Consider the following 72,089-nt stretch of genomic DNA (forward strand, 5'->3'; position numbering starts at 1 on the left):
GTCGCGGGTGCGCGCATATGGCGGGCATTTATCATTGCTAGCAAACAATATGACACATTTGCAGTTTTGATTGTATAGATATAGATTAATATATCCACTTCATCCAACGCTCTTTGTGTTCTGCGTGTTCTTACGTTTCGCGCTACGAGGAGTGAGTAATCCTGCTTCAGATGATTCAGATCGTGCTGCGAACTGAACAAATCATTTGAACTGATTCATTAGCCTATTCAAATGGTTTTGCCCATTGTTCAATTAATGCTTTCAAAGGAATCGACTCAAAAGAATTGATCACTCGGGAATGCCCATAAAAAGAGACGACAACCTTGAAATAAACAACGCGTTTTAAAAAGCATATTTTAAAATGAAGGAACGAAGGAACGTCACGCAATGTAAGTTATGTAACGTAGTAAAAGTACAGATTTTCTATTAGAAATTTACTCAAGTAAGAGTAAAAGTACACACTTTTAATTTTACTTAAAAAGTACATATTTTCCAAAATGTTACTCAAGTAAATGTAACGAAGTAAATGTAGCGCGTTACTACCCACCTCTGCATACACTCAGTGAATGACTTAGATTTCTTTCTTTTCTTGTCTGGTTTTGGATGATTTGAATAAACCACACAAGTCATGGGGAGTACCTGGTGCTTGTTGTCAGTTTTTGAGCTTGACAGTCCCTGGTATTTACATTTGAGAAATGGAACTATGCAACATTAACATAAACTTCTTTAATTCCCGAACAGTACAATCTACTCATTAAAAATGAACTCAAAACTGTGAAGTTCATTTATCTTAAAACTTTTAAATGTGTTTAACGATTTTGATATTTTGAGTTCCAGGGACACAAAAATAAGATGTCACTTACTCAAAAAATTTAATTATCTTCCAATGACGTCAGAGATTGCGATTCCTTTGTGTGGACTGGATAATGGAGTAAATCTCTAAATAAAGTGTTAGTTAATGTATTTATCTCAAGATTACAGCGGAAGGAGGCTTATACATGTTTAGTATAGTGTTCTATTCTGCTATTTAAAGAGTTAAAAGAGTTAAAGAGCAGTTGCTCAGGAGGAAAACAGACTGTTTCGAATCTTAATTGCTTGATCTGAGGCATTACATTGGTTATGCTACAGCTGTAATTGGCTGTGGTTCCTTCTTGACAACATTGATAATTGTTCAAAGTGAAGCTCGAGTAAATATAAAAATGGAATAACTAAAAACTACGTTTATTTTGAGTTTACTGTTCTTGTGCGTTTAGTGTTCTTTACTTAAAATAATTGAGTTCATCAACTTAAATTGTTGTTGATGTTAAATGTTAGTTTATTGTGCAAGTTAAAACATTTGATTAAAAAAAATTGTAAATCTGAAATGAACATGAACTAAGATTAATAAATGCTGTAGAAGTATTGCTCATTGTTAGTTCATGTTATGCATTAACTAATAGTTAACAAATAAAACCTTATTGTAGAGTGACAAAAATCATATTGGTTAATAATGGGTTATGAAAGAATGATTTTTTAGAAGAAGAAAAAATGTAAATGGCCTATATTTAAATGATTTGTTCCTTTAAAGTTATTTTCCACGAAATCCCTAAACTCAACAAGTAATTTTTCCTATGATTTTTTCCGAACTTACCCTACGCAAACGGTCCTCGTAAATGTTCATTTGTTTACTCTCATTCTCTCGCCCTTATTTTCCCATTTCTGTAATTCTTTTATTTTTCTATTTTCTTTATTTCTTGTCTGGGTAAATCACATCAACCCCCTGCCCCCCACCTCCCCCAACCCCCCCATCCCCCGCCATCCTCCGCCCCTCCATTTTGATAAATAATTCGCGCTGATGCGTGGAGCCGTCAGTCATGCGAGCGAGCGTGGCGTGGGCTCTGCCGTGATGCGATAACCGCTCGCATCTCTTGGCTGCCGCACGGAGATTTATTGAGCGGCGATAAGTGAAGAGCTAGCCATCACGCCCAGCCAAATAGACTCCCCTATGCGTTTATTCTTATTGCGGAGAGAGATGCAAAATGTCTCCCCAGAGGGCCCCGCTGCTGCCAAAGAGGCCTGGCAGGCTCTACGTGTCATTACTTTCTATTAGATAAAGAAGGAAATGCGGCTCGCTGGGACTGCGGCGATGATGGCAGTCGTTTGAGTGAGTGACAGAACATCACTCACCGGCACCCCTGGAAACGACTGCCAGCCGCAGCGGCCTGTCTCGCGCTGCTGTCATATTTTTCTCCCCTACTTAAGATGTTTTTTTGTCTTTGCTGTTTTGAAGTCATTAAGGAGCGTGGATCTCTCGAGCTGTTGTCGCGAGCGCGAGAAACGCTCCTATCCTAGGATGACAGAGGAACTGGCTTGGAGACGGTTTATTAAGGCCTCCAGTGAATGAAATATTACACACTGCGTTCTAATAAGCACGTTATAAATGTGCACAGTAAGATGATGGAGGATTATACCTGTGTTATGAGAATTAATGTGCCACAGTGATATAAAATATGAATTATAAAATAGTGTAGTTTTATTTCTGAATGCTTATTATCTGAAGTCATTCACCAAATGTTTATAGCGCTGCTCCGCACCTTGGATCTTCCAGTAGAACAAAGTTAAATGGTAAAGTATGTTAGGCTATATCTGTGGCAATAGCAGCATCAAAGAGAATTAAAAAACAGTAAACTCCCATTGGCTAACAAACAAATAGTCCTGCTCCAGTGTTGCAGTGTTGGGGTGCTCAAACAAACCAAGCTACTATTTTGGGTTTCTCAGATGCCGCACCACTGGATTCCTCTGGAGAACCATAAAACTGATTTTATTTTGGAACTATCAATTTATTTATAATTCGTTATTGTCGTTTGAATGATGTCTCTTGTGATTGTGCTGTTGCTTTCGCCTGTCCACCCTGAGCATCTTCTTTTATTAAATATTCATACCGCCAAAATCAGTAATGATTTTCTGTGACTTTGCATCCTGGGATTTACCTCCTTTCTTTATGTCACATTCTCATGAGGTTAAGTGCTTTAATACAAAGATGCTTTTTACATCTGTGCTACCAGGTGTCTTAAATGGTTTACAGATGCAGTGAGGTTTTTGTACTTTGGATGGATGTGATCACCTTCTAAACTTCAGAAACCTAAAAGCATCTGAAATTATTTCTTAACATATATTTTCCCAACCCATTTTGATAATAGTAGCTGAAAGGTTTCCTCGAAGGAGAAGAAAGTTCTTACATTTTCAAACAATATAACAGACAATTTTTGCATGCTATTATTTTAACTCAACTCAACTCAACTCAACTTTATTTATATAGCGCTTTTACAATTTTCATTGTTACAAAGCAGCTGTACATGAGACATATTGACTATAAGCAAAACAATCAAAGTTGTACCTGCAAAAACAAGAAAAGGTTGAAAACACAGAAGACAGACACACCCACACACAAAACACTCCACACACACAACACGCACACGCACCAACACACACAGACACAGAGACACACACACACACACACACACACACACACACACACACACACACACACACACGTACGTACACAGACAAGTACGCACACACACACACGCTCAGTGAGAGCACACATTTAGGATAAAGGAGAGAGAAGCACAGGTCAAATATAACAGATAATAAATTCCTATATGCAATATTAATTAAGTAAAACTTTAAGATTCTAAAGCAGCCCCCCCGGTCAGGCAGATAGTGCAAAAACAGTATGCAAACGGTGGCGAGGAACCCAAAACTCTAATCGAGAAAAAAAACCTCAGGAGAACCCAGGCCCAACCAGGGGATTCCAGTTCCCCTCTGGCAAAAGCTGCTGCCTCTGCACAAGCTCCAGAGAACTTGCACAACAAGGCTAAATAAAATAAATAAACTTAATAATAAAATAAATTATAGTTTAAGATTATCATTAATAATCTAATAGCATTTGAAGTTTTGTGGTGAAGACATGTCAAGAGACCGCGTCCTTCTTTATCCAGCTCTATCATCTCAGCTCTTGTCAGGTCCCCACTTCCCATTCTCCACTCTACCATCAGGTCAGGCCATGAACTGCATCCTGCTCGCTGTGGTAACCTTGGAACAATGAGACAAGACTGGCTGAGAGTAGAGTACTGTTCTGTACTCTTTGATGCAACAAGTACATCAGTTGTGTACTTGTTTAACAGTTGTGTACTTGTTTAACAGCTAATGCAATTTTGATTTTATGTTTTCTTTAAAGCTAGGCTATGTTAGCATATTGTTCTCTAAACACATTGTTTGATATCTGCAGATGGTTCATGCTGTTCAAGCCGTCAATACTTTGTCATGTTCATGTATTTTTTGAATCTTTTGCTGCTTTTTCATGTTGCCAGTCTTGAAAGATAGACCATCATTTACAAATGACATTCTCAAAGTCTTTGTTGAAATTCCAGGTGACTAAAACACACACGGTTTGTGTCCGTTTGACTGAGACGTTGTTGACCCCTCATGATTTGGTTCATTGCCCTGTCTTTCTCAGGCAGTCCGCCTCAGTGTATGTTCATTCATGTGTTTGTTAAAAACAGATAAATGTTTCCACCCATCAGCACCTGTAACTCAACTCCACATCTCTGTCTGTTGTATTGGCAGGTGATTGAAGCTGTGTTAGGTCATAATTCAACCAGGCAAAGATCCAGAGACGTTCCCACTGTTTTCGTCTGACAAAGCCGTGGTTTGGTGTGATTTGTACTGTTGTAAAAGTCCATAGTCCACTACCTGGTTTTAAAGGTTCATTGAGCTCTCAGTTATTTCAGCTGTCAATATTTTGAAACAACAGCAGTCAACAGCATTTGGCATTGTGTTTCTGCTTGCCTCCTAGACTGTGCATAAATTTACTTGTTCAGTCTTTCAATTTAGTTTGACTAAATTGCTTATTTGAAAGTGACTTTGCATATCATCAGATGTGGTAATAACTAACCTGACATGGTATTGAGCTGTTGGCAACTGTCAGAAAAAAATGTCCCCTCATAAAAATAATTATCTTATTTCATATTGATATATAACACAATTTTGCATTGTTACAAAGCAGCTTTTCACTCACCCACTCACCCACTCGCTCGCACGCACGCACGCACGCACACACACACGCACGCACGCACGCACGCACGCACGCACGCACACACACACACACACACACACCACGCACATCATACACACGCATACACATACAACCAGTGGCAACGCACGGCATACGCACACACACACACGACACGCACACACACACACACACACACACACACTAGGGTGGAGGCCAACCCGAATACGGTATTCGGAAAGGCACAAATAGCGTGTTTTTTACAATACTTATTTCGAACAAATACTTAAAAAAATATTTGTATTCGGGAACAAGAAAAACTTTATATCAAAAAGCTGCGTTTTCTCATGAGACGCAGTGCATGCCCGCATGAGTGAGTGAGTGAGTGAGCATTCAGGAGTCGGGAGGAGGGGGTGGGGGTAAAAGAGGTGACTGACACAGGCTGCTCCACACAGCAACAGAGAAGGCTCGGCTGAGCGAAAAAGACTTCACTGCGTGCATCACTATTTTTGTTGAATAGATTTTTGTACCTTAACTGGGTTCCGGAGGCAGTTTATAACTTTCGGGAAGCGGAGTTTGATCGGGAATTATTCCATTACGCTGCATTATTGACGTCTGCAGTCGGGTGCTCTCATGTTCGCTCTGTTTACGTAGCTCTGTTAGCTCGGTAATTTAGACAATAGGCTGTTGACAGAGTAACGTTAACGTTCGGTAAAAAAGGTTAAAACAATGCTTGTGTAGTTGTGTGAATTGTATGCACTTGTGGGAGTTATATGGTACGTTTAAGTTACTAGCAAGATGTAGGCTATAGGCTAGTTAACCTTAGATAGCTTCCCGTCTCGTAACAGTTTACGCATTTTGGCAGACCTTTTATCCAAAGCGACTTACATGCTTATCCTATACATTATACATAGGCATGTGCAATCCCTGATCAAACCCAAACCTTGTGTTGTCAACGCAATGCGCTTACCACTGAGCTACGGAAAGTTTTTAAATATTTATTTATCTGTGGAAAAAAGATCCTGTAATCAAACTTGTAAATGTTCAAAAACACAACCATATGATTGCATTAAATTATTAATATAATATAATTAAAGAATATACACTATAACGTAAAGTGTAAGCAAAAAACTGGATTTTTAGCCTATTTTGAATTTTACTCAAATACAAATACAAATACTTCCCCCCCTCAACAAATACAAATACAGATCAAGATACGAGCTGCATTTGACACCCTTAACCACCGACACCTACACCAACACACACCACACACACCAACAACACCTACACACACACACACACACACACACACACACAAACAGAAAACACAACCTAACGCAGGGCAAAATTTAAAACATAGGTGTAAAAGATTATGCTGAAAATTCCTTCCAGAATTAGTTTACAGTTGCAAAGCGAGATCTCAGACATTGCTTTTATCAGCCCGATTTGTCGGGTCCCGGGTCTAGCACTTCTGTTTTATGTTCGTCCTCTGTGTGTGTTGTTTACACTAGACCTCGCCTGACAGTTCACCATGTGCTCAGCTCCGCGTTCTTGACCCCGCCCCTCTTGTCTACTAATCATTAACCACTATTGCTCTCTTCACATCACCTGGTGTCACTCTCTCTCTCCAGCTGCTCCTCATTCCACACTGATTTCCTCCCCTTCTTATTTCTCGTGCTTCCCCCAGTTTGTGTCGGATCGTTAGTGTTTGCTGCACAAGCATAGCCAGTCTTAGACTATCTTAAGTATCTTGTCCGGAAATATTGTTTCCAGTCTAGTCGTGATATCTTGCCTTGTAATCTTGTTATCTTGTCTTGCTACTCAGTACTCACCATTTGTCCTGTCTGGCTCCAGTGCTGTTACCACTACCGGGTGTCTGCATTTTTCTGCCTTGTTTACCCCAGCGACCACGGCTACCGGACCTCACCTCACGTCTATCTGGGGAAGCGGGAACAAGCTCTCTCACGGAGAGAGAACTATCTCTGCCGGTCTTCTCCTCACCAAGGGTTCTAGGCGCCAGTGCTGCTGTATTGGCTTCTACCGCCGTGGGTCCGGATTTGGGCAAACAACTTTGGCTGGACTGTCTTCCCCTCTGTTGAGGACTCCCTGCCTCACTACCGTCAAACGGGACACTCGGATTTATGCTTCTCTTGGAGACTCTACCTCGCAACTCCCTCACGGTACTGTTGACTCACGCTTCTCCCTATTGGAGACTCCTCACTAGCACCGCCATTGTGACGTACGGTCTACTCTCCTCCCGAGGCAAGTCCCGGCCTTGTCACCTCTCCCCTACGGTCTTTACGGCCGAGCGCTCGAGCCATTTCCCCAAGCCCTGGTTGTCCCACATTGTCTGTCCTGTTATGGAAGTCATTTCATGCCAATTGCTGTCTGTGATTGTCTTTTTGAAATAAATCTGTTAAACGGCCCAGCTGGCTCGACTATCCCAAAGGGGAGATTCCGTGACCGAGTACGCCATCCACCTCAGAACTCTTGCTGCAGCCTGTGATTGGAATGAGAGCGCCTTACGCGCCCGTTTTCTCGATGGTCTAAACGCCTATATCGTGGATGAGTTGGCTCCCTTAGATTTACCCAGTGACCTCAATTCCCTTATCAGCTTCTCAGTACGAGTGGAGAGACGCTTGACTTGCCGTCGGCAACGACGCCTTACCAACCCCTTTCGGCACCCCCACACCCAGCCAGTCGTGTCTACCCCTGTGAATTCCACCTCGGAACCTGAACCTATGCAACTGGGGCGATTACGTCTGACCCCTCAACAGAAGCAACAACGTTTTACTCAGGGACTGTGTCTGTACTGTGGCAGAGCCGGCCATTTCGCCCAGGGTTGCCCGCTAAAAGCCAAAGCCCACTAGTAATCCGGAGAATCCTAGTGGGCGCTATTACATCTACTTCTCCAAGCAATCGTTCCTGCCTATCCTTTCGTCTGCTGTTCCAGGGGGCCAACCACACGGGGGAGCCGAGGGCAACTTCATCAATGAAGCCACGGCTCAGCAATGGGGAATTCCGGCTATTCCCCTCTCCCAACCCGTGGAAGCCTGGTCGATCGCGGGTAGACTCCTCTCTACTATCACGCACGCCACACCTCATGTAAGTCTTTTTCTTTCGGGGAATCACCACGAGAGTATTGTGCTGTACATCATTGATTCCCCAAGCAATCATATTATCTTGGGCCATCCATGGCTGGTACAGCACAATCCTCACGTGGATTGGGGTAATTGTTCTGTTTTAGCCTGGAGCCAATCGTGTCATGTGTCTTGTCTTGGTCCTGCTGTCTCTCCTCTCTCTGTTTCTTGTGTTCCGCAGGTGCGACTTGCAGATCTGACCAATGTCCCGGAGGAGTACCATGATCTCTGCATGGTCTTTTGCAAGTCCCGGGCTACCTCTCTTCCTCCACATCGCTCCTACGACTGCACCATTGATCTCCTCCCGGGCACTTCTCCGCCCAAGGGCCGGCTATATTCCCTTTCTGGTCCTGAGAGAGGGGCCATGGACAAATACATCCAAGAATCACTCCAGTCTGGTCTCATCCGGCACTCGTCATCCCCTGCGGGCGCGGGATTCTTCTTCGTTCAGAAGAAGGATGGTTCCCTGCGTCCGTGTATTGACTATCGAGGTTTGAATGACATCACTGTTAAGAATAGGTACCCCCTACCTCTTATGTCATCCGCCTTCGAACTCTTGCAGGGAGCACAGGTCTTCACCAAGTTAGACCTCTGTAATGCTTATCATCTAGTCCGCATCCGTGATGGTGACGAGTGGAAGACGGCGTTCAACACCCCAACAGGACACTTTGAGTATTTGGTTCTTCCTTTTGGTCTGACCAATGCGCCGGCCGTCTTCCAGGAGCTCGTTAATAGCGTTCTGGGTGACATGATAAATGAGTTTGTCTTCGTGTACTTGGATGACATTCTAATTTTTTCCCCTTCTCTCCAGGTACACACCCAGCACATTATTACACGGGTCCTCCAGCACTTGCTTGAGAACCAGCTATTCGTCAAGGCGGAGAAGTGCGAATTCCACGCTGAGTCTGTTACGTTCCTTGGCCACATCGTTTCCTCGAGCGGAGTCAGAGCTGATCCTGTTAAGATAAAGGCTGTCGCCGAATGGCCCATCCCCGACTCTCGCAAGACACTGCAGCGCTTCCTTGGTTTCGCCAACTTCTATCGGCGATTCATTAGGAATTTCGGCGTAACCGCCTTTCCACTCACGACATTGACCTCCACCTAGATGCCGTTCAGATGGAACCATGATGCTCAGGTTGCCTTTGACATTTTAAAGTCTCGTTTTGTCTCTGCTCCTGTTTTGTCTGTTCCAGATCCTACACGCCAATTCATTGTTGAGGTCGATGCATCGGATGTCGGGGTCGGTGCAGTACTGTCTCAGCGATCCGCCTCTGATGAGAGGGTGCACCCTTGCGCCTTCTTCTTTCACCGCCTTAGCCCTGCTGAACGTAATTATGACATTGGTAATCGGGAGCTGTTAGCGGTACGAATGGCCTTGGGAGTGTGGCGCCACTGGCTGGAGGGGGCAGCGCAGCCCTTCTTGGTCTGGACGGACCATAAGAACTTGGAATACATCCGTTCAGCCAAGAGGGTGAGCTCGCGCCAAGCCTGATGGGCACTCTTCTTCGGTCGATTCAACTTCACCCTCTCGTTCCGGCCTGGGTCCAAGAACGTGAAACCCGATGCTCTCTCGTGTCAGTTCGAGGCTCCAGAGAGGGAGTTCCCGATCGAGACCGTCCTTCCTAAGGGATTGGTAATCGGGGCTCTCTCTTGGGGTATCGAACGGCGAGTGGCAGAGGCTGGACGGGGGGGTTCAAGTACCAGTCAAGTGCCCAGAGGGCAGGTTGTCGGTGCCGGCTGCGCTGCGCTCGGATGTCCTCCGGTGGGGTCATTCTTCTAGGTTAGTCTGCCATCCAGGAATTCGGGGAACTTCGGCAGCCATCCGCCAGCGTTTCTGGTGGCCTTCTATGGCCGCTGATGTCAAACAGTTTGTGTTGGCCTGCACCATATGCGCTCAAAACAAGTCGCTCAATCACCCTCCTGCTGGTCTGCTTCGTCCCTTGCCCATCCCCTCCCGCCCATGGTCTCATATAGCCCTTGATTTTGTAACAGGACTTCCTGTATCCATGGGGAACACCGTGATCCTCTCGGTGGTGGATCGCTTCTCCAAGGCGGTCCATTTTATTCCACTCCCCAAACTCCCCTCAGCCCGGGAGACTGCTCAACTGATGGTAGACCACGTCTTCCGCCTCCATGTCCTGCCAGTCGACGTCGTGTCTGATAGGGGCCCTCAGTTCTCATCCTGGTTCTGGAAGGAATTCTGTAGACAGATCGGGGCCTCTGCGAGTCTGTCTTCAGGGTTTCATCCTCAGACCAATGGGCAATGCGAGTGGGCCAACCAGGATCTAGGAAGAATGCTCCGCCCATACCGCATCACTAAAGTGGTTAATCCGGTGGCCGTCAGGCTCAGACTTCCTCCCTCCCTTGGTCGGGTTCACCCTGTTTTCCATGTGTCCAGGGTTAAGCCTGTGCTTCGATCACCTCTCCATCCTGCCGGCAATCGCCCTTCCAGCCCGCCCCCTCGTCTAGTGGATGGCTCCCCGGCCTACTCGGTCAGGAGACTACTGGACGTCCATCGCCGGGGGAGGGGCGTTCAGTACTTAGTGGACTGGGAGGGATATGGTGCAGAGGAGAGGAGTTGGGTCCCATCCCGGGACATTCTGGACCAGGCCTTGATCAGGAACTTCTACCGGAGACAAGGTGAGCCCCCTCCTAGGACGCCCAGAGGCGCCGCTTGGGCGGGGGGAGTACTGTCGGGTCCCGGGTCTAGCACTTCTGTTTTATGTTCTTCCTCTGTGTGTGTTTACACTAGACCTCGCCTGACAGTTCACCATGTGCTCAGCTCCGCGTTCTTGACCCCGCTCCTCTTGTCTACTAATCATTAACCACTATTGCTCTCTTCACATCACCTGGTGTCACTCTCTCTCTCCAGCTGCTCCTCATTCCACACTGATTTCCTCCCCTTCTTATTTCTCGTGCTTCCCCCAGTTTGTGTCGGATCGTTAGTGTTTGCTGCACAAGCATAGCCAGTCTTAGACTATCTTAAGTATCTTGTCCGGAAGTATCTTGTGCCAGTCTAGTCGTGATATCTTGGTTGTAATCTTGTTATCTTTTCTTGCTACTCAGTACTCACCATTTGTCCTGTCTGGCTCCAGTGCTGTTACCACTACCGGGTGTCTGCATTTTTCTGCCTTGTTTACCCCAGCGACCACGGCTACCGGACCTCACCTCACGTCTATCTGGGGAAGCGGGAACAAGCTCTCTCACGGAGAGAGAACTATCTCTGCCGGTCTTCTCCTCACCAAGGGTTCTAGGCGCCAGTGCTGCTGTATTGGCTTCTACCGCCGTGGGTCCGGGTTCGGGCATACAATTTCGGCTGGACTGTCTTCCCCTCTGTTGAGGACTCCCTGCCTCACTACCGTCAAACGGGACACTCGGATTTATGCTTCTCTTGGAGGACACTTTAACTCACAACCACCAAACGAGACACTCGGATTAACGCTTCTTTGGAGACTCTACCTCGCAACTCCCTCACGGTACTGTTGACTCACGCTTCTCCCTATTGGAGACTCCTCACTAGCACCATATTGTGACGTACGGTCTACTCTCCTCCCGAGGCAAGTCCCGGCCCTGTCACCTCTCCCCTATGGTCTTTACGGCCGAGCGCTCGAGCCATTTCCCCAAGCCCTGGTTGTCCCACATTGTCTGTCCTGTTATGGAAGTCATTTCGTGCCAATTGCTGTCTGTGATTATCTTTGTGAAATAAATCTGTTAAACTGCTTTTGACTCCGGTTCCATCCCTGACACGATTATGATTACTATAATACACTCAAGTAAACATATGAATATAATAACATCTGAAGTATGAGAGACCGTTTTTTACATGTCAGCTTTATTTGCTTAAAGTATTTCCTAGATATATAAAATTTAAGGGTAAGGGTGTTTAAATTAAAAAAGGTCTCTAAAGACTGTTTGCTTTTAAAAGTGCACTATATTTAAAGAAGGTCTAACTCTCGTCTGAATGTCTGCATTTGTATGGTTATAAATGTTATCAAATAGTCGACCAAACTTTATAATAATAATAATAATAACAAAATGAAATATGAATGTGGCTGGAGATGGAAATGCTTTTTGATACGCTTCTTTCCATCCCTCAGAGATGATTTTTACAAGACCATCTTCACACATTTATTACCGCTCTGTTGAGCGCTTTCAAACAGTCCTGATTCATAAGCACCGCTGTACTTTGATGCCACTGGAGAAAGTGATAGACGCATTTGAAAGGAATCTATTTGGCACTTCAGCTCTTTTGTCAGTCTTTTCCCACAGAGAAAAAACAACAACAGAGGACAGGTTTTCTTTGTATTTCCTTTCTCATGTTCTCCACCCTTAGTTCTTTCTCTTTCGACCTTTTTTGCTGTGTCCAGGGGAATCATTACGGTTTTGCTGAATATTTTATACACCTCAATCCTGTCTTTTTATTCACCTGACAAATGCCATCCCTTACCTGCCAAAGGCTTCCGGAAATAAAATACATGCTGCTGTGGATACACCTGGAAGTCGGCCCATCAGTCTGTTTAAACAAGTATTGCTGTCATCTCTTGAGTGCATGAAACACGTATTTTATTGCTTTACCCCATGAAATTAATTAGTGTTCTTATTATTACCTTCCATTTCGTCTTCTTTCCTCTGCTGTCCTATCTTTCCCTCACATCCCCTTCTCTTTTCTCCACCCATACACTGTAAAAAAATAATTGTCGGTTTTAGTTGTTTCAACTTATTTTTATTTGTAGACACAACATTTTTTTTATAAATTGTTGAGACAACAAGAAAATGTAAGTTTCTTGGTTCTTAACTAGGGTGAAAGTTGAATTAACGAGCACAATTGTTGTTTAAACTAAAAAAAAAATGCTTCTTGAAACAATCGCATCATATAAGTATCGCGAGATTGAAGCAGATCAAGGATCTCCTGCACGTCTCTCAGTTTCCCGCCTTGGTGACCCTGACAGACATTCTTCTCTCTGCATTAACGATGAGTTTTTAATTAGTATTATTTCACAATGGTTTTAACTATATTGTAAACTAATCTTACCACCCCGCGCGTTTACTAGGCTAGTAGCTTGCCGTGTTTGCTCAGCTCAGTCAGCCAAAATGTTTATGATATCCAATCAAATCAAAGAAGGTGGGAGTTGCTGTTTACAGAAGTTTGAGGAAATTCTGTTAATGGTAAACAAGTGCAACCTACGATGTAATTAGCAACGCATTTAACTTGTTTTACAATAGAAATGTTCAGCAACTTCCATAAATACAGTTAATTATTGTTCCCTTTCTGTCGGTCTCTCGACGTTGTGTCGAGCCTACAGATGGGGTTCGCTCTTGAGAATCTATCAACTTCTGACTAGTTTAGAAAAGGCCAATGAAATTGGTGAATGAAATTTGCATGCCGGACTCCGCCCCCGGATATCCGGGTATAAAAGGGAGACGGCGTGCTGCATTCATTCACCTTTTGTTCTTCGGAGCCTTCACAGTGATTGACTTCGAGACTTCAATCTCTATGCCGAATTACTGCTGGAATCTTATGACGTGGTGCAGCGGATGGTCCCTTCCTGCAGCGACTTCCCCTGGGCGTCTCGGCAGTTTCAGAAGTATTCAAGTTTTTTTCTCTAAAAGAGCAAATCTCTCCAGCGTGGCATGTCCCGCTGTTCTCATGGGTGCAACACACTCATTGAGGAGGGGGACGGACATGATGTCTGCTTCCAGTACGCTGGGGCAGACGTTGTGGATACGTCCTGCCTGCACTGCGGGCGGTTGACGATTCAGATGTTGCATCACAGGTGGCTGTGTTCCCACGGGACTCAGCCACCACCTCGTCTGCTCCCCGTTCCATGACGGCAGGACTACGCCCTCCGGCTCTGGCGCCCCCCACTCAGGCAGCCCCCCCGGAAGAGACACCGAAGAGGAGACCATCGCCCCATCAGCAGCCGCGGCGAAAGCGGCCCTCATGGGAAGACCCCAGGGAGATCGAGAATAACATCAGGCCCGACCCCAGCCACTCCATCGCTGGGGGATCGGAGAGGGACGGTTCCTACCCCGTCTCACCACCTGCTGGCCCCCTCCGGGGGGCTAGCGCCCACTTACTCACAAAGAGAGCTTCCTCTCTCTCTGGGTCATTACAGCCGCTCCCACTCTCGGCACGACGATGGCGAAGCACAACGTTGAGTATAAACACCAGCCCTCAGCATTCTCAATCAGACAGTGCGTTGAGCTGCGCAATCGCCAGGCAGGAAAAACAGCAGAGCCAATCTCCTCCCCGGGGGCCCTCCCCCGGCAAGGGATCCGTATTGCTGGCCATCGAACCACCCCCCACGGGCGATGAAGCAGATCAACCCCCTAGTCCCCCTGTCTCGGTTCCTGGGAGCTTGGCTCAGCTTCCCAGGCCGTCAGGCTGGCTAGGGAGGACGATCCGTCTCGGCTACGCGATCCAGTTCGCCAGACGCCCTCCCAAGTTCGGGGCATCCTCTCTACCTCAGTCAGAGGTGGGGATGCGCCCGTGCTTTGGGCCGAGGTTGCCACCCTTCTGGCGAAGGGAGCGATCGAGCCCGTCCTACCAGTCGAGATGTTCAACGGGTTTTACAGCCCGTACTTCATTGTCCCAAGAAAGGCGGGGGGCTGCCCCCCATCCTAGATCTGCGTGCCCTGAACAAGCACCTACACAAGCTGCCGTTCAGGAGGATCACGCAGAAGCGCATCCTGACGTCTGTCAGATGTCAGGACTGGTTCGTGGCAATCGACCTGAAGGACGCGTACTTTCATGTCTCGATCCTCCCTCGACATCGGCTGTTCCTACAGTTCGCTTTCGAGGGGCGGGCATGTCAGTACAGGGTCCTCCCCTTCGGTCTGTCCCTGTCTCCACGTGTCTTCACGAAGATCGTGGAAGCCGCCCTCCTTCCCCTCAGGGAAAGAGGTGTGCAGATACTGAACTATCTCAACGACTGGCTCATCTTGGCACACTCGCGAGATCTGTTGTGTACACACAGGGACCTGGTGCTCGGTTGGGGCTACAGGTCAACTGGGAAAAGAGCAAGCTCTCCCCCGTGCAGAGCATCCTCTTTCTCGGTATGGAACTCGACTCGGTCTCCATGACAGCGCGACTGACTACAGAGCGCGCCCAGTCAGTGTTGAACTGCCTGAAGGTTCTCAGGCAGTCAGCGGTGCCCCTGAAACAATTTCAGAGGCTCCTCGTATACATGGCATCCTCGGTGGGGGTGGTCCCCCTCGGGTTGATGCACATGCGACCGCTCCAACACTGGCTGCAGAGTCGGGTTCCTTGGAGAGCGTGGCACACCGGCAGCAGGCGTATGGTCATCACGCCTGTCTGCCGATGCACCCTGACCCCCTGGTCTTCCATGACCTTTTTGCGGACAGGAGTCCCCCTAGGGCAGGTGTCAAGGCACGTCGTGGTGACGACGGATGCCTCCCTGCAGGGTTGGGGTGCAACGGGCATGCAGTGTCGGGGCGGTGGACGGGCCCCCGCCTGCGTTGGGGGGACATCCGGGGAGGAGCCCGGCATGCAAATTTCATTCGCCAATTTTCATTGGCCTTTTCTAAATACTCAGAAGATGATAGGTTCTCAAGACAAAGCCCATTCTGTCGGTTCGACACAACGTCTCGTTCCCTCCATCAGGGAACCGAGGTTACATCCGTAACCAAGACGTTTTCTTTTATTGCACTTATGCTTTTTGTTGTCCTTATGTTGTTCCAATTGCTTCCATTGTTTCCCTCATCTGTAAGTCGCTTTGGATAAAAGCTTCTGCTAAATGATTAAATGTAATGTAAATGTATTATTTTGAAGAAAATAGACCCTCTGTTCTATGGATTCTGGATGACAGTTGAATGAAGAGGACATGCAATCTCTGCTCTCGTAGTTCATCAAATCAGTGTATAATAACAAGGCATTATACATCAAAGTCACTACAACAAGTTGTGTCCCTTACCTTGTTTTTATGCCGACTGAAGGCAAATTGACTTGAAAAATCATTTATTTAGGCAGCATGGGACATCACAAGATTCATTATCGCTATTAGTCCGTGTCTACACCGGATGCGGTGCGATGCGACAAGAGACAATAGAACGTATTAGAACCCATTATACTTTTAAATTTTGTCCACACCGGACGTGGCGCGGTGCAACGCAACAATCCCATTAGAACAAGTCGTGTGTCACGTCGCGTCATGTCCGGTGTAGACATGGTGTTACTCTGTCTTTCTCATTTTAATTTTGTAATGGTTTTTGAGTTTGTCATTTTTGTTTTTTAGATTGTTGCTGAATTCAGCCAGCTGATGTCCGCTGACCTCATGAGGTCCTTTTATAGTGGCCTAGATGTACATTTGCCAAACAAAATCCTACTGTGGCTTGATGCTAATGTAAGTATTTTTTGTTATCCAATAAGATTTCTTTATTTGGCATTCACACAATACTCTGTTTAAAATATTTAGTTTTTTGCAATGTTCTTGTGTATTGTGTGTGTGTGTGTGTGTGTGTGTGCGTGTGCGTGCGTGTGTGTGTGCGTGTGCGTGTGCGTGTGTGTGTGTGTGTGCGTGTGTGTGTGCGTGTGTGTGTGTGTTTGTGTTCATTCATTGACATTTCAGGACTCATTTCAGGACTCACACTAGAACTGCTTTTTTTTGGCATGTCTAAGGATTCCTCCAGTATTTTAAAGCTTTGTGGGGTATGTTTAAAAATACATCACAGAGGTCACTCTTTGAAGTAAAGAAGTTGTAGAAATTACATCATAATAGGCACACCTGAAAACTAGTCGCGTTGAATCAAAAATAGGACACTGTCGAGTGTCTGAAAGCGCTTGCCAGCCTGTCTTACATCAATATCTGAGTGCTTACTAAATTTACTCATTTCAATATTTTTCCTTTTGTATTTTCAGCCAACTGATAAAATGATTTTCTTAGAGGCATTCACATGGATATTTTGATTGTAAGTGAGGAGCTACGCGAAGACGTCTTTCCAAAGGAAATAAATGAAATCTCGCCAATTCTTGAAGAATGTCAGGTTCTTACTGATATCTCGGATGTCCCCAAGGCTTTTGGACTCCTGATGGGTTTACTTTATGCTGTGAACATTGACTACCCCAAACACCCCAAAAGTAAGCCTTTGAGGCTATGCAAAAACACATAATGAACATTGGAGGAAGCAGCTGGTCTTCATGTGTGCATGGTCTCTGCAACAAGTTGCTACCTAAAAGTAACTTTTTTAAGAGAAGTTTCTGGGTTTTGTATACCTTTTGCAAATGTTGTAATGTTGGGTCATGTTTGTTTACACATCTCATGTGAACGAGTTTATTTAAATAGACACAATCTCCTAAGAATATTATACAGTAATTACATGTTGTAATTCATATTTTAATACAGTTTGATGTGCTAGTTTTTCTTCACTGTAAAAAAAAACAAATTTTGAAGTGCAACCAAATTGATTTTACAAGGCAGTTGAAATGGAAAGTAAACAGTAAAATAAGTTTGTTATGTAATATAATAGTAAAATATCAGATTGAAATGACTTGTAAAGTCAGTTTGATTGCAAAAATGTTGTGCCGATGAAGTTAACACAATGCAAAAATGTTTGTCATCTTAACAAAAAAATGTAAGGCAGTGGGGTACAAATGTGCTTAAGTTGACTCATTGATAAGTTAAAATAACAAATACATTTGTTGTCTGAACTAGAAAATAATACTTAAGTCAACTAGGAAAAATAATTAAAAGGACTAATTTTAAAAGGTTGACTCTACTTTGAAGGTAAGTTAATACAACAAGAAATTTATAGTCAACTTAACAAAACATTTTAAGGCAGCGGGGTAACAATGTTTTTTGTGTTGACTCAACAAATTGTTTTTTACAGTGTATTAATCCAACCGAAAGCAGTTCTGACAATAGTAGTACTGAAAACACAGAGTTATTGAATACCTAAATCTAGTCAGTCAGACGAAATTCTGTGTTTTTCAGCTGAATGTCTTCATATTTAATTTAAGTGTGTGGTAATGTTTTTCTCTACAGGTGTGAGCTTTTCTAAAGCATTGCCTACGGGTAGTGTGCTCTCAAAATAAAATTTTCAGCTGATCTCCTGACTGATGCTTTTGTTTAGCTGGCCTTGGTTTTACATGTGGACTCCTGTGATTGAGCGAATGTCAATACACATTTCACTCAAGCTGACACAAGAAAATGCTTAAACCTTTTTGCTCAACAATGACTTTTGCTCAGTCATTCAGCAGACGCTTTTATCCAAAGCGACTTACAGATGAGGTAAACAATGGAAGCAATAGGAACAACATAAGGACAACAAAAAGCATAAGTGCAATAAAAAAATGGTCTCATATAGCCTACCACAGTATACAGAGTGTTTTTTATTTTTAGAAAGAGTAGAAAAGAGATAGAAGTCAGAACTGATCGGTTAGGTGTTGACGGAAGAGATGTGTCTAAGGTTTCATGTTTAAGGTTCATCATTTTTTAATATGTCCATATGTTTGTGAGTAAAATTCCTCAAGACAGCGCGATCGGGTGTGTTGGGAGTGGAAACTTGGCTCTAAGAGGGCACATCATGTCAGATAGTTTTCTAACCCAAAGTACCAAAGTACCTTTACAAAATAGACTTATGGAGTGCCACAAGGCCCTGTCTTCAGCCCTGACCTGCCTCTCAAACTCTGAACTTAGCTGATATCTTGAGTCAGTGAGGTCTAACAGATTTCTTTAGATTCAATGTCTAAACCAAAGAATATCAACTTTGTGGAGAGATGTATTACTGTACATTGTATTCTGTTTATCTAATAAAGAGGAAATGTGTTTCTCAAAGCTCTAATCTACCCTATCATGAAAACTACCCTAAGAAATATCTAGGTATTTTTTCATCTCATCTAATAATGGCACCTCACCCCATAATTTAAAATGAATTGCCCAAAACTATTTACACAGTTAGTAAGATTTAATGTCCTGACTTTAGGTTAATGAAATAAATAATTTTGTGTGTACAGAATGATTTCATTAGTGTATTACATTAATATAAAAACAGAGTTTTTTTGTTTGGTTTTGGCATTATGTTAATGACAATCATTTTGCAATGATTATATTAGACACAGGTGTGTGCTTGTGTACATATACAGTTACATCAGAGCTGAGCTCACCAGCACTCTTCGCTGCTGGTGTGGTGTTTCATTAGAGAGTTTGTGCGAGCTGGCAAATGTGACCACTAGAAGCCAACTACACTTCACCGTCAGGCCAGTGAAGGACATGGGTGCTGGGTCATCGGGAAAGATATGGCTCTCTCATCTTGGTGCTATTTAAACAGGCATGTGAGAGGAGCGACCGTCAGGTTTTGTAAGATTTAATTCACTTTGCAGATATCTGTAATGATCATACTCCTCATATAGGTCAATGAACTTTATATTTACCTCTGCTCACACAAAGACACAACATCTCATCTCTGTGGGTAACTGCAAAGGGTTGCCCAAGCTGCATAACACTTTGTTTATCACTGTAGTTTTATTCAAGGTGACTTACAGATACTTTTTTATTAATAGGTGTGTTCCCTGTGAATCAGCTTTAGATTTGTCAGCTAAAGGTGTTCAATGGTGACATGCATTAAGGGTATTCTGTCACTTTTATAAAACATTATAAAGATTTTTACAATGATTTTCATGTCATTCCCACCACATCTTAAAGGGATACTCTAAAAAAGAAAATTTGGTCATGAATTACTCCCCCTCCCCCCAATATGTTCCAAGCCTGTATGAATGTATATTATTCTGTTAAAAACAAAGAAAGATATTTGGAAAAATGTTAGCAACTGACATTTCTGGAACATCTTTTCTTTCTTTGTGTTCAACAGAACAATGGAATGTATATAGATTTGGAACAACTTAAGGGTGAGTAAATGATGAGAATTTTCATTTGTTCATTGTGTTTTAGAACAATAGAAATAAAAAAATGATGGTCCAAAGGCAAAGACTAAGTTCATAGCTAGCATATATCTATGGTAGCAAAGTACGTCAACTTTTATAGTAGTTCAATTTTGTTGTAGTGGACATAATATAAAATTATTGGATTCTGTGTGTGTGCGTGCATGCATGCATGTGTGTAAATACTGTATATAACTATTTTTCAAAAAAATTGTATTGAAATGTTTTATGTTTATTCCGCTAATTGTTTATTATTATAGCTTTTGAAATGCAATACATATTACTTCTGTATCCAGGAATAAAAAGAAAAAAGGCATACAAGTTTCCAAAACAGAAAAAAATACATTTTTTATTAAAGTTTGAATAAAAAGCAACCCATGGGACTAGTTAATATTCTTGTCTGATAAAGATTTGCTATAAAACGCTTGGAAACAGCAATGTCACCGCGGATAAGTGTCAGAAAACACGATTTCAAGCCACTTAATTATTCTGGATGTGGATTTAACCATTTGACCCAATATCCCATTTAATGTTTGCTTTCCTCAATTAAAAAAAAAAACGATCATCTGCTCATCTGTTTAAGATATGTTTATTCCAAACTCACAGTTTTCAACAACTGTATATTTCTTTCAATATAACTCATACAGAGTCCATCCTGAAAACAGGGTGAGCGAGACTCCAGGGAATTCATAGAGGTTGAGGTTTTAATACTGGTAATTACATTCCAATCTTCTTGTGAATCCACCTGTAAAATTGTATTAGCCATGCGATTTCCCATGGTCCTGTGGGGTGACAGCCCAGTAAGGAAGTCCTATTTTGGATGTTTGATTATTTAGTTAGAGAGTGATCTTAGGTCTCACATTTCTCAAGGTCATGGGAGTTTCCAGGGAGAGTTTTGTGTGAGTATTACAGCAGGCTGAGGATGACAGAAGTTGGACGGATGTTTAGGTGGGTTCTGGTTATTTGAAAATGTCGGGTTGTTTTAGACAAACTCAGATATAGACAAACACAAAAGCTGTTTTCAATTAACATAAAATGACCGTAATTAGAACCTTAAAAACCCAGAAACCCAGCCACTGGTTTGAACAACTATTATTTATTAGAGAATATAACTAAATTATATCTTGTTAAATCTACACTGTAAAAACTCATAATTTTACAGAATATTTCTGTTTTTTTACAGATTTTCCACGTTAAATGTAAAAAACTGAATTGACTGTACGGATTTTTTAATGTATTTTGAAATACGGTCAAACAAGCGTAAAATTACAGAAAAACACCGGTAATTTACATATAAATAAACATGGGGAAAATTACAGGGAAAAACTGTAATTTTACAGTTTTTTTCTGGCGAAGACAATTTCCGGTTTTATTTGACAAGGTTTTAATTTTTACAGTTTTTTTTAAATACGGTCAAAACTGTAAAATTACAGAAAAAGCCGGCATATTTACAAGAAAGACTGGGAAAACTATTTATTATATATCCTGTAATTTTACAGAAAATTTTATGTGGCATATTTCTGTCACTCCATCTTACAGAAAATGTCCATTTTTTTACGGAATTGTTTTTACAGTGTGATATTTTTTTGATTAGACAGGTGAAATGTTAAACTTTAAAAAACAAAATTTTTACACTATGTTTGTAAAGAAACAAATAGAACAAATAAATTTGAATAAACATGAAGATCACGATCTAATCTTACACAAAACAAGAATGATAAAACAAACATGTTTGAAGATTGACCTTAAGGATTACAGTATTACTCATTCACTCACATGTCCCACAGCTGTGGCCGACAGACATCATGTTGAAACTCACGCAGTCATGTTAGTTGACTGCCAGCACATTTTCTCAAATAAAAGTGAAGTTGTGTCTTATTAGTTCGCACACTGCCTCTACATTTTGGTGCAGCATGATGATATGGTGGAGCAGTGAGAACATTTAGGGAAGTTGTTTTCAGGGTTATGCTACTGTACTGCTGTACTGTCCTGCGTTCATGTCCCATCAGCTGATCAAAGGTTAAAAACTTGATTTGTCTACAGGTGGAATCACAATCACATTCATTTCAAGGGTATTCTTTGAACGCTTTTACATTTTACAGGATTCAAAACTTCTCACCATATTGTAGGTGTTTGTTTTGGCGTTGCTATGCAGTTGCTAAGGTGGTCTGAATGGATTTAAGTGTTTCTCTGTGGCGGCTATGGTGGTTTGGCCTGACTGTTAGTGGCCTAAGTCCAAAAAGCACACACCCATGTCCCTATTACAGTATACAGTCCTGATTCCCTCATTCAGTAAACTATGGAATTTCCTCACCTGCTTAATTGTCCTTCAGAAAAAATATAATCTAAAATAGTCTTTCAGTAAAAATATCTAAACATCCTTTAGGGTGAGAAGCAAAATCCACTCACGTGGTCTTTATGTTGGGAAAGAGGGATATAAGCAAAACAATGGGAAGTGTGGAAACATGTGTTAGAACAAGGTATTGGACAAAAACAGCAGAACCACCAAACCATCAGTATTAGCAGACATAAATCATAAAATGTAAAAAAGCAAGTTTTCTTTATTAATTTATTTTATATTTACCTTTGATATCTGCAGTTTCATTTTTGTATAAGTTAAAGCAACTTACAACTAGCCAATATTAAAATAGTTGAAATGACTTCAGTACAGAGACTTCGTCCATAAATGTGTCTTTAAGGTACACTTTTCGAAATTGAGATTTATACATCATCTGAAAGCAAAATAAATACTTTGTTAAGATAGGACAATATTTGGTCGAGATACAACTATTTGAAAATCTGGAACCTGAGGGTGCAAAAAAATCTAAATATTGAGAAAATCCCCTTAAAAGTTATCCATCAGAGGCGCTGTAGCAGGCCGTTGCTAAGAAGAAACAGCTTTAACGCTCTCTATTGGCTTACCGCTATAATGACGTTGTGGAGAGTAGATGAACTCGAAAGCAGAAATTCTAAGCTTTACATAGATACGAAATTTGAGTGGGTAATTCCCAAAGAGCGGGCTGCAGTGAGCGATGTTTGTAGGCATATTTCCAGACATTTTTGTTTGCGATTTTGCTGCATCCACTTTACTTAATATCCTAATGTTTTTTGGCATAAAAGAAAAATCGATCATTTTGACCCATACAGTGTTTTGTTGGCCATTGCTACAAATAAACCTGTGCTACTTGTGACTGGTTTTGTGGTCCATGCAGGGTCACAAATACAAGCAATTGCCCGAGCAAACAGTGCTTGAGCTGTCTCTTTATTTCTGTCTCTTTAAACCATGTTTCAATGCTAAAAAAGGCAGAAGGTATACTAAAATGCAGCATCTGTAAAAAATAATCTTCTGTCAGTCCAGTTGCAGATTCAGTCTTGATGATCACTGAAGAATAGACCCTTAGAGACGTGTGATAATTGTGTCTCTTCATTCGCTTTAATGCTTACTCAAGAAACAATCTATTAACATAATTGTTCTGTAACTCCTTTAAAGGGCCTTGTGGGAATAGGGTGAGGAATTTTTAACTCAGTGACGGGTGAATGGAGGGACTCCAGTCTGTCTTCTTTCCCCCCAATCCAGACGAAGGTCCATTGTATCCTGCTGAAAGAGTTTCCCTCTGAAAGCCGGTCAGACGCAAGCATGAAATCACCTCCCTAGTTTGTCCTCTAAACTGCAAGCAAATACAACAGCTTCAATATTCACGCTCATGTTATTCCAAACTCAAACCCGACTTTCTTTTTTGTGTGATGATTCATAAAAATAATGTTTTACCAATCTTTAAGTATTGCTCTTTCCTATGACAGGTCTATAGCCAAAGAACACCGTTAACCTACATCTTATAAAAGTAGTTCAAAAAAGAGTTTTTGTTAAAAGAGTTTTTGTGCAGACAAAAATGTAAGTCAGGTGTCACCGAAACTGTTTGTCAAATCTAGGTTTAATACAGAGTGACGTCTTAGAGGTTATTAGGAAAATATCATCTGTTCAATAACTTCAGGAGAATATAGTGCAAGTTGCACTGTAAGATGTTTGTAACGTATGTTTTCAAGCATAATCAGCTGTACACGTCATTAAATATATGATTTAAAACCTTGACTAGTCATGAATTGATATAAAATAAAAAGTAGTCCTAAATAGTAGGCTACTAAGTGCATTTCTGCCACCTTGCATTTCTTAAGTTCCATTAGAGATTTACAAAACAAACGAGTTAAATACAAATAACAACAAGATAATTTTGCGAATTGAGCTAAGCAAATTACGCTTGGAAAATTGTGATCTCAAAATGTGTCTCTGATATGTCACTTCAGTGCCTGCAGAGGGCGCTGTAACGCTAAGAAGTTCATTTGAATGACAGCGTGTCAAATATGAGCCATCTGCTTTTTTAAAGAAAATCCCTCATTCATTAATATTTTAGCCTTGGATAAGCAATACTATACAACTGCACGACTCTAAACATTATCCATAGCCTACTGTAGTTGTTAATTGACGTCGGCATTTTCAGTTCTTAATATTGACAGCTTTAATGGAGCAGGTTAAAATTAGACGTGAATATTTTAAGGAAAAATAAAATAAAGCTGTTTTGGATTTTAAAGATTAAATGCAAATCTTTCAAATAAAAGAAAGAAAGAAGACATTATGTGATTTTGGTTTAATAATCAAAATATATATGTCTTTGTACAATATTATTCCAGGTACATTTTTCATTTAATTTACAAAATCATTTGAAATATTCATTTTCCCTCATATATAAATGAAGCTAATGCAAAATTTTTGAAAGCAACAAAACATCCAGTCATCTGAAATTACATTAACAGAGAATTCATCAAAACACTTTCCTAAAGATAAACATAAATTCTGGTGTGACTTTATTGCGAATCCTTAAAACGGATATGCTACAATAACACAAATCACAATTCATCTGAACAAAGCTGTGTGTGTGTGTTTTAAGAAGGCTATGAGACCATTAGAGGACGAGACCCTTTTAAAAATTCCATACAGGCATTATAGCCTATCTGTGAAGTATCTCATACTGATATTGTATAAACTATTTATTTAGATTCATGTTTTTATATATATGAATAGAGTCTGAATCAAACCACCGTATAGGCTAATTTTGATTATTTGTTACTTGAAGACAAAATGTAGCCTATGTGAACAAGTCGGCAATATAAAACACATCATATAATCTCATATTAATTGAAGAGCTAATAGACAGCTTTAATAATCTATTATAAATTCAGGGCATCATGTAAAAATGTAATGTTTCTCTGATAGTTCAAAAATTTCCTGTGAGGAAGAAAAATATTAAAAACAAAAGTCCGGTTTATTCATAAGGTGTGAGTCCTCTGCTCTCCATGCTTCATGTGTATGTGGTTTTGTAAGTTGGTTTGGTGTTTAAGTCCGAGGTAATGGCTGGTTAATGCCATCTGATGGGCAGAAAAAGCCATTTTGGTCCAGTTTTGAACATGGAGAGGATTTCTGACTGCTTGAGCATCAGAGTTCCTCTGAATCCAAGAAGACTTTGTGGGACTGTCTGGCGTTGTTGCAGTTTCAGCCAAAGACCAGATTTTTGGCTTTTGAGTTGGACTTACATTGTCTAAGGGCTGCTGTGCTGCCGGGCTCTTTTTTATTTGGTCTCGATCAGCCTCGTGTGAGTCTGTATCAATTTGTTCTTTAATAATGTTGTTCACAAAACTCTTCTCAGCTTCTCTGTCATCATATTCCTCAGATGTATCAAAATCAGTCCGGTCGGACACTTTAGACACTGATTTCACATCATCCCCATATTCACAATCCTGCTTGTCTTCAAAATGTTCTGTGTCGATGTTCTCCAAGTCTATTTCCTCATCCTCATCTTTCCTGTCCCCATCCTCGATGTCGCTCGTGTACACGTTACCTTCCTCATCCGTTTGTGTTTTGGGAACCCAGGTCATTTTGTTCTCTTTTTTCAGTCTTCGCCGGGCGTTGGCGAACCAGGTGGACACCTGAGTCAGAGTCATTTTAGTAATAATGGCCAACATGATCTTCTCGCCTTTCGTAGGATAGGGATTCTTTCTGTGCTCACTGAGCCAGGCCTTCAGGGTGCTGGTGCTCTCACGGGTGGCATTCTTGGGTCGGGACGGATCTCCAAACTGATACTGATGTCCATATGGATAGAAGGCTGCGTGAGGGAACCCTGCATGATGAACACCGGGACTGTCTTTGAACTCGTATTGTGAGCCCTTCAAATAAAAACAAATATACATGAGCATATGTGTTTTTTGAGAAATCTGCATTTAATTTTTCAATTATAGATGAGCACAGTCCAAAGCAATGAATGAGCAAATATTATTAGGATTAGTTTTTATGGCTTTTTCCTGTATTTCACATTTGATCAAGTGAAAATGTGCTTATAGATGTCATATTAAATATAAATATATTTGTATAAAACCAGATCATTTAGTATTCAACACTGAAACACATGTGTCCAACAAAACATTTTTAACAGGTCCAGCAAAGAACCTCTCCTCATGGAAAAAAAATCAACTTGAGGATTTCATGAGTTGACCTTTGTGTTTCTAAATAAACATAGAAATAAATTATTGATAAGTTAGTTACATTGTAAGTTTGGATCAGCCAATAAAAACGAATTAAATGTATTTAAGTCTTTTTTTATTTAAACACTTTTAAAATGACAGGAATAGGTTAAAAACATACATTTTATCATCAGATCTGTGTGTTCCTGTTTTTAAAAGCAATAGAACAAACAAGGTTCTGTAAAATAACGAAATATTTGAACTTCTCATTGCTACAAATCCTTTTTTTTCTCTGCTTCTAGAAGTTCATTTTTATTTTAAATAAAATTAACATCCTTTAATTATACCGTTTCAGTCCTATGATCAGCTTTATAAAATGTGAGTAATAATTTACTTGAGTACACTCATAATTATAAACATCGGTATTGTGATTATTGTAAATGTTTGACTCACCAGTTGGTTCAGTATGGAGAGGTCGCTGGAGTAGGGAAGGAAAGCGCTGTATCCGTGCGCATTGGCGAAGGGTGTTCCATACATACTGGTGAGGACACTGGAGAGAGAGCCCGACGCGTTCAGATCCGCACCGGCTCGCCCAACGGCCGGCCCGTGCACCGGTCTGATGTACTTATACATGACTCTACCGATGAATAACAACCACCGATCGAGCCTCTGACACACGGGATTGAGTGGGGAAACTCACGGAGAGTCACAGTCTGTCTGAGGTGCACTGAGGTCAGACTCACATTGAGTGGGATTGTTCAAAACACGAATGTGATTGACATTTCTAGTGTCTCACAGGCCCCTCCTCCCACCCCAAAACTCTCTCTCTCTCTCTCTCTCTCTCTCTCTCTCTCTCTCTCTCTCTCTCTCTCTCTTTTACACACACAATGTCTCTTTTTGATAATCTGGTATATATAATATATATATATATATATATATATAATTTATATATATATATATTCATAAAATTGCGTTTATATAAACATAATTTAAACAAACGAGACAAACAACACTCAACAAATAAATTGATACTTGCTATAGCCAATTTAAACGTTTTAAACTATCATTTTATGAATTCTATATATTTAAGAAAAGTAGTAATATTGATTTACAATCAGAAAAATATAAACAATACTATTTAATATGAAAACAGTTTTCTGGCAAATAGCTATGTATAAAAGATATGTGTTAAAGGGCTCTGACACACCTTTGAAATTAATCCCTGAGAGAAATGATTTATTATCATCTAAACATCGCAATCGCCGTATTATTAACATTTCACAAATCTTATTTCACCGTGAAGATGATGCGATTTTTGTTTTACAGAGTTTTACACAAACAAATACCCTTTAAAAAGATTTTATATATATATAGCCTAATATTACTACTGCCATTATGCTTAAAATAACACAAAATAAATAACGAGCAAGACGTGGATGCTTAGTTGTTGATCTCAGACTAAGAATAAATATAACAAAATAAGGAACGAATCAATTATAATTGCTTATTTTTGACCAGAGTTCTACAGTCTTTAAAATGATTAGTCATGACGTCAGAGTCTGTAGCTATAGTGTTCATCTAATGTCAACCTTTCAGTGTGAAAGCTCAGTACAAATAATCGTCTTGTCTTAGTCTTAGCCTATGCCTTATATAACCTTAAAATAAAATTTAAATGAATACAATTTAAAAAAATGTCCAATGAAGTTGTGATTTTGAATTAATTTCACAAGAATATATTGTAGACCCATACTGATTTTGCACAGTAAATATATTAATAATACGATTAGGTAGAATGCTATTAAAAATTAAAATTGTGCTGCTAACCTATTGAGGATTCTACTAAAGCTCTCTTAAAGCAAATATGTGTGATGATGACAAAATATGTTTGAAGCTTTATTTTTTTTTTATTTGGTGATTATGTAATATCGGTCTTCCTGAGATAGAAGATGTGCATAAAAATATATTCCCTTCTAAATAAGAAGCCTGGAAAGAAAAACAGAAGATGTGCAAAGTTTAGAGTTTGATATCGGAAGATAAAACTCTGTTTAACTCTAGAATCTCACATTTTTCAATTTTTTAAATAAAAGATATTACAATAAATAATTTGATAAATTAATAAACGTCTGTCATTGCTTACTCACTATCAGGTTATTTCAAACCCACATTCTATTTTTTATGAAACACAAAAGTATATTTTATTAGAAGAATATTTGGACACCTGCCTATGCAATGACATGTCCCACGAGCTCTGAAAAGGGAGGATGGCCAAAACAGAGGTTGTACCTCAAATATCTGAAATCACTGACTTTAGACTTTACACGTTTATCATACATTTAGTGTTTTGTTTTCCTTTTTGGAGATGTTCACTATGAACTGTCATTTGGAAAGAGGTATTCCTTTGTTTGATTCAATGAAAAATATATAAAAGCATAAGCAAAAGGTCTGGAACAACATGAGGATACGTAAATGAAAGCAGAATTAACTTTTTTGTTATATAACCCATAACTCAATGAACAAATACTGTACATGTTCAGATGAAGCAAAACGTCTTCTGTGGCTTTAGTGACTCATGAAGACCTCATCATTGATCACTGTGACCTGAAATATAAACAATATGACGGTAGGACTTCTGAAGACTGAATAGTGTTTATAGATCGAGATCAGATGCAGTACTCTAACCCATTAGCATTGATTTGCACGCTGGACTCAGTAGGTGAAGTGCTAAAGAAAACCAAACAGAAATAGTGTCTGCAAATTACGTGAACATCATCCCATTGCTCCTTTTTACACCTGCTCTTAGCCACAAAGGGCTGGAATCTTTTGGAATCAATATTCTTCTTTCCCATTTAGTCAGGAGAACAATTTCCTTATGGCGGTCAAACGGATGAGCTCACAGCCAGTTATTCTTAAGTAATAGATACGGAGAAAACCCATCTCCTCTTCAACCTAAAAGAAGCATTTGGCGTCTGCGTAAGGGTCACGGGTTAATATGATGCACTCTTGCACGGTTTGTTTTCCTGCGAAGTTTAGATAAGTAGCTGACCAATGAAGCTTGTAATTACAATCTTCCGAAAACTGGCCCCAGATCAGTGTATAAATCTCTCCATCCAATTACAAGATGTAATATTTCTGCACTCAGGCTGGTAATGAGCTCTAATGCCTGTGCTGGAGTTAATCCCCATCGGATGGCGCACAGATCAGATGTTGCCTCTGTAATTAGACTGGCAGAAAATCATTATTTCATGTTCAAATAGAAAATGAGGTTGGTGGGGAAGTTAATTTCTCTCTGCTCTGCCAAGCATGGACAAGAATTTAATGATTTAATTACAGTTGTAAGCTCTCTGGATCACACTTAAATGGAGGCAAGGTTTTTTTACCCTTTCTTCTTTGGCAGAGTGGTATAAAAGGCTGCTGTGGCTCAGAGCCTTTGACACAAGCTTAAACAATATCTACGTAAGGGATTTTCATTATGATATCAACTGCCTCGTTTTTGTCATACAACTTTACCTTCCTGACATCGATGGCTTTTCAAAGAAAATGACTATTGCTTGAAAACAAGCAGGGGAAAGTGGGGTAAGCTGTGTCACTCTTGGACTACAAATGGACAAATGAGAGATAAGACAAATATGCCGTACATTTCAAAATATATATTTCAAAATATCTTCAAAATTATGAAAATAGATAAAAGCGTTTTCATCATGCGGCTATAAAAAATCACTTTCTGAAAGTGGACCAGTGCCATAACCCCCATGGACAGTTTTGCCAGGGGATAGAATCTTTAATATATTAAACAATTTACCAGAGGTGGGTAGAGTAGCCAAAATCTTTACTCAAGTAAAAGTACAAGTAACTAGAGAAATTGTTACTCAAGTAAAAGTAAAAGTCACTAGTTTAAAAATTACTTGAGTAAAAGTAAAAAAGTATGCAATGAAAAAACTACTCAAGTAGCTAGTTACTTAGTTACTTTGTATCTGATTATATAGGCCTACTACATAAAATTAATATTAACGCCAATATTTTAATATTACATTTTAATCAATATTTTTAATTATCATAAGCAGATATCTTTGCAATATACTAGAGAGACTAAAGAATACACAAACACAGAAGAGACAAGCATTTCTGTAAATTTCATCTAGTCCTGATGTCAATGTAGTTTACACAACTTATTTAGAATAATAGACCATGTCAAACTAAAGCATTAACTAAACTCAGAGCATTTCTTAAGATGATCTAGAACATCTGCAGTGCTCTCTTAAATGAAATACTCATTTTTGAACAAAGCTCATGTTTTCTCGTGTTGTGTCACGTGTGTGTTGTGAAACGCTCTTACTTGTAAACAAACAGTAAACAGTGAACCACACGCCCATCAACAAGTTTTCTTCCTTCTGTTCTTCAAATGTATATTTCTGCAAGCCCACGTCTCTGTGTCTGACAGGTAACGCGCATGTTGCGGTGTCTGACGAACAGGTCGCGCGGGTGCGCGCATATGGCGGGCATTTATCATTGCTGGCAAACAATATGACACATTTGCAGTTTTGATTGTATAGATATAGATTAATATCCACTTCATCCAACGCTCTTTGTGTTCTGCGTGTTCTTAAGTTTCGCGCTACGAGGAGTGAGTAATCCTGCTTCAGATGATTCGGATCGTGCTGCGAACTGATCAAATCATTTGAACTGATTCATTAGCCCATTCAAATGGTTTTGCCCATTGTTCAATTAATGCTTTCAAAAGAATCGACTCAAAAGAATAGATCACTCGGGAATGCCCGTAAGAAGAGACGACGACCTTGAAATAAACAACGCGTTTTAAAAAGCATATTTTAAAATGAAGGAACGTCACGCAATGTAAGTTATGTAACGAAGTAAAAGTACAGATTTTCTATTAGAAATTTACTCAAGTAAGAGTAAAAGTACACACTTTTAATTTTACTTAAAAAGTACATATTTCCCAAAATGTTACTCAAGTAAATGTAACGAAGTAAATGTAGCGCGTTACTACCCACCTCTGCAATTTACACAAATAGCCCTTCCTCTAATCTTACACTGTGTCAACAATTTACTCAAAATAATTGACAGAAGCCACATTAATACTTTGGTTAAATACTGTACCTAATATGCATAACTTGGACCTCAATAAAGGGAATTAAAGCTGTGCACATGAAAAGAACACAAGATAGAAGTGTTTGACATTGAGTGAATCATGGAATGTTTTTGCGTTTCCATGCAAAAACATCATTTTGGGAGTTGAATTGATTTTAACTTTTGCAAGAGAAACGTGAAGTTATGTGTTTAGGGAAAAGGCTCCAGTTTCAGAAATTGTGTCTAAGCAACTGTCAAAATCTGTGAATGAGGACATCTGTGTGGTCTACAATTCACTGACAGTGTATAAAACTGACATCCAGTCCAGTGCCAATATGAAAGATTAGAGTTTAGCATTCAAAGGTTTTATGTGTCACTCAATGACAGCCCCCCTCCCCGTTTCTGTTTCATATTCAAAAATGACCCCTTGTTGGTTCTCCCTTAGGAACAGTTTGCATAGCAAAATAAATGTCCAAAGGGGAATAATTCCTTCCTGAGTAATAGATGTGTTTCTCAAATCAGTTTACAAAGTAGCATTAACTTTCATAGTATTTAAACATACTGTTTTTTATGCTTGCAGTAGTATAATGCTACAGTGTCTTGTTTATTGACAGTTTGAGTGACTGCGTGCGCGCGCACATGTGTGTGTGTGTAGGTGTGCGTGTGTGTGTGTGTGTGTGTGTGTGTGTGTGTGTGTCTGAGTAAATTAGTTTGGGAGCATGTGTCATTTTAAGACACTAGTGAGATGTGCTCTGGCAAACAGACAAATCTTACAGAATGCTGTTAAAGTCATGTGTGTGAAAATGTGTAAACACATTTTCAGTATTTACCTAAAAAGGAAATTTTAAAACAAAGGCATGGAAAATTATCTTTGATTTTTCTATTTTCGTGAATTTTAGTGGTGCTGGCCTGTGCAATAGCCATGTCCATGATGCTAGGGTATTGTTGTTGTGTTGCCAGGGTGTTGCCGTTCGGTTGCTAAAGCGTTGTTAGCATGTTCCTACAGTACAGCATGTGGTTACTAGTACTGATTACTGACCGGGTGGTTGACTTTTCTGGTCACTAGATTTCTGTGCCTTCATCAAGGTGAATAAATCCATTTTTGTTCTCCAGTTTAGATATAACATCAATACCACTTCTCTCTTTAAAATGCAGCATGATTTAGGCATAGTTTTTGTTTATAGCAGAGAAGGTTTTTTTGGTTGCACAGTTGAAAATGTATCATTGTATTACTACAGTTAAACCCCCAAAAACACGATTACTGTTGTAAAAGCATGGTTTTCCCAATAGTAATCAATGGACAGAAAAAACACTTTTACCACAAAAAGAACCGTACTAGCAAGAAATTAGAAGCATTTTTCGTAGTTTGTGTTTTGTAGTTTTTGTAATGCATCTTTTACCAATATTGAGAACGTAACCTGTACAATTCACAGTGAATTGCACAACACATGAAATCAAGCTTGAAATATCTGCTTTCACACCTTTCACTAAAGTATGTGTCGTGCCTATATTTAGCAATGGAGCTTATACAAATTCATAGTGCATACTCCAATAGTACCCACTAACTATAATGTCATCTGAATATTAAAACATTACAATCACTAATCGCCGCAGACTGCCACACAAGTTCAGCCTTTTCAAAGAACCAGGCACAATACGACAACCCCATCAATAGACACCAAACACGCATTGTAATGTAAAACATGCCGGGCAGGAAAAGGCAATTATTATTTTAAGAGAATGATTACAATCTGAAATGAAAGGACCTCTGTGGTCCGCTATTTTTACGAGGGGAAGATTAATCTCTTGCAATCTGTAGAATCATAATCAGCACTGTCCCTCACACCTGGGCTTCCAGTGTGTGTGGCGATGATCGAGAGAGGGTAAAGTAATTAATGACTCTCGCCCCACGGCTGACAGTAATGGATTGGCTGCTATCAGCGTTGGCCATCCGTTAGTTCGTGGGAAAATATCAAAGCTACCCACTTTGATGGGATTGAGCAAGACTTCATCAAATAAGGTTTTCCAGTTAAGTCATCTTGACTTCTCGACTGATTGTAAGGGCTCCTCTGGGCAGGTTACATTGGCCAGAAAGGTCTTAACAGATAATTTAACCTATAAACGCTGTTGGTTTTGTGTTTTACAATTTCCTTTTATTTAGGTTTAAAACAAGTTAAGCTCTGGAGGAAGCATGGCATTGCAAGCATAGTTTTAACTCAGCGGAAGGCTGTGGAACAAAACATTTTACCAGAATAAACTAAATCATAGCCACAATGTACATCCTACCTTACAAACCTCATCTTCGCAAAGTCTATGGCTAATATTTTCATTTTTATAAACCACCTTTACGCAATTTACGCAAAAACCACCAGTAGGAAAATGTTTTCATGAAGAAATTAATTCCTTTAACACAGAAGTTCATATAAGTTTATTGTGCTAGAAAATGATTTTCTGTATCTTAACAATTAGTACTGGCTCATGGGTTTGATACCCAGGTTGTGCACATACTAATATTTTACTAATATAGCACAAATGCATTGTAAGATACTAAAAGGATGGATAACATACTGTATGTGCACTGACAACATATGTGAATGTAGTCCTATACTTGAAAAAGTATGATTAGGACAACAGTCTTTTAACTGAATAATTTACAGAATATTCATTTGGTTTGATGTTATGTACATTACTGTAAGCATGATTTTTATTTTTACAAACCTGGGAATGAGTTGAATTTTTATTTCGGCCGTATTCAACATTATGTGCCACATACTGTTGACAGAGCTTAAGTTCTATTGAACTCATCATTGAGGCATATTTTGTTCCCCAAATGGCACATCTATTATTAGAAATGTAATATATAATAACATCAAACAAGCATACATCACGAACCATGGTTTGCTAAATCTCGATTAAATGTTAAATTATGTTTCAAAACTCAAGAATTTTCCATTTTACTCCAATATAGACTATACATCTTCCCTCAAAGTCTCATAAACGCACACACATCGAGGAGAAATGATTAGCATAAATACATTAGAATATGAATAAGTGTGAGCGCACAATTCCGCCTCAATAATGATTAATATTCATTTGCGTAGCACTCTTAAGATCAGCCTCACTACCCAACAATCAACCACTATTAATATTTAAATGCAGGTTTTATTTAACGCTGATACTCTGCATGAGGGTGTTTATGGGTGTGATGCGGGCGATCTTGATAAGTTTCTCATGAGAGCTGCACTTGAGCGGATGCATTCTGCCTGGCGGTGTCATCTGCGAAATCCAATTTAACACAAAGCGCTCTTATTTACAGAGAAGCCACAGATAAACATACCTGAATGACTTTTGTCCAAAACCATTATGCTCACAAATTCAAAAGCCAAGCCTTTTTTTCTCGCTTTCTACTATAAAAGTGGTCTTTGTGAGGGAACTCGTATGTGTTTAAAGCTCTGCCCTCCATTCAAATGTGTTAAAAGGGCATCAACTGACACCTCAGTTGTGGCCTTCTGAACCTTTCTACCTAACAAGCGAGTTTAACATGCTAACCAGCCCTCTGTTCACCATAGAAAAGAACTAAAACGCTGTTATGTTCTAAAAAGTGCTTTCAAAACCTTAAACTAGACAGCTTTCTAATCTAAAAACAGCATTAAGTGCATCAAAGACAGGCTGACAAATAGTGGGGAGCCACCAATATTTGTTTGTTTTCAGGTTTTTTATCTCGCATTGTTAGCTTAGCAATATATGCTAACATCAAACTCTATTAAATCACTTGCTTTCACAACATAGCTAGAACATTATAAATCAGTTATGTCCATTCTTTTGCTCTTGATGTTTTAATTCCTGTATAAATGGTCCCTTAGAAGGCAGCTAACTATGTGGTAGACAGCAAGACAGTTCACTAGGTTTTGGAACAGAGCTATCTGACTGTCTCCCTACTGCTATGAGCCGATTAGCCGATTTCTGTTTGTATGCTAACAAGGCCCCAGTCATGCAGCCCCTATCACGCAAGTCTAGCTACCCATCTCTATAAGACACGCGGGATGGACGCATCCCTGTAAATGTCCATAATTACCAATTTACACTTCACTTCATGACGATTGGTCTTTAGATGCGGCTATCGCAAGCAACTGATATGGATTCGCCTGCCCCTTCCTCAGCGCATTTACATACAAATTGAGGATTTTATATTTATTTATTCTTATTAATCAGCTCCATGGCGTGAATCAAACAGAGGCGTTCCATCAGTGTTTAAATACATCTCGGTGACATTTGTCCCCTGCGTTAGCATGATAGGGCCGAGCTGAGGGATAATGTAGCTGTGATTACTTTTCCATTGAGAGGACAAACGCTTTCATTTTTCCTGTCAGCTTGAATAAGTGTTAAAGAGGGTTTAGGGCCTTCGCCGTGTGCTCAGTATGCAGAAGGAGTGAACGTGGAGATGGCCATATTAAATAACCATTAGCAGCCAGGCTCAGATCCATTATGACAACCTGGCTCTTGAATGCATGGTGGTTATTTAGGTCGTGAGGGATCTGTGCTCGGGGGTTGCAGTCCGCACTCTCTTTTCTGGTGCAGCGTTAATGTATCATTGCTTAAACAGCCGGCAGTGGGATGGTAATTTGGTGCGCTGCAGATAAGGGTGAGCCGGTGCCAACTGGGGTCTCATTTTTATGGAGACGGTCAGCCGGAGGGGATTCTGAATCTGCGGTCGATCTTTGTAATTTGATGTGTGTCTTTTGTAAACTGGATTGTTTAATCAGTAGTCCGTAAAATGAGGTCATCGTCTTACGTAAAGGTGGTTGGATATGAATAGAGGATTTGTACGCATCTATTATATGATTCTGCAGTTGTAGTTTATAAGCTGAGAATGTATCTGCTCTGTTTTCATGTTACCTGCAATTCTTCTTTATGACATTCTGACATCAATTTTAAAGCACATCTTTTGGTTTGTGATATGTGATATGATTATGTGCACCGGTTTAGAACATTTGTTGTGAATATATATTACGCATATAAAAATGGGTTTTGTTATTTGCTTTGAAGTGTTTTGTGCAGAGCAAATCAGTGCAAAACCTCTTCATTTTATGCTGAGTGAAAAATCACGATGGAGGTTAAAACATTCACCAAACGTCCACCATTAATCGAAGCATTTAATTATGGATGTATTTTAAGGCACTCATTTTATTCCAATTGAAATCTCTTTAACCATTCCTTACATATGGACTTAAACTATAAGTAGTTTATAGCTGAATAAAGATAAGTTTGTAGAATGAAGAAGAACTAGGGCATGAGGAGTAACGGCATGATGATAAGCAGTCGGTCACAGAAATGTGAGCCGGTTATTGACGTGTTATAGTGGTCAACAGTGGTTTTTAACACATGACAGAGAGACTTCCCTTACCTAATTGACTGATGTGTCTACTTATTGCGTTGAAGGAAAATAAATCAAGAAACAGCTCTCAGATACACTGTTAATTTAAACAATTTTGAAAAAAAATAGCTAATTCTCGTTGAATGTGTACTATGAACAGAGGTGGGTAGAGTAGCCAAAATCTTTACTCAAGTAAAAGTACAAGTAACTAGAGAAATTGTTACTCAAGTAAAAGTAAAAGTCACTATTTTAAAAATTACTTGAGTAAAAGTAAAAAAGTATGCAATGAAAAAACTACTCAAGTAGCTAGTTACTTAGTTACTTTGTATCTGATTATATAGGCCTACTACATAAAATTAATATTAACGCCAATATTTTAATATTACATTTTAATCAATATTTTTAATTATCATAAGCAGATATCTTTGCAATATACTAGAGAGACTAAAGAATAGACAAACACAGAAGAGACAAGCATTTCTGTAAATTTCATCTAGTCCTGATGTCAATGTAGTTTACACAACTTATTTAGAATAATAGACCATGTCAAACTAAAGCATGAACTAAACTCAGAGCATTTCCTAAGATGATCTAGAACATCTGCAGTGCTCTCTTAAATGAAATACACATTTTTGAACAAAGCTCATGTTTTCTCGTGTTGTGTCACGTGTGTGTTGTGAAACGCTCTTACTTGTAAACAAACAGTAAACAGTGAACCACACGCCCATCAACAAGTTTTCTTCCTTCTGTTCTTCAAATGTATATTTCTGCAAGCCCACGTCTCTGTGTCTGACAGGTAACGCGCATGTTGCGGTGTCTGACGAACAGGTCGCGCGGGTGCGCGCATATGGCGGGCATTTATCATTGCTGGCAAACAATATGACACATTTGCAGTTTTGATTGTATAGATATAGATTAATATCCACTTCATCCAACGCTCTTTGTGTTCTGCGTGTTCTTAAGTTTCGCGCTACGAGGAGTGAGTAATCCTGCTTCAGATGATTCGGATCGTGCTGCGAACTGAACAAATCATTTGAACTGATTCATTAGCCCATTCATATGGTTTTGCCCATTGTTCAATTAATGCTTTCAAAAGAATCGACTCAAAAGAATAGATCACTCGGGAATGCCCGTAAGAAGAGACGACGACCTTGAAATAAACAACACGTTTTAAAAAGCATATTTTAAAATGAAGGAACGAAGGAACGTGTCACGCAATGTAAGTTATGTAACGAAGTAAAAGTACAAATTTTCTATTAGAAATTTACTCAAGTAAGAGTAAAAGTACACACTTTTAATTTTACTTAAAAAGTACATATTTCCCAAAATGTTACTCAAGTAAATGTAACGAAGTAAATGTAGCGCGTTACTACCCACCTCTGACTATGAACATTCTAGGATTACTGTACTGTACATTTTGGGACTTTTTTAGACAACAAAACAGTTCTGTCTACAAAGTCAAATGGAATGCAAAAACTTTGAAGCTCAAAACTGCTGAGAATGCAGATCTTACAATTTCAAGGCGACGACTTGCATTACAAAGGACTTTTGCAGTCATAGATATGTACAGACACTCCACATACTGTAGTACTCCCTGTTACGGTTTCCAGGCTTTTGTTTCTTTTCTGTTATAAACATGAAAATTTATATATGTTACACTTCTGTGGAATTGGACTACTTCGGAACTGTGACTGCTGGATGGATCTCCAGTCAGTGTGAAAGGTCTATTTCTAGCAGCACCTTCAATTGTGGGGCCAAATGTGAGGATCAGTGCCCGTTGGGTGTCAAGGCGGTCTAATCCCATTAACAGAGGGAGAGGGTGGAGGGAGAATCTTTTTGGTGGTGGCAGTCTAAAGAGCAGTCAAGCAGCGAGGGGTGTACCACCATCACACTTCTGCCAAGTTTAGATCCAACAGCAAAATCTCAATATATAACAGGAATCACTTTGCTTAACCAGCTCTGAAATTTGGTTACAAATTTTGCATCATGAAACCACAGTCATAAATTAGTCCACCCTCCCACAGAATTTGGGTGAATATATTGACTGTGCTTAGCTACCATTTCAAAAACACAAAGACATAATTGAATTCAAAGGAGATTTAGTTTTTGCCTCCTGCAGTTCAGATGAACCTCAACAGTGGTGCGGTAACCCAAACCTGAGCAGTACCCCACACCTGAGGCCCATGTGACTGGATCTTATCCTCCCCTCTTGGTCTAGAAGACGTAAAATCGTCAAAGGCGTTGGTTCAACTCCTTCATTATGGCTCCAGAAGGAGTCTCAGATAAAGCTAATCATTAAATGAACGTCTATTGTGTGACCTCCTGAAGTGCACCCCCATTGGCCCAAGTTGTACTTTGCCATCTAGAATATCAGAAAATTTCAATTATTTTTGTTACAAACTATTTTTATATCAAGCTGGTGTTGAATGCACGCAGGAAGATGGGCGTCTATAAAGAGGTGGGACATATATCTGTTTTGAAATGCCACAATCACATCATCCTGGCCATTTCCCTGGCCCATCTCTCTACTAACCTCCCCAAAACTCTCAGTTTTCAGTTCAACAGTTTATTACATCCAGTGAGGATTTGCTATTGCAGTTTTATTGTGTTAGATATGAAAGATGGCAGACAGCATCCGACTGTGTGTGCATGGCAAAGTCTGTCACTGTTACTGTGTAAATCTGCTTGACATATTTCCACTCAGATCAAATTTCAATATTTCCTACTGTGGTGAATCGTATGCAAATGATGGATTTTTCATTTTCTGCGTTCATGCCAAAGCACGTTATTTCGGATCACTGACACTTAATTGTTTTGCATTGTTTTGCCAGCATTCATAACTGAACTAAGAAGATCAGTCTTGACTCAAATTATTATATAAATTATATAAATCTAGTATTAACAATTATGTATTAACTTTTTGCTTAAATAACCTTGCATATGGGCCCGGTTTCACAGACAAGGCATAAGGCAAGTCCCAGACTTAATTGAATGTTGGAGCTGGAGCATAGAAAAATCACAATTTAGATCTTTTAGGCATCAATGAGATTAAATGGAGAGCATATGGAAACTTTTGCATAATCTCATGCATCTCAGACTTTTCTTCTGTGAAAAATATCAGAAAAGTCTCCATTTAAAGTCGATAATATTAAATTACAATTCATGTAAGTAAACAAGTGTCTCATTTGTTTCTGCTGTTATTTCTCCAAAACAATTTTAGGAGAGACATCTGATTTAAATAAAACTGATCAAATGTCCTGAAATATGAAAGAGCATATTCCTCCATATGTAACCAATGTCAGTGTCAGGCTGGTTTTGATATTAAAACAGGCAAGCAATGTTGTACTGCCACTTTTTAAAGAAATTAACATACTAATGGTTTACACCTACAGTAGCTGCATTTGCATATCAATCTGGGAAAGGACAAACTTTTTAACACTAAACATATATAACAATACAGTTTAATGGAGATAAACCAGATTGATCAAGAACCACTTCTAAACCAAATGTTGTTAATTCATCTCCAGTGACTTCATTCGGTTTTTAGTCACCGGACAGGATTTTATTCATGTGCCCTATTAACACCGCACACAAATGTGTCCTTCCCCCTTCTGTATCGCTCCAGTAGGAATCTGTCTAACCCTCAGCGGTCCCAGGTTGGACAAATTAAATCTGATTAGTTAGATGTCGGCTTTGTGTTTTTGCCCTTAAGCTAAAGAGCCGCTATGACAGTGATACCTCATCCCTTATCAACTGAGTTCCTTTCTGTTGTTCTAACCACCTCCTCCGGTCAGCGTGGGCACGGCGGGGAAGATGGAGACTCGCTGAGGCGTCCTTTGAATCGGCCCTTTCTCGCCAGCGGCGCTGCGCGAAATTGCGTTTGGAGCACAGGTGCCCACACTCACTGTGTATCAATGGCCGGTTACCCAGGGTGCTCAAATTGAAGTGGGAGGCTTGTGATTAGAGGAAAGGCTCTTTTGTTGCCCCCTAAAAAGACAACAATGGGGAGGGAACGCAGCGGCAGGCCTCGGCCTAGGGCTCAGAACAGCATGGCGGCATGGACGAGTAGGAGATTATGAAGACGGAGAGGCGTGACTGCATAGGGGCGGGATTAAATCAAGGTGCTCTCCCGTGAGCCTATAGCGAAATTTCACGGTTATCATACTTAACTTCATGCATCCTGTAATTACCCACAGTTTCTGTGCTATGGGCTTGAATTTGTTTCCAATGAAAGAGTTTCCTGGCACTGTGCTTTGCCGCATTGCTTCCGAAAACAAAGAGTTGGAGCCAGAGTGTGCAGGCAGTTCTCAGCTGTGCTGTACTAATCACTCTACATTTGACCTCAGGCAAAATCAGCAAGCTGATCCATTCATCAAAGCTCCAGCCGAGATGGAGCAGCCCAGCACTACACGATGTCTCAACATGTGACAGCTGAGCCTTCCTTACATAGATCTTCAAAAAGAAAGCACTTTCTACACAACATATATTTGTCCAGATTCACACACCTACACACACACTAGCCCATACCAAAGGTCATTCTCAGTGGTCCCATCAATTGTTTTGTACAAAACAAATCATTCCAAAAGCAGCAGAGGGCTTTACATGGACGCAACAACTGGATCGGACCGTCCAACCACTTGGGTTAAAGTTCATGCTCTCCCATTGGTTGAGAGACCAGTTGGTACCCCCACTCTATCTACTTTCCATTATTGGTCCCCAGAAATGACTAAACCTAATGTTGAGTCCTACACAAGTAGGCCAAGACCCCCTGTGTTGGGTACAAGATACAGACGCAAACACCCTCAGGGTCCTCATTTGGATGTTTCTCAAGGGGCGTCTTGCTCCAGTGTCTGATACCCACCCACGGAGGGTCAGAAAAGGGCTTCACGCTTCTGGCCACCCTATTTGATGTCCTACCACCTCCACGACATCATCTGCTACTGCCATTAGCCTAATGACTGCAGAAGAGCTACAGAGTAGACTGTGACTAATTCGGCTCTACTATTCAGCTGTGGGTACAAATGGCGTTTTTAATGTCCATATGGGTCAACATCTGTTGATATTTTGAATGTATGTTAAATGAAGGAAACAAGCGTCAATGAAGACATAACTTGAACATATTTCAATACTACGAAAGCCTTAATAAAATTATGCTTTCCGTTAAGTGTTCGGGAAGTGGTTCGCAAAGACTTTGCGTCAATGAAACCATTCAGACTCCTGGCCTGAGAAACATGGCCATCAACATTCTTTCTCCATTGAGACAGTTGGTCATTTCATGCTAAAAGTCAAAAGCAAGACTCTTTCAGGTCCCATACATTCCGCATTTATTCTTTATAGAGGGTGAGAATTATCATATTAAACGGTTTGAAAGACGTCAACATTCTGAGAGCAACTCCTCCATTGAACTGATGTCTCTGAAATGGAAAGATGCATGTAACTCCTTTTGAAGTCGCTTTTCAGATCATTATTCCATTTCCCATTCAGCAAGAGCCTGCATGATACCCATTTTGGCACAACAAAGGCTGTTAATGAGTTAACGCCTCTGGTCCATTCTCTGTTTTCATAGAGACTGCTTTGAGGGGCCCGTAGGCTGGGCTTCCATTGGCTGTCTGTCTTTTTATTGGCTACCATAACAAATCCCAGCTGTGGGAGGGGATGCTGAGGGTTTGAAGTTAACACAGATCGGGAGAGGTCATGCCAAAGTTGAGAGGTCAACACATTGTTGTGCTGCCAGTGAGAAGTGTATTTAAGAGCCCATAAACAGTATTCAGCTCATTTGGCTAAATAGCATTCCCCGCTAGCTTTTTGTGCCGGGGCATTCAGGTAGCCAATTACACCAGGGCCTGCTCAATAGAGTTCATTTTTAGTGTGCTTTGTGGCTAAGAGTTACTTGATAGGCAAAATGGGCAAATAATTGATGATCATTAAAGGTTGTAAAGCTGTTTGGTGTTTGAAGAGAGTGATCCGTGAATGAAAAAAAACATGGGCACTTTTCTCAGAAGGCCATTGTCAAAGTGTGAATGAATGTAATGAATGCAAGTCTGACCCTCACTTAGCGGAGGCTAGAAAACATAATGAATTGTGATGAAGAAAAACACTTTACTTTTTCAACAGAGTGAGAATATCATGTTTTGAAAGCATTATTTGAGAGTATTTATAATGAGATTTTTTCCTTGCAAAAAGAGACAGTGCCATGGTTAGTGATGTAGTATGATGATACTTTAAAATAAGGAGATATTTGAAATTGAACCATGTAGGTGAACATACGTAACACCTCTTTGTATCACAGAAACAAATCTATTTTGTTGTCAGATTTCCTATTATCAAAGAGCCAATATTCTTTAGTTTAAGTTACAGCCATGCTTTTAAGCGTACATTATCTTAAAGATGAGCGCAAAGTGTCACGGACGTGGTGAGAGAGAACCCAGATGCAGGCAAGCAGTGAAGGGGTTAAACAAAATACTTTTAATACAAATAACAAGACAAAACAAAAACCCACGAGGGGGTAAAATAACAAAGACAAAGGGATAACAACTCAGACTACACAGGCACATGAACTAACTAGAACACTAGACAAACACTTACACAGACTAAACTTAACTGATCAAATGACACGGTCAGGAACACGAAGCAATCAAACACCGAACAGACGTAGTACAGACTTGGTAAAATCCACAAGCACATACACACGCACAATCCATGAACATAAGACAAAGAAACAAGAGGGTATTTATAGGAAACACAAACGAGGGATAACGACATGGGGCAGGTGTGTGACATTAAACACTCAGGGAAAGATAACGAGGAAACGAGATGGCGGGAACAGAGACGAGACACTGGAGAGAACCTATATTATTGTCAAAAGGACAATAATATGTTTCTCTCCACACATAACCAAAGGCTTTGTCATGACTCTGCTACAGGACCAAGAAAAACATGACTAAATGAAGCAGAGCCATGACAGCAAAGCCCACGTACATTAGCTAAAAACCTCAATCATCGCATTTACATGTAATGGAGTCTATAAAATGCCATGCAGACAACTAGGTTTTAAAAACCAATCTAGAATACTATTAAATACTATCTATGATAGTATTACACATTCCAAAAACATGGTATTTCCATGGTGATACTTTTCCATCCATGCAGTGTTGTTTTGTTGTTTGTGTCTTGCTCCATTTGTCTCTGCCTTTCCTTGTTCTTTCCTTTCATTGTGTGCTTGTTTTGAGGAGAACATGATCTCTCTCTATGGCAGCCTGTGAGGCATTCTGTTGCTTATCATCGAATTCACTCCCACATCTGCACCGGCTCTAAAACAAACATTTGCAGAGTGAAACAAGTCATTTAACATGGGTGTAATTGATACAACAGGGTTGCAACTACATAACTATACAGCAATCAACATGAATCGAATGTGTTCGAGCATGTTTGTTGGCTCAAGCTTGTGCGGTACCTTTGAGCTGTGAAAAAACAAGCATGTCATTCCTCAGAGATGGATTGAAAGTTAAGCTATATTTTAAGCGATTATTCGGACATCTGTTCAAAGCAAAGTAGTTAAATTATTTACAATTCCATCTATTTCATGTTGTTTCAAACCTAAATAATACACTTCTCCTGATCTATAGTTCCAATAGGTCCAACACCTGGTGGGCTTTAAAAGCTAGCTGTGGTGGGGGCTAACCTCTGCTTCTACACCCAAAATTACCTATTAATCACAGTAAAACAGCTCTGTTTTTACCTTTGTAGACTGACATGGCCAGTATCTATTTTCTTTCTCCTCGCTCGCTACATGTCATTCACCTCTTTGAGAAAATCAATGAAACAGACTGAGGTAGATATCGCTTCATCAAAACACATTCATCACAAACAGTGCTATCATGTGAAGTTTTATTATTTGAAGATCTGATTCATGTCTCTAATAAAGACAGAGGGACTAATCACCGATAAGCTTTGACTGATTAAGATTTTAATAGAAAAGTACATTAAGTATGCATGGGAAGAGTAGCCTACTGACATTCTGAACGTTGTCCTTTTCTGTGCTAGAATGTTTTGAGTGGTCGCCAGGACGTTGCTATAGTTTATCGTTAACATTAGCATGCTTCTGTGCGATTGCTAAGGTGTTCTAGGTAGTCGCTAGCTGGTCCATGTCAAAAGTGCCCACCCTATAACATAAAATTCTCCCAGTCTATAGTATTATTCCTCTGTCAGTGTCAGTCTGTGGCATTTCTTCCACGTTGTATTTCCGAACAGTATAATCTACTCCTTAAAAATAAGCAAACTGTACTCAAAACTGTGAAAAAGTTAATTTATCTTACAAAGTGTGTTAACTATTTTGATATTTTGAGTTCCAGGGACACAAAAATAAGAAGTCACTTAACTCAAAAATTTTGATTATATCTTCCAATGACGTCAGAGCGATTCCCAGCATGCTTTGTGTGGACTGGATAATGGAAGTAAATCTTGAAATAAAGTGTTATTTTATGTATTTATATCAAAATTACAATGGGAGGAGGCTTATAAATGTTTAGTATTTTGTTCTATTCTGTTATTTGAAGAGTTTTGTGACATTAGTGATTTTAATGAGGTTACCATTGTGCAGATGATTAGAGCATTTGCTTAGGAGGAAAACAGACTCATTTCTAATTTTAAGTGTTTGATCTGAAGGCATTACATTGGTAGTGCTACAGTTGTAATTGGCGGTTGTTCATTCATGACAACATTGATAAGTGAAACTCAAGTAAATGTAAAATGAAATAATGAGAAATGAAGTTTATTCAAAATTAATTATTTTGAGTTTACTATACTTCCACACCTCAACTGCAACGATATAATTCTTAAAACTTTGAAAAGTAATAGTACGCCTACAAGCCTCATAATTTGAGCAATCGTTAATTTCTGTAGCATAAAGTGTGGGCCAAGGTACATGCTGAAGTTTATTAGTGAGAGTTAGGGCGATAGTACTAGTCATGCCTGCGTTCATCTGAAATGATGGCCGCAAACCACATGTAATCAGAAGAGCGAAAATTGGATTTTAATTACGGTTTGTTTGCCTTTCTTCTGCGATCTCGTACAAAAGCGCACCTGCAAATCTAGGACAACACTCCCATATACAAATTACACTTTGTATCTGATTTATTCGATATGCAGGTTAATACTGAGTACGGTTGTATTAAGTTACTTTTGTGACTCAGTGTACGTTAAGCCTCACTACATAGCGCAGATCAATCATTAAACATGTTTGCAGCACTAATATCTACATTATAATGGAATAACAATGTTTACTCACCTGCTCGGGTCTGAGATAAAAGATCAAAGTAAGAGGTAGCATACAATTATGGCTTATCAACGCCATTGTTAGGAAATGGATGAAAATGTTGTTGGTGTAGTTAGGTACACCACCCAAACAAGGCTTGGCTCAAATATACAGAAATTACTTGAGATATGTCTGTTAGTCTCGAGTAGATTGTGTTTGTTTGAACGAGTGCTCGGTTAGTGAATGAGTCAGGTAGAATATGACTGTCTGAATTGATAAACTTTTGCTTTTATCTCTTTGTGTGTGTGTCTGACAGGCATATTTATGCTTTGTTTGTGCAATACCATTAACAACAGTTTACTGGTTACTGTGGAGACATTTCCTTTTGATGAAAATTCATTTAATTTCAGTCTGTAACTAAATTATTATGGGAAAAGACAGGGGATTTTTTTATTTCTCAGATGTTGCTATTTCATAGCTTAGTAGGCCTACTGTGTTGTTTTATTGTAGTCCTAATTTTGCAATTCCTTGGAAATAATAAACTAGTTACCATATATTCTGGACCTTAAGGAGATAATGAAGGATTATTATTTGGGTCTATTCTAGAACTCTAGTGGAGATTATTTGGTTGTTTATCTCAAAATAAACATTTAACATTTGGGAGTGGGGGTGTTGCTGTAATTTTTGCAAATTTAGATCAACTAAAATATTACAATTACATTGATTTATTCATATACAGCAATAATGAGAGCTCTAATTTTACTGAAAACAGTGTCACTATTCTATAAACATTTATTTATTCATGATTTGGGGGGATTGGGGGTGAAATGCATGGAAATGTTTTCTTCACTCTCACACAGCACTGTTCCATGTGTCATGTCAAAAGTCTTGTAGTGCTTCAGCTAAACAACTGATGACACACTGGGCGTTCCTGTAATGACTGTGTCAAGGTTGTCCTCATGACCTGAAGGGGGCTGGGCTGCTTCACATCCACTGTAATTATCCAAACAAAAGCCAGGCCTAATTGTCCTGTAAAACAATCCAGCTGCCATTGAGCAGCAGCAGATCTTTTCTCCAGGGCTGGGGTGATCCATCTTTGCGTGTCGTGGGGACAGAAGGAGGGCCCTGACAGGTTAAGCCCTGATATATAGTCATGTATTGTGTTGTGGTTCACAGACGGCAACACAAAAGAAAAGTTAACCTGGATGACTCTATTGTTGCTGTTCCTTTGGCTCCGCTGAGGATTTTGTGATAAAAACTGACTGTTGGTGATGCCGATGTGAAATTGGACGCTAGCACTAAATCTGCTATTGATGTCAGTCTGATGACAAAAAAAGTGTGTGACTTCAGGAAAAACGAGGGGGGGTTGGACCATTGTCTGAGATTTCCCTTGAATTAGTGGCATGAGTTTTGGGTGGAAAATCTTTGTTTGAACAGTAGTGGATCAGGCCTCAGGGCAATATTCAGGATACTCTTTTTCATATTTTTTATACTATATTCTGATCTCTGATTGATATGTAAGGGATAATGTACAAGCAGCAAGTTGTTATCACAGAAATAAGCCCCGACAGTGTGATCAGGACTTGTATCACACTGAATGGGCTGATTTCGCGATAACAGCCGGCTGCTTGTATATTGTCCCGCTTATTACACGGCTACTTGCCACATGAAAAAAAAACTGGACATGAAATGTGAATATGAAACTTTTTTTTGCTAATTTTTACCGAATGCCGACCTTCTGCAAGGAAAAGGCTTTAACTTTCGGTTTTAAGGTAAGAAACGATGTTCAAATGTCACGAACAGGCAATTTGGTTAAATCCTTTGTAAATACAATGTCATATATGTTATTAAAAGATATATTTATATTTAATTAGTCAAAAAAACGGTCAAAATGATTTTTGAGAGGTTGTTATCTGGGAATAACAAACCTGTAAATGTCACGATTAGCCAATCAGAATCAAGCATTCCAACAAGCCATGTAATAATAATTATTAAACAATAACATTATATCCATATGTGTAGTTGACAAATAAACCCATACCGTGTGTCCTACAGTGTGACGGCAACAATAATAAACTAACTGTTAGTAATATATTATTTTAGATTATTAATTATATTTATCATATAAAATAGCATAAGCGAGATATATCTTCATTGTTATTTTTTCTCATTTTTAGCTGTCGCACCAGGACACCTGTTTGGATTATTTGTAAAATACCGATTTACAGTTTATACAGTATAAAAACGTATGGAGAGTCTAGTATGCCATATACAAGTATTTATGTGTATGTGTTAGGGTTCCCTTCAATATCTTTATGAGGGCTCCCTTTGTCTATGTTTTTCCACGGGTGGTAGAAATGCAGGAATTAAATCTTGACCTAAACAAATAATCTGAAGCGGTTGTGAGGGACTGCTGTTGATGGAGTGATAGATGTTTGACCTCCATGAAGTCCTGCTTTTTTGTTGACAGAGAAGAGGCAGTCCTTGAATGTATTATATGTATCTTTCTAAGACAGTAAAATGAAAACATCTTATATGTAAAATATTGGAATAAATAAATAGTAATATAGTTGAATCTGTTTCTTGTTCGCCAACCATCTTCCATCATTCCAAAGAGAGTTTTCATATTGTAACTTTACATCACATGCAAACCAGCTGTCCAGGTTGAGTGAAACATCTGAGGCCTGCTGTTGTGAGCACACTGTCACACATGACATATGCTAGCTAGTCATCTTCTGTAAGACTCTAGGTCTGAAAGTGAGAAATACTGCAACTAGCTTCAAACACAGACAATGTCTGACACACAACAGATGGACAGCAGCATTACAACAATGTTTTGTGTCCTTATAGCTCTTGTGTTGGGTTGTTTATAATGAAAGCAGGCAAAAACATTTAGGTATTTACGTCAGGTAAACGAAAAACGAACCGCAAAGATGTTTGTAGTAGTCTTTGTAAAAAATATAGCAGTCTTGGAAATAAAAAAACGCTTGTGGATTCATTTTCATCATTTGTTAAGTCAAAACCCAAAAATGTTTGTGGATTCAGTGTATTAAAACAAAACAGTGCTGTATGTCAATTCTCATACTTTCCATCCTTAATAGCATGTGTGATTATACTGTAGCTACAGTGAAAATAAATTAAAATATGCTGAAATTTGTTTGCTTTTAGTGCTTAGTAATATACAAATTGTGGTAGAGCCATTAATTGATCTTTAGAGAGGATTCAGCAGGTGTTTATGTTGAGGTTTCTTCTTTATTGGATGTAACAGATGTAAAGGGTTAAATGACCAATTAAAATCCTTTAAACTGACCAGCAGACTTGTTTCCTTTCACTTTACATAATAAAAGGTGACATATGCGCATCCACTAGCAGACAAAAGTTTAAACACACCCACTCAATGTTTATTGTCCACATTTTAGAACAACTGATGATAAAATACAGACATTTAAGTATTTTAATTATGTAGTAACCAAAGTTTCAAAATTTTTGTTGTATGAAAAACTTACTTGAAAACTTGTTTAAAGTAACCATCCTTTGATTTGATCTCTGCCAGTGATCTCAAAAAGTGCATTTATGGATTCCTTTTAAACCGATCAATTGAATTCAACTAATTTAAATAATTTGAGCATAACTTGTTCTGTAGCTGTTACATTAGTTTTTCACTCATAATTTTACTATTTTAACCTACAGTACTGTTTGAATATGGTATCTTTTTATATCAGGGAGTAGGTGTCTGGCTCGTGCGGGTGAGAGGACTGTGAGCACACATCTCCACATTGATGTTCCCGTGACTCCGAGACAGCAGGGCAGACAGTTGAGCGTAACATTGGCCACGCCTCCCGCCTGACCATCTGCAAGCTGATTGGAGGAAGGCAACTGTCAGTCACCTCAAACAACCATGTAAGCACTTGATGTTGACCATGTTATCAACATAAAACTGTAAACTGAATTCATAAGGCAAGTAGTAAACAGATGTTTACTTACCGGAATGAGATCCATGTTTGTTAAAAATATCCATGGTGCCATTCCAGTAATGAGCTGCCATCTTCCCATGATAGTCCCTGATATTGACTTTGGCATCTGAAGAGAGAAAAAGATACTTGTCTGTTGACACATTTTCACAAATACACAACACACACATTTTTAATTCACAGCTATTATGTGGATACAAAAGGACACAAACAATTGTAAAAAAACACAAAAAAAGGTTTTGTTTGCTCAACCAATGGTCAATTAAAGTAAGAAACCTTTCTGAAAACCTGTTGCCAAACTTTGCAAATCTGTGTGGTAATTCTGGTAGCACAAACAGGACACATTACTGTACATCTTGAAATAATCAAGTACCTGTTCGTTGTGAGTCAAATGTGGAGAAAGCAGGGATGCTTAAATGAGGGAAATTCCGGACGATTTGAGAGGATTCACTCCCCTTTACATCACCCACAAAAGGACCTTGTGGGGTTTATCCCAACTAGTTTTGAATATTACCAGTAAATTGCCTTCTAAATTTCCAGTTATCATTTTACACAGCCTTGCCGTAAAACATATTCCAAAATTGGTTGCTTTTTGAAACAAAGAATAAAATATGACTTTGTTTTCCTTCACACTTTCACACACAGATGGCTGCTCTTTCATTAATGACTCTTTTTTTTTAACACAAACAGAGGTATGGGTGCATGGGAGGTCAAGGTTACATGGCGATCAGGTACTGCTGCTTAAAAATAACAAATGCACCGTCATCTCGGCCATTGGGGAGTCGTTAAAAATAATATACCCGAGCACTCTTATTTCAGTCTTATCCTCTCTCCTATCCTCTGTAGAACACGGTCATAATCACAGTGGCCTTGTAAGAGCCATATGGACTTGAGCTGGTCTGGGGCCTGCTGGAATACCGGGGTGGTTAATTAGAAGCTGAATGCTGAGAGGCTGAGTGCTGATCTGAAATCCCTCCACGCCTGGATACACAGAGCGGCCTTTTGAGCAGACGCCGGCCTCTGGAGAGTCGGCTAGAAACGGAGGGGTAATTATTTGAGGTAACAGTGAAAAGAAGAGGTGGAGATTGTGCATCTGAAAAGAGAGCAGGCCACATAAAGAAACGGAAAGCGAGAATAGGGCAGAGAGGGGGCATTAGCGCTAAAGGTCAACATCCCCTATTTTTATGTAGAGTGTCAACAGCCTGTTTTCATATACAACAGATTCTATTTCTGGGGATTCAGCTTTAGAGATGCTGCTTTGCCTGACAAATGAATCTACATAAATAACACATAATTTCGACCAGCAATCTATTGATGGCATTAGATGTACTTCAGTGTTTTTTATTTCAATAAAAACAGACAATTGAGACTTTACTCTACACAGCAAAATCGCCAGTGATAAAAAGGGTCAAATTAACTCTCACTTGTTAATTTGACCTTTTTTAACACTGGCAATTTTACTGTGTATATACTCATATAAAAATATGTACACAAAAATGCTGGGTTGTTTTAACCCATGGTTGGGTAAATATAGACAAGCCACTGATTAGAATTAACCAAATGTCCATATTTGACCCAACCATGGGTTGAAATAACTCTGTTTGATTGTACATTTTTCAACTATTTTAATTTACATAAATAAACGAAGACGTTCAAAATCAAGGAGGTTTCAGCTCACTGAGGATTTTAAGGCACTGTGTGGTTTAACACCTTTTTGAGAATCCATTAAAGAGCTTATTTTTCTTGTGTTGACATTTCCTATTGAAACAGGAAGTCAGTGGGTCTTGACCAGAAAAACTGCTTACTTACACAATAAAACACAATAAAAACATGATAACATAATAAAAAAACATGATTAAAAAAAACGGGGTTATCTCATTTTGGAACCAAACTCTTCAAATACTGATGGGTCAAGGTGTACTGCGAAAATATTATATATATTATAATATATTATATAAATTGTTTACATCAATAGGTAGCCTACAATTCGTTGGTCTTGTTTACCATTTAAATGGTCTAAACAAACATCCTGACAAAAAAATAAGTAGAAGACAAATAGATTTGCCTTCAGAGACAGATTTCCAAATTGACTTACAGTGCATTCAGTACGTTTCCTGTGAATTGAACATATGTCCTTTGTGCTGCTAATTTGAGCTATAGGGATATTTTTTTGGTAAATCATTTTAAACAATTACAATTTGATGCATTTTTATGAATTCCTGTTAAAGGGCGATGTTTGGATATTTTTTATGAAATGCAAAACAAAAATACTGACTGAGAAAAAGAACCAAGGCAAAAAAGACACCTATGTTTCCAAATTCACAGTGCGGTTCCTATCACGCAGAGCCTAAGTATCGACGGCGGACTTGAATTGATAACAATAAACTAATAAAACCGCAGTTTTAATAAAGAGCGTACGCTGTGATTTTCAACAATCCAGTCACGGCGGTCTGAATCAACTGCGAGCTGTTTAACTGAGTTATATGATTACAGTTGTGTCTGGAGAAATTTGGTGTGCTTTAATAGAGTTACGCGCGGGTCTTAAGCTGTCCGCTGCTAAGAGAGGCTTATGTTTCCAGGCGCAAAGCGGTAATCCTATAACTGTGTTCAACTATATTGCTTAAGGCACTGCAAGCAGTCAGTTTGTAACTATGTTAAACTATCTACAGTTCCCTAACCACATGCACAGATCTCTCTGAGATAAGATAAAGCATTATTCACTTAGAGTGCAATAGAAATTACTGCAGTGAAGACATGCTGCTTTGAACACTTTAAACGCATTTGGAGGTTCAGGTCTCTCACAAAAAGTACTGTTGTCTTGCTTTTGTGCAGTGAAGGCATGATATAGCAACACAGTTGTACTTGATACATGGTACTCCAGAGGAAACCATGGCATTAATATAAAATGTACCAAAAACTAGAGTAATACCATGCTACCTTTTGTCTAGTAACTTAATCTATCAGAATTGTGTTACACTATAAACAATTTGTCATACAGAATAGTAAAACAAACAGAAACATTACGATTGCTCTGTAGTTCAATTGGCAGGGCATTGTGCTTGCAATAAAAGTTCCTGGCTTTGGTTCTCATGGAACACACATATTAAAAGAATTGTATACTCTGAAAATCATACCTTAAGTCACTTTGGATAAAAGATCTGCTAAATGCATAGATACATTTGTAATGCTACTACATTACTAACACAACAATTAAAGTAATTGTGTTACAATAAACACAGTGCACAGGCAAGACAAATGTGTAACGCGTGTAATTCACTTATAAGACCATCTTCATCCTTTTCTATGTATTGCATTCAGCGACAATTCTTGTAAAAATGCTTGTAGTTTTAACGCAAAAACATGTACTGTTCATGCTTCATGAATGAGGCCCTGTGAACATCTTTGTAAGTTTATGATAAACCAAGAGAAATTCAAATGAAACACATAATCGTATGCCTAGACACTCTGTAAACAATATACATGTCACTGGGCGAACAGTAAACAGTCTGGCCACTTGGTGAGAGGTACGAATGGGGCGGCTGATGGCAGCTTGGCGTGGCATGGCTCATTGGTTTGGAGGTTCCCAGGTGCAGTGCTGGCACTGGAGATCCCATCAAATCGATGGTATATCAGTGACCGCCACTCAATTAACATTCACTGACAGCCCAAGACCTTCTGCTATCCACTGATCAGATCATCGATGTACAGATAATGGCAATGTTTAGCTACTATCGGGTTTTACGTTTACAATGCAGAAATCTATAAGTCTGAGGCCAGTAACAAGTCTGTAATTGTAAAAGCTTGGCCAACGTATTGAAAGTCTGGTCCTGTTGTACAAATCTAAAGTTGCAATATGTGACTTTTTAGTTAAAATAAACTAAACACATATACAGTATACTGTAAATAAATATACAGTATATATATTGAGCAGGTACATAAACAAGTAGTGTTGAAAACTCTCTCTTTACCCCGATTCACACCGGGAAGCGTAGAATAATGATTAATAATTTTAGGTGTCGATTTTGCGGGAAATGTGAGTTTGAGGTCATTTGATTTCATGCACTTATCTTCACACAGATTCAAGAAACCACTAATTATTTGATATAGCAAAAGTTACAGACAGCTTTAACATGCACTCTTGCACTAATGTGGGGGTAAAAAAGTCTCTCTCTTTATTTACCAAAGAACTAAATACCTTGAGCCTGAAAATTGAAGTCATGCGCTCAATGAGTGTTCAACACATTCAATATGCCTGTTAGACTTTTGACTTTTTGCATCTTTAACATCCATGATTTAACATCCTTTAATATCCAATCATGCTGATAAGGAAGAAGCTTCAACCACCACAAAACCTATTAAATCTGTCTAGCTTTGACTCTGTCTAAAACAATGTTTCCAATGGGTCTTTCTGTAGGTCTGTTTTGACAGAGGGAAGCAATGCTAATGGCAAATAATAAACTTTAACTAACAATATGATTGGGCACAGCTAGGATGATAAAACAAAGTTTATTTACTTTCAAAAGGTACAAACACTTGCCACGTTTTTTGTTGTTGATGTCAAAGGTTATGCATCTAATCCAACTCAACTGTATTTTAGCACCAATTCATCTATCACTTGGTAAAATCAGCCAAATTAGGCTGATGCCAACATGGACAGGTTGCGTGACCTGCCCTCATATTCAAAAACCACGAATCCACCTATTTTGGCTCAAACTTTATCTGTTTAGGCCTAATAAATATCAGATAAATACTGTATGGTCCAACGTTTAAGGCTTAAGGTTGGTCCTAAAGTTGGTTGTGGATGATTTATACATTTGTAAAAGTGATGGGTTGAGGCCACTGATCTAAACCACAGCCGACTGCTGTGGTTACAACAGAATGTTGTAAAGAGCGCAATTTCCATTTGGCTGGACATTCTTAGTGCCTTTAAAAAATGAACAAAACAAAGGACAATCCTCGAGCTTCTCTCTGTCTCTCTCAGTGTAGGGTCCAAGAAAGCCATAGGTGGTGATGGGAAACCATGGAGTATCCATTTCCACACACCATATGGAAGCTCTGTGGTTTGTACAGAAGAGGTGGGAGCTAATAGTGACCCAAACCATATGTGTTTTAGTGAATTACAAACACAACAGGGCCGAGTGGACGCATAACACACAACATATGGGCATCTTTTCTCTGTTAGGGGCTTTAACAAACAAGACCCCTCTACATACACACATGCGCGCACACCGTCTAGAATCTCACGGGACTGTTCTTTTGAATTGCTCTATTGACACACACCCTAGTTAGCTTCATTAGCAGGAGTTAGTGTTAGCTCACAGTATGGGGGACGTAACTGCGTTGCCCCCCCCCCCCCCCACAAACCAATCATCTTTGTGACTGCACAGTTCCTAGCTTCAGTTCTGCATTATTGATTTCATGTGAATATGAGCTGGCTTTGTCATACAATTGCCAGTTCTTCAAGTTTACAAATTTTCCCTCATAAACATCAATGGAAGTGTCCGGGTTAAATACATGTTACATTTTATTGTCAGCATCTGTGGCATGCTGTCGGTGACCATATAAATGAAAACCATGTTTACAGTAATGTAATTTAAGCCAAATGTATTTCTGTAGTGCTTAAGGCTTGAAGGAGATGTTAAGTGGATTGTTCTGTTGGTTGTTTTCCATATAATGAAAACAAATCAGGACTGAGACTAAAATTCCTGAATATCAATGACCTACTATCAATGTAGTTATTGATCAGGAGTTGGATGATGTTGCCATGTCCATGTAGAGAGGCGAGATGAAGAGGTGTGTAACCCTGCAAAACATAAACATTAATCCATAAGTATTCCTGGACAAATAAAGTCTTGAAATATCAATGTGCATGAATCCTACGCCCAAACAAATATCTAAATATTACATCAAGCGAGAGAGGATGGTAAAAAGTTTCTTGCTGTCCTGTTATGTGTGTCACTCCATTGTGATAGGCTATTAAAAACAGCTGGATGTCATTTCACACACCACTGTGTGTAGATGACATTCTGTATTCGTGCAGTTATCCACACAGCAAGACCCGCTGAGACAATCGCTACAGTACATCCCGCACATTAACACAGGACGAACCCGCCGCTGGATACCGTCAGTCATCCATCGCTGTTTCAAACAGCACCGACTAGCCACACAACAGTTGGCAAGTCTGTCTTACAGTAAATGAGATGGTGCCAAAAGGAGAAAAAGCTTTAGTAAAAAATAAACAGTTGAAGGAGGTTTGAAAAGTGACTGGTGTTTTATACTGATCTGAGCTCCAGCGGTTATTAGTGTGAACGACGGCAAATTAACGCTCCACAGGGGAGTCATATCAACCCACAACACTTCTGCAAATGTGGTCTCTGATATTTCTTTGATGTTGGTTTGTTTTACACATCCATTTCTTTCCTCATAACAGTAATGACCCGTATGGTTACTGATAAAACGTGAAAGAGCGATCGCATTTGACAACTACTGCATAGCATTAACTGCATACAGTAAATAGGAAGTAATTCAGTAAGAAGTGGCTGGTCTATCATCATGTCCAGTCATACTGTAAATATCCTCGCAACAAGTCATTTGAGGTACTACTGTACTGGTATTGTAGCATCAGAGTCACCGGTGTCGGTCTTTGTAGTGTGCAATACAGCTAACACAACAGGACTATCATAATGCTCTTCCTAAAGGTTACGGTCGACTTTCCTCTGCTGTTGTCCTCATTATTACACTAGCTCTAGCATTGACATTTTTCTCAAAGGTCACAGTCACTTTCATGTGCTTTGCTTCACATCAGTTTCGATATAAGCAAGGGCCCGGAGAGGCTGTCCAGGGTGCTAAAGGAGCCAATGGAGATCAAGGTAAGTCACTAGGTTTGGTTTTAACAAGACTGACTGACAAATACTCATGTTAACATTGACAATCGTAGTGTTTAAATGACACTCCACCATAGTCAATACTGCTTACTGACCGTGCTATTAGCTTGTCTAAAAAGTAGTATACATTTTTACATCAGGTACTACTGTACCCAGTGGAACCCCCCCAAAAGTGAGCTGTACCACTATGCAGTACTATGCAGTGGAAAAGTGCTACAATACTACTCGGTACTCAAGATTAATATGAGATTGGCAGAAACTGCATGTGTTACCTCTCTTTAGAGAAAACGGGCAGTAAAAAATTGTGCACAGTAAGACTAGGAGCATAAAAAGTAAACAGAGTTACTTATGTCCACGTTTCAAGACGGTATAGTGTATTTTGAGGTTGTTTGGAGTCTAAAATCAAAACGTTTGACAAGGAAATTATAAGAATCTTCCTACACAAAATACTGTAACATCTCACTTCTAGTATGTCATCTATTACTCAGAATGGGTACAGCATTAACCGGCCATTACTTCGAAGGTTGTCATTTAAAGGCGCAGTTCTTGAAAATCAGCGGCCACTAGCGTTGTATTATAGTTTTGCAACGAATCTCTGAGTCATTTGCCCACCCCTCCCTTTCGAATTACGACGGTGGCCGCAACAGTAAATAAAGATGTCGTCTACTGAGACAGCGGATAGCAGTGATACAAGCAACGATGTTTCTTTGCAAAGGTAAGGCAATATATTAACGTAATTAATCATTTAACATGTATTATAGTACATGCTGAGAGTAGTGAAGTAACTAAAGTTAGCTAATCGTAAATAACAACGCTGTTCAAAGCGTTTGATCTGACAGCGACATAGGCAGTTAGGTGTAAGTTAGTAGACGTTTGTCTCCCCCTTTGTAAAGTCAGGAACAACCGGAGTACGTACCGCAGGGACAGAAAAACATTATTATTCGGAGTATATGGCCATTTGTATAAAATGCTAACGTTACCGTTTCAACAAAACAGTTGTTTGGTAAACATTGAAAAAGTGGAAACATTGAAATGTTGAATTATCTTACCAGTCTAGCAGAAAACAGGCAACTTCGGCGTCGCCTTGAAAACATTTGTCTTTAAACAGTGCCTTCCATCTGGTATTAGATACACCGATGTTTATCCTGGATTTCTGCCGCCGTTTGTCTCTAATTCGTCTGGCAGCATCACGTTTGCGCTTCTTTGACGACGGAGATTCACGCTCTGTCGGCTCTTGTGCCCAATACGCATGGTCCTCCATTTTATCAAAACTTCTAAGACAGAACAATCAGTTGCTTCAGCTAGACGACAACTACTCCTCCTCCTCTCCGTACTACGACTTACTACTTTGTGCGTCTTCAACTCAGTGATGACGCAAGCTGCGTCTAAAAACACACACGAAGACCAACACGAAACGCGCTCTGTAGAGCTGTTTGTCCGTTAGAGCTTACTGTACAAAACATGGCTGCGCAACATAACAAATTCCATGTAGATAGGCCCGCTCCCTATGTAGATACAACTGGTTTATTCTAAGGTAATAAAAACATAACTTTTCATTACGTAAGGTTTTTATACACATCTAAAGACACAGTTTTGTATGTTATATTGCATTTCTGTTAATAGATCATACAAAACATCCTGCACTGTACCTTTAATACCATAGTGTCTTCATTTTGAAAACGCCAGTTCTTAACATTCCCACAATCCTCTCTGCTAGATAAACAGCCGATGACTGTGTTCAGAGCCTAAAATAATTTTTTTTGCTAAACCCTGCTTCATTTCATAAGTGTATTGAAATGATACTCACCCCCTTTAGAAAAAAAGCACAAAGAATGATGTCTAAGGGTTCAGAGTCAGCTCCCGTTTGCCAGAAAATAAAAGATAAAAGAAGAATAAGCATAGTACATTTCACAGGATGGGTCAAGAATTTAATTTCACACTAGAATCATGGGCAATTTTGCTTTGGAAACATTTGCCAGGCCTCAGACACATATGAAGAACATAAATCAGAATTTTCTGAATATGAGAAACATACATTATGTGAGACATATTGAATCATGGGTAGGTCTTAAAGTGCTTAAAGTAAAGGCTGGATAAAACAGGGTGTACACTTACATGCTGGAAGTAGTCCGGGCAAAGACGTTAGGATCAAGAATAACAGAGAAATGAAAGGAGACATTATAATACAAGAAGAACGTGTAACATCACAAGAGATTTTACATTTTTAAACGAAATGAAAGATCATTAGGACAGTGTCTAGCTAGTAAAAAAATAACAAATAGAACCATAAATATGTTAAAGTCCCCTTATAGTCGATAATTGTTACACTTAAAATTTTCTTCTTTAAGCATCAAAATAAAATAAAGTATGTAAAAGTTTTTTTCATGTGATAAAAATTGATTCATGCCATAAAATTTGGTATATGCAAATCATGAATATGCAAATAAGTCTCCCGCCTCCACTCAATAGCACAGCTCAGACCATAGATATGAATATGCAAATTGATCCCCGCCTCCAATCAACTGCACCAGCTAGTGCCAGATTATAGACGGTTTCATCTTAACAACATAAACAAACGTTACTGCGCAATGGTGACTTTTGTGACCCCCAACTTAACTTCCGGTACACATTCACAAACAATAGAGCGCCTGTAGAATTCTTTCTGATAACATCAAAAGAACCTTTACTTGGCTAAACTTGTCTCGCCAATATTTTGAATTTAGACTGCGATACCAAGCTCAACCTCTAGATGTCAATGTACCATACGGTTTCTTTAAATGCGACCAAACTACAGGACCCATTCAACAAATTGTTTATTTAATAAAATGAACATACAACAAAATTCAACAAATCGTTTCTTTAATACAATTTTTATACAGTAAAATAATATTACAAATTAATATTAACATAAAATAAAAACAATATAAATGGTTTTAGACACTAACCAAACACAAAACGGAAGTTAACCGGGGGTCAGGCACCTGCGCGTCGGATGAAATGGACTATATGTGTAGATTATAGGATTTTGTACTTTGCGTTTTCTTTTCAAACTGAATTATTCAAATAAGAGCATGAATATTCTGTCTAACATTTTCATGGTTGAAAAACGTCATACTGGAGTGATCTCTGTTATGGTACTGTCTAGTTATTTGTTATATATAAGTTATATGATAAAGGCGACACAACAAATAAATTTAAATCAGTGAGGGAAAGTGTGAGAGCAGATGGTGAAAGAAATCTCTGCTTCCTGTGTTTGTGAATGACAGCACATAGTGTGGCATATCCAGACCCTGACGGCGTTCATGGATTATTGATTTTTTTATTTCATTTCTGCCCAGAGGCTGCTGCACTTGAAAAGCACCATTAGCCCCATAACCATTAGAGAGCAAAAGTTAATGATGTAATTATGAAGGCAATAAGAAGTGTGTGTGTGCTTGACTGTGCTTGCTAAGGCTTTAAACATTATCTTCCAAGCCCGTTGCTGCAGATGAGAGAGGGGTCAAACACATTAAGTAATAACAACATTTTGCCTCCAGTAATTTACGTTTGAGTTGTGAGCTTCCTAATTTATTCTGAAAAATAACATTAAAAGTGCATTTCATTCAGACAAAACTGTGCCTTTACCTTCTGTCGCTTGGGTGGTACACTTAAAGTTTCCTGCTGTGTACCTCTACAACCTATATTGTGTACAAAACTCTAGCTTTTAAGGTACACAATAGGTCCTTGTATGTACCAAAACGGTACAGCATTTTATTATGTTTTGAATACTGTACATGTAAAGGTACAAAAAGGAACCTTTGGGTACCATCCCACCAATGGAAAATGTACAGTTTTGTACTTTTTTTCTGACAGTGGATGGCAAAAGACTGAATTAAACTAAATGAAAAGTAAGAGAATGCTCGGTGTAATCGATAGAGAATGATTTAGAGGTTGGCTGGCAGAAACACAAACATGCTGTCAACATTTCCTTTGCACTTCACCAACCGTGAATGTGACGAGATAAGATTCGGTAAATTATAATATGCATGAACTGGGCCAAAGCATTCACTGTCGGACAGTTGGTATATCTGGAATAAATAAACATCAGATCATGTATATGCAAAGAGAGAGAGGGATTATACATCCAACTTAAATCTGGAGCTAAATAAATATCCTCTCAGGGCCTGCGTGTTTGATTAATAGACGGATCCATTTCATTAGCAACGGCAGTTTACCAGCAACGACACATTACATAGCCAAACCAGCAGCACAGGCCACTGACACTAAATGGTGTTGATGTTTGTGTGAGTGGTGTGTGTTTCAGTCTGTTTGTGTGTGGGCCCCTGCAGAGGTGTAAATGTGAGCGTGTCAGTAGGGCCACTGGCTCCTGTCAACTCTCACCGCTCTCTGGTTGACGTCCGCTCCAGAGCGCGCCATCATGTCCGCCATCTCCACGCAGCCCTGCTTGGCCGCCCAGTGGAGCGCCGTCTGCAACACATGCATACAAACACACCAGCTGTCAATCACAGCATTGCCGTCAATCACATTGGTGATGTATTCAGGCTGCGCTGCCCACCTGGGCTTAATAAGACGGCGCTGAAATCACTTTTCCTCATTTACAAAGGTTACAACGACGCTGAACAGTTTTGTTTGCTTTAAAGCTTTGCATTATTGGCTTAGTGGTTTAAATTCAGCACAGTATCATTGGGCGCATTTCAAGACCCCATCAAATGCCCTTACAAGTTTTACAGTTTTGACATTTGCTTTTAAAAAGAGACAGAGGTGGTGGGGTACAGTAAAGGAATCCCTTTTTAAAATAGCCTTTAGCTATCCGTACAGAAAAAAACGTTGAACCCCCTAAACGATGCAGTGTCAGAACAATTTTGTGTTTGCTTTCTCTGACTTTTTGACTGATTTTGAATGTTTGTAGGGCTACACGTTCCCATCGTCGCCTTTTAGGAGTACATAAAGATCATTAATGTTTATAGAGATGGACTAAACAGTAACTCACATTTTCATTTTATGGGGTCTTTAATGGGATAATTCACTTCTGTTCCACATGGTAATTTTCTTGTCTTTATCTTTTAGATATGACAAAAATCATTTTGGGTTTTTTATAAACGCACGCACGCAAGTCCATTTATGCAGCGTCTATAAAAGCTGTGTTTGGGTTCATTTGCATAAGCAGATTTAGCTGCAGCTGAATGAATGTGAACACAACTGAATCATTTGCATACCAGCTAGTTCAGCACAATGTGACTGAGCCAAACTCAAGGACACTTCGCTGCCTCTTTTTCAAGCCAGACAGGTCATTATGAATACATAATTCATTTCTCAATTATCTCAATGGATGAGATATAAAAAGGGGCAGTGTCAGCTAACAACTTAACAAACATATAGCAATGAATAATTATTGAATCTATTAAAAAATAGTAAGATGCCAGGTCACCAAAGACCCTAAACATAATAGGTCCTGATTTAACAATCTAAGCACATGCTGCAGGTGCCCTTGGGGCATGATCGAATCCACTTTTGCTAGTTTAATGACAGAACAACGGTCGGCGCACCAGGTGCATGTGCAAAAGGGTTGTACCTATTCTCTTAATGAGTCTTGGGTGTGGTTTGGGCGTAATGTGCAATAAACCAATCAGAGTCTCATCTCCCAATCCCTTTAAAAGCCAGTTGCGCTTGCACCATGGCAGATTCGCTATTTACATGGTGGAATTTGTAGGAGAAAAGACTGAATGCCTCTGGGCTCGTGCACGAGGTTAAAGCGCGCAAGCACACCATCTACGGGACAAAGTTTTTTTAACTTTATGAAAGTGAAAGTGACCTATTAGTTAGATATGGTGACCCATACCCGAAATGTGACCTCTGCATTTAACCCATCCAGAGAGTAGTGAACACACGCACAGCAAGTGGTTAACACACGCACACCCGGAGCAGTGGGCAGCTATCACTGCAGCGTCCAGGGAGCAAGTAGGGGTAGGGTGCCTTGCTCAAGGGCACCTCAGTCGTTACCCGCCGGCCCTGAGAATCGAACCGGCAACCTTCTGGTCACGAGTCCGACTCTCTAACCACTAGGCCAATTTCTATATTTGGCATATTTGTTTTTCTGCTCTGTGTATACTGTATATGCACAGTGGACGCACGTTGCGTACCTGCATGTAACTAACGCGCCCTTTAAATAAATAAATAAATAGTGCACCATTGACCAGGTTTTAGTTGGTCAATTGTTTTCAGTTGCCGTTTTCAGACCAGCACGCCCATAGGCGAACAGATGAGCACAAGTGCATTTGCTATGTAAACAACGTGGCGCTGGACATGTAAATGATAACTGCGTCAAGCTGAAACTAGCAAAAAACACTTGCGTCGTGCCTGGTGTCGCATTCCGCCGGGTGTATGATAGATCCAAATGTCACTGGGATGAAAGCATGTACTAAAATAGTATAAATTAGATTAAATTATCCAACTTGTAAAATAGTTATGAATTGCCATGAGATGTTGTTGTTTTTTTAGAACATAACATGAAAAATAGTTATTAGGTCAATAATGATTTTATTACCAACAACATGTAATAACATTTAAAATGGAAAAGGACAGTGCACCCAAAAATAAAACATCTGCCATCATTTATTCACCCACATGTGATTCAAACCCTGTATGTGATTCTTTCTTTTGTGGAAGACAAAAGAAGATCTTTTGAGAAATTCCTTAGTGGTTTCGTGTCCACACAATGGTAGTCAATGGGGTCTGATGTTGTATGGTTACCAACTTTCCTTCTTCTCAACTCAACTCAACTCAACTCAACTCAACTCAACTTTATTTATATAGCGCTTTTACAATTTTCATTGTTACAAAGCAGCTGTACATGAGACATATTGACTATAAGCAAAATAATTAAAGTTGTACCTGCAAAAACAAGAAAAGGTTGAAAACACAGAAGACAGACATACCCACATACAAAACACTCCACACACACAATATGCACACGTACTAACACACATAGACATAGAGACACACACACACCACGACGTAACACAGACAAGACCACCAACACACACACACACACACACTACGCTCATGAAGAGCACACGAGCCTGTAGAGATATAAGGAGAGAAAAGCAACAGTCAAATATAACAGACTATAGTAGTGTATGCAAGATTAAAAAGATGCGTCTTTAGTCTAGATTTAAACTGACAGAGTGTGTCTGCCTCCCGGACAGTGCAGGGAAGACTATTCCAAAGTTTAGGCGCTAGATAGGAAAAGGATCTACCACCTGCACTTGATTTTGAAATTCTAGGTATTACCAACTGACAGGACGCCTGAGAGCGTAATGCACGTGAAGGACTGTAATACAAAAGGAGTTCATTCAAGTACTGAGGAGCTAAACCATGTAAGGCTTTATAGGTAATAAGCAAGATTTTAAAGTTAACGCGATGCTTTATAGGTAACCAGTGCAAGGTTGACAGAACCGGGCTAATATGTTCATACTTTTTTGTACGTGTAAGAACTCGAGCTGCCGCGTTTTGGACCAATTGGAGTTTTTGTAATAAGCCTGCAGGGCAACCACCTAACAGTGCATTACAGTAATCTAGTCTTGATGTCATGAATGCATGAATTAACTTCTCTGCATCTGACATTGACAGCATATGACGTAGTTTAGATATATTCTTAAAATGGAAAAACGCAATTTTACAGGTGTTGGCGACGTGGCTCTCAAATGACAGATTACTATCGAATAGAACGCCAAGATTCTTTGCTGACGACGAGGGTTTTATGGAACAACCGTCAATAGTTAAACAGTATTCTTGGTTGTTACTTATAGCAGTTTTCGGTCCAATAAGTAACACTTCCGTTTTGTCCGAGTTCAGTAATAAAAAGTTGTTACTCATCCAGTTTTTTTTTTCCAGTATCCAGTTTCTTCTGCAGAACACAAAAGCTATTGTAAGGTTTGAACATACAGGTTTGAAATGACATGAGGTGGAATAAATGAAGTAAGACTTTTCATTTTTGGGTGAACAATTAACCATTAAATCCTTAAGGCTGATCAACATAATATGAACACAAAATGGTTTACTATTAGGTTGGATATTTGGGTTAGGTTCAGAGTTTGTAGAACAGGACTGTACAATAAAATACTACCAGAATATCTATTCAAAACTAAATATGGTTTTAACAACTATATGGTACTTACAAACTTCAGGTCCAAGTGAAGAGTTTCAAGTGTTATTTGGTATTCATGTGTGTGTTTCAGAGAGTTACGACGGTTGCGGAGAGAAAAAGAAAGAGAACGAGCAAGAAAACAACATTAGTAATGGGATAACTACAACTTATTGTCGCCCTGCTGCTCTCCATAGTCACTACTGTCAAGCATTACACCAGTGTGTTTGGTCAAAAGCTCAGAGTCTCCATCCGCATTCACTTCACATCAAAGCTATGGCAGCCATGCTTTTGTCAAAATTCTCTCCACAATTTTCTGTCACCAAGTTTTATCTCTTTCAAATCAGTGGCAGCCTTTAACCTCTTCTGAGCCGATTAGCTGAATGCTTGATTTGAGCATTAGAGAAACTTTAGCAACCTGTAATCTGCCACAGCGCAAATCAAAAAGCCCTATGTATCTTGTCACGCAAGAACTGGCAGCCCACCTTGACCCCATAAGCCGTCTCTTACAGAGCCCTCGCAGGGCGGACAGATCACACACACACAACCCATTGAGAAATCTCTCTGGTCTCTTGTCCGATCTGTGGCCCATCCTCACTGTTCTTAGGAGCAACAATCTGCTCAGGTTTATCAATTATCATTTGGTGGAAATGCAAAGGATACCACAAATTTGGAAGAGTTTTACTTTTTAAGGTTTTAGACTTTCGATTTTTACTTCTAATTTTTACCTTCACAGACCAATCTTGACAGCAATTTGGTATTAAGATCAATGCTCAAGCAATGGCAATGCCTAAAAGTGGCACTTATTTTTGCACTTCGAAGGACCACTCACATTTTCTTTACAAAAATGGGTAAATCTTTAGATTACAGCCCGCAATGTATCGCACAATTAAACAGGATTTACAGTAACTACTTGTAACAATAATGTACCTCTACAGTACATATATGTAGGTAAAGGGGAACAATATGTCAAGTTTGGGGAATAAAGGGGTAAGAGTAAGGAAAATTAAAAAAATATTCATGAGGGAACTGCATGCCATATAAACATCCAAATCAAACTGCTCTTGAAATACTTGATTATAGTCTCAAAAGATCAACATTGATTTTGCACATTTTACACATTTAAACTCATCAAACTAACTCGTAATAATTCATAATAAAAATGTATTATTTGTGACCAACAATCCTAAAATCAATCAAATAAAAATTAATCCTAAAGTCAAAACTCTGTCAAATTTACAGTTGACAGTCTGCGTGCTTCATTCGTGCTGTTTTGCTTGTGAATCATTTCCCCTTATTTCATGTTTGCTATAATACTAAAATAAGAACCCCGTACTTAGTTAATATCCACAGTAGCTTATTTATGGGTACATTGTGATTACAAAAATGTAGTGTATGTTCACACTAAGATTGTTGTATAGCATACTGCAAGTCATGCATACCACGTTATATTAAAATAGTTGTCCCTTACTTTCAAAATACTTACAGTATAAATATTTTTTAGAATTTCCTTTATTCCTCAAACTTTGCATAGTGTTCCCCATTACCTACAGGTATGTACTGTAGAGGTATATTATTGTTACAATTAGTAAATTCTGTTTAATTATGCGGTACATTGCGGGCCGTAATCTAAAGCGTTACCCAAAAATGTTGTTACATCTGTCATAACTAGCGTGTGGTTTTGGATATCAGACATTAAATAATATCAACAACCACTACCACACACAAACGAAAGATTTGACAAACACAAGCATGAAAAAATTGTTTAATGTTCATGTGTGAAGCGAAACCTGGGTCGGTTTATTTTGAGTGTGTGTGTGTGTGTGTGTGTGTGTGTGCGATGTTGTGTGCGGTGTTGCGGTTGTCGTTCGTTGTTGCGTGTTGTTGTGTGCTTTGTGCGTGCTGTTGGTGCGTGCGTGCGTGTGCGTGTGTGTGTGAGCTTTAGTGTGTGCCAGATGGAGGCTCTGTCTTTTATTGGCAGTGTGAAAGAACAGCTTATAGTGCTCCTCTGTGGTCCGCTCAATAGAGAGGGTGAGAGCGGGCCCTCACAAACTCAAAGCCTGATGCTTGTCACCATATGGAGCTGTTTAAAAATGGCCATAGCCCCACACAAAAGAACAACATTAACAGCCTTTTACAATGACTGCTGGGGTAACACTGAATTATTGCACATGGCCAGCGCTCACAGATGCACACACACGCTCTCTCACACACACACACACGCACACACACACACACACACACACACACACACACGTACAAAAACTTTTGACACTATTTTAGACAGGATCTCGCAAACTTGGGATGCAATGGTACTACAACAATTACAGCATATTTACTATTGCAATTTTCTTGTTAGAACAATATCAAGTCATCACGGGAAGGTCCAATATATTTATTGCATTACATTGTGTGTGTGGTGTATGAGGTTTTAAAATGTTGGTGCGCTCTTAAAAATAAGAGACATTTTAAAGAGTGTGGTTATAGCTGAATTTGTACACACAGTGACATTTGTAAACCTGTTCCTCAAAATTAGTCATTTTAATGCGTACATGTCTTGATAGAACAGGTTTTGCCTCAAAATCTAATGGGTTGCCTGTAGTGACGCAGCATTTTAAGATTTAAGATTGTCCCGAAAGATATGTTGCAATAAAGCTTCCTTGTAAGATATCTTTTATTAGTGATATTCCAAGATTCATCATATGCATTGTGGAGACATTTAATTGTTCTTTTTTTATTCCGTCAAAAGTTAAAAAAAAACTGGCATTGTTGTGGTACTGTACAAGTACATCAATTTAAGACACAACTACAAAGCACAGGTGATTATAACAGCAACACACAACACTGACTTTAACAACATTTCTATTGTAAAATATCACAACAATTCACCACAATCAACAAAACACTTGTTGTTCAGATTATACAATTTCTATTGTAACATTTCAAATCTGTTACTAAAAAGGGTAACTTGATTTCAGTTAGAAAGCTGCCTTAGATGCTAGCTGCCTATGTAGAAAACAAGACAGTTCACGGGGTTTTAGAAGAGAGCCCATGTTACCCAACTTACGAGAACCAGCCCTTTGTTCTTTTTTTAAAATAATCAACAAGAAGTGAGAATTTGAAGACACTTTGTACTTAATACCCTTTCATCAAACTGGTAAAATCTCATCATCACATTATTTATTACACGATACTGTGAAATGTTTTTGTAAGCAAACAAAGGACAGATAAAGAGAGTAAAGAGATTCACTAAACCTAAAACGTAAGTATAAGTTTAATCCTTTTATACCATAGTATCTCAAGCCTCCGATCTTATTGGCTGAAAGCTTAGGAGCAGCGCATGTCCGCCCCAAGGCGTTTGGAGCAGTGCCTGTTTGCAAATCTAATGATTTGTCATTACACTGTAATTATACACAATGATCATCAAGCTGCCTGTACACACTGGAACGTATAACAAATTAGAATTAATTAAATAGTTTATCATTACAATTATTACTATATAAACTATCAACTTTGCTATTTAACTATAAAAGAATGTAAACAAGGTTGGTAGATCACACATACTGATAAAATACACTTTAAAATGATATAAGTTTTTACATTAAATCATTAAAAACAGTTAAGCAATTTTAACTTTTTTTTAGAAAATTCTTATAAGTAACAGTATCACTAGGCAATATTTGTAAGTTGAAATCACTTGTATAGCCAATTTGTTTTGATTGTACATACAAATTTAAGGCAGCAACACATTTTTATGCAGCTTGAATGTACTGGACATTAAATTGGTTAAAAATGTCTGGCGAGTGTTTAAATGTAAACAATTGATTTTCAGAAGACAGTGCCAGTGGTGATACTAGAACATTGGCTGCTATGGTGCACTGGGTGTTTGGATTTCGTGCCGATCAAGCTGGTACGAATATGGTTTCATTTTCCACTGTGGAAGATAACAGAGCTATTTGGATCATAATCCAAATGCATCATTCATTGCCTTGGTAATGCAAGAGAGTGGACGCTTTGGGGGGGCACATATGTCTGTGTCCTTTTCAACTTGATTAATAGTGAACTTCAACAATGAAAGAAAAATTGGTAGCCATGCAACAGACAACTGACCAATCCTGAGTGGCGACTTTACAATGCACATTTTCATTCTGAGAATTCTGGGCCCAGAACGGTGTGTAATCATGCTGAACCAGGCTCAAGTGAAAATGGTCTGCCTACTTGTTGGACAATTATATTCTGGTCCATAGATATAGCTCGGGTCTGTTTTACTGCAACAAGGTAAAACACATACATTTTGGAAAGTAATAGTACAAGACGTCCGTGTTTTGGTCAAATCACTTGCTTTAGAAAAACACTCATATACTTTATACTACTACAAACTAACTACTCTAGGAGAGTAAACTTACCCCCTGAGAGTCCATTGAAATCGTTGAAGTGATTGAAGACAACATGAATCAAGCATTGTCATGTTGCAAATGAAGTACTGTACAATGAACTGAACTTTAAGGACGTTCCTTCAAGAGATTTATTAAAGCACTACTCCAAAGAGAATACTAATCCACCTTCATCAACACATCACATTGCTAAAGTTTACCGGCCTGAGAGGGGAAGAGCATTGTTGTAAAGCACAGGCTAAAGGAAAGCTAAAATCTAGGTGCATAGATTAGCATCCACAGAGAGGATTATGGATACCTACTCCCATTTCAAAGCGTTGAATGTTTTTTGAAGTTTTGGGGGTAGCAGGCTCTAAGCTGAGAAATTGTGAGTCTAAAGGCTAAACTCTCATTTGATTCCTGTGGGATCTCCACAGCTTAATCTCTAGATCCACGTCTCATCTTCCCTTGTTATTCGATCGCCCTAAGATCAGTGTCCAGCCTGGTAAAGGACACCCCTTTCTCATTTCCACCCCCCCTCATTAATTTCTCTTAATAAGATTACAGAGCCTTTAGATGTTATTGTTACAAATCTGATTTCCTTGGTGTCATATTCTAATAAACAACAGCATCGCAGCTGACCAATGGGCATCTCCATTGATAACTTTATCCTAACACTCCCAAAGTTCTTGTCTATTGGTGTTCTACTTCCCTACTCACTACTTGGGTTTCCAACACTGGTTGAATTCTATATGGTCATTTTGCATCCCTGAAGGGCAAGGTTATTGTAGGATTGTTCCAAATAAAAGTGAACAACAAATTCCTTCAGGAATAATTTCTCATGGTCATTTCTTATACACAAAATAGTCAATTTAAGAAATAATATTTCTATTGGATAAGATTTTGATTATGGTTTGTTTTGAGGAGGATTGGGATCTCAGTTAAGATGGTAATGTCTATTGGCTAAACAATTTTAACAGCCATTTGTTTTGCTATGATATGAAAATACTGTAGCATTCTGAATCCAAATAAAGTGTCAGTTTTATGTACCAAAAATTGACCAAATGTGCACATACAATAAGACAACAATCCTGAATTTTCAAAGTGTTCTGCCTTTCAAAGTGAGTAATGTAGGTGTTGCTCACTTTCAAAAGGAATTCACCCACTTTTGAAGCAAAAAGTATGTGGACACCTTCTTGTAGATCCAGTGAAGACACATTTTAATGTCACATAGAGACATAAAAATATAGAGGATTGTGTTTTAATTATGTTTAACTTTGTGGCAAGAATCAGCTTCATTTCCAGAATAGTAATGCTCCTGTATACAACATGAGGGCCTATTAATAACTGGTCCACACCCAACAGAAATAAAAAGATGTTTTTTTTTACTCAATATTACATTAAGTGAAAGTGAAAGTGAAAGCCACACTTTAGCATCTTAACTTTACTTAAATGTGATTTGGCCAGATATGTTTGGTAGTCTATGCAGAAAAAACAAAGATAAAACAAAATTCATAAGACTTTAATTCAACTGGATTCATATATATACATACACTACCATCAAAAGTTTAGGGGCACTTTATTGAAATGTTTCCCATGATCTTAAAAATGTGTTGTATTTATTTATTTTTTTAGAAAAGAATGTAATTGTGCAAACATAATAATTACTTTCAATAGAAAACTACAATTGTATTAAAAAGGTATTTGAAAATCACGTTTTGGACTGAATAATAAAGAATAAGGTTGTGTTCACATTTGACTTCTTTTTTGACAAGGAAAAGTTGACAATGGCACGTTTTTAGTAAAAAGAAACTTGCAGTGCTGTGGTTACATATAGCAGCCAGCAATGTTCAGAGGCAGCATTTGTGCACGAAGGCAGCTCAGAGAGTCTGGCTTCATAGGCATCGTAACGGAATTCTATTTGAATTTTAAACAGAGAGCGTCTTTGCAATTACTAATCACATATTTAAAAACTACAATACTAATTTCTCCCTAGAAATGCAATCAAAAGTTATTGAAAGTGTAAATTAAACCGGCTCCAACCGGGGTTTCGGACACCATTTTATTTTTTCGAACTTGATCCTGCTCTACCAATCACCTTCCTCGCATGTTGTTATGGAAACGACAGGTCTCGCTACTCGCTTGTCATTGATTAGCTGTGAAAAAATGCTTGACGTAGGGCGTTTTTTTTTTTTGCAGAAAAGTTAAACTTTTTTCAACTTCAAGAGATGCTCTTAGCTGCAGAATAAGACACCAGCGCTGGCGTTTAAAAAAGCCAGACACGGTTTACTCCATAGGATTATAATGTAAAACAGGCACTAGCAGCTTTAAAAAAAGTCAAATGTGAACACAGCCTAAGCAGTCAATAATAGGACGAGAATAGATGTGACCTGATCAGGTGAGGCCT

The 72,089-nt window shown here is 39.2% G+C and overlaps 3 protein-coding genes and 1 long non-coding RNA gene across 4 annotated transcripts; 2 read left to right on the forward strand and 2 right to left on the reverse strand.

The window, feature by feature from the left end:
* The first annotated feature begins 10,040 nt into the window (after window positions 1–10,040).
* Window positions 10,041–11,447, forward strand: LOC130552262 (uncharacterized). The gene is made up of 2 exons (XM_057330483.1): window positions 10,041–10,833; window positions 11,260–11,447. The coding sequence occupies exons 1-2, from the start codon at window positions 10,041–10,043 to the stop codon at window positions 11,445–11,447; spliced, it is 981 nt and encodes a 326-aa protein (XP_057186466.1).
* An 811-nt stretch (window positions 11,448–12,258) lies between these two features.
* On the forward strand, window positions 12,259–18,245 carry LOC130552261 (proline-rich protein 36-like). The gene is made up of 2 exons (XM_057330482.1): window positions 12,259–16,556; window positions 17,072–18,245. Exon 1 carries the CDS (start codon window positions 14,019–14,021, stop codon window positions 15,837–15,839), a length of 1,821 nt encoding a protein of 606 aa, XP_057186465.1. The 5' UTR covers window positions 12,259–14,018; the 3' UTR covers window positions 15,840–16,556; window positions 17,072–18,245.
* A 6,515-nt stretch (window positions 18,246–24,760) lies between these two features.
* irx3b (iroquois homeobox 3b) lies at window positions 24,761–27,328 on the reverse strand. The gene is made up of 2 exons (XM_057330025.1): window positions 27,053–27,328; window positions 24,761–26,305 (listed from the first exon to the last, which is right to left on the reverse strand). The coding sequence occupies exons 1-2, from the start codon at window positions 27,230–27,232 to the stop codon at window positions 25,412–25,414; spliced, it is 1,074 nt and encodes a 357-aa protein (XP_057186008.1). The 5' UTR covers window positions 27,233–27,328; the 3' UTR covers window positions 24,761–25,411.
* Window positions 27,329–49,944: 22,616 nt separating this feature from the next.
* LOC130551604 (uncharacterized) lies at window positions 49,945–56,099 on the reverse strand. The gene is made up of 3 exons (XR_008962636.1): window positions 56,007–56,099; window positions 50,296–50,391; window positions 49,945–50,169 (listed from the first exon to the last, which is right to left on the reverse strand). It is a non-coding gene; the product is annotated as an uncharacterized LOC130551604 (long non-coding RNA).
* Between the last annotated feature and the right edge of the window lie 15,990 nt (window positions 56,100–72,089).

The sequence above is a fragment of the Triplophysa rosa genome, linkage group LG3 (assembly GCF_024868665.1).
Source record: "Triplophysa rosa linkage group LG3, Trosa_1v2, whole genome shotgun sequence".
NCBI lineage: Eukaryota > Metazoa > Chordata > Actinopteri > Cypriniformes > Nemacheilidae > Triplophysa > Triplophysa rosa.

Coding starts and splice junctions, on each gene's coding strand:
- LOC130552262 (XM_057330483.1), top strand. CDS start 10,041: ATGGCCGCTGATGTCAAACAGTTTGTGTTGGCCTGCACCATATGCGCT. Junction 10,834..11,259: donor GAACTTCTACCGGAGACAAG/GTGAGCCCCCTC, acceptor CTTGCTACTCAG/TACTCACCATTTGTCCTGTC.
- LOC130552261 (XM_057330482.1), top strand. CDS start 14,019: ATGACGGCAGGACTACGCCCTCCGGCTCTGGCGCCCCCCACTCAGGCA.
- irx3b (XM_057330025.1), bottom strand. CDS start 27,232: ATGTATAAGTACATCAGACCGGTGCACGGGCCGGCCGTTGGGCGAGCC. Junction 26,306..27,052: donor TCTCCATACTGAACCAACTG/GTGAGTCAAACA, acceptor TTTTATTTGAAG/GGCTCACAATACGAGTTCAA.